Genomic DNA, 72,089 nt, shown 5'->3' on the forward strand with positions numbered 1-72,089 from the left:
CAATGGACCACTGCCATTTTACAAACTAGCACAGGGCCACTTGTCATTTCTCAAAATCTGAGTCCTCTCATAAAGGATTCCATAATAAGTAGTAATAAAAAATCTGTCTCAAAAATGGTCTTATTGTAGTAAATAGGAGTAACTGATACAAAATGCAACCCACACTGGTTGTTTTCCTACTATTTGGCCTTCTGAGGAGTTACTCTCAAGTGTTTTTCTAGATATCAAAATTTTTAGATCATTTCAAAAAAATTTTTCATGCCAATTGTTAGGAAGACAATAATACATCCCTAAAGTCATATGCACTAAGATAAACATCAATAATCAATATGTACAACCACAACCAAGGAAAATGTGTGCTGACCTCTTAAATGTTACCAATAAGTATGTTCCCTCAGAGAATCAACAGAGGTTTGATTTTGCTAAAGTAGTTCAAGGAAACTGTTGAGAACCTTACTGAATAGTTTTTGCTGTACCTATTGTATTCTAAGTTGTATTTTATTTATAAAAAATCCTCTAAGATATAGGATTATGCTTTTTTGCTTCATTCATAGGAAAAGTATGTTATGGACAAATATGAAAAAAAGAAGGAAGGAAGGAAGGATAGAAGAGAAGAAAGGAAGAAAGGAACAAACAGATAAGAAAGGAAGAAAGGAACAAACAGATAAGAAAAGAGAAAAAGAGAGAGAGAGAGAGAGAGAGAGAGAGAGAGAGAGAGAGAGAGAGAGAGAATGACATTTGGGTTCAGTTTTTTGAATGAATGAAACTGGTGTCTACACAAAACTCATGGAATCACAGTTTGAGACCATGATCCCAACAAACACCATCCAATATTTGTGAACACTGATGTTGACTGATATGTGAGTTCACTGAGTAGCTGTCAGAGCACTATCACAAACATATTCTTTATTTATATTTTTGCTGCTCCATCTGACAAACATTCTCATAGGAAATATGACATCAAGGATTCACACTTTCAAAAAAGAACAGGTGAAAATGTAATGTCCTTGGAAGATTTTTTTAATTGTGTCTTTGTTTTGTTTCATTTTGTTTTGTTTATTGAGATATGGTCTCTCAATATAGTTCTGGCACTTGCTATATAGATCATGCTAACCATGAAATCACAGAGTTCTTTTACCTCAGCCTCCTCAGTGCTGGGACTAAAAACGTGCCCCAAGACAACAGGCTCCTTTGTTAAGTTCTCCATATAATTATCACATATATATATATATGATATGAGTTGATTGGGACATACAGTGCCAAACATTGGGCAAGTAAAAACACAACATCACTGGAAGCTTTTTAAAGTCCTACCTACCTCGAGTTGTGCTTACCGAGAAGCCAGACACATTCCCAGGAAGATGAAGCCAGTGAACCTATCCCAACACATCTGTGAGGATAAAAAGGTCCATTTGCAATTTTTTTACCATGTTGTTCATTAATTTTAATCTTAGCTATATTACCCAACATAAATACACACATATACACACCCAAACAAATGTGCTTATAATTAATAACAGCATTATTTCCATTATCTTCAATCAAAACCTAGGATTTTTTTCCATGTAAAGTTAAGTATTGTTTCCAAATCTGTGAAGAATTATGTTGGTCCAATCAGCTGCTCCAGTTACAATTATTGACAAGACACTTCATGCTAAAAGTGCTGTGTGTATTGAGACTCCTTGAACGTCATTGATCAAGAAGTATGTGTGCAATGTGCTTGAGAATTGAGCATTTGTGTATCCATTTGCATTCAGTGGAATGAGGAAAGAAGCAATGTTTATGAAAAGAAACAGTGATTGAGTGTTGATTGAGAGTTTTGCTGGGTATAATAGTCTGGGCTGGCATCCATGGTCTCTTAGTGTCTGCATAATGTTTGCATAAAAACCTTCTGGCTTTTAGAGTCTCCATTGAGAAGTCAGGTGTTATTCTCATGGGTCTGCCTTTATATGTTACTTGGCCTTTTTTTTTTTTTTTTGGTTTTTCGAGACAGGGTTTCTCTGTGTAGCTTTGTGCCTTTCCTGGATCTCGCTCTGTAGACCAGGCTGGCCTCAAACTCACAGAGATCCTCCTGGCTCTGCCTCCCGAGTGCTGGGATTAAAGGCATGCGCCACCACCGCCCGGCCGTTACTTGGCATTTTTCCTTTGAAGCTCTTAATATTTTTTCTTTATTCTGTATGTTTAGTTGTTTGATTATTATGTGGTGAGAGGACTTTTTTTTGGATCAAGTCTATTTGATGTTCTGTAACCTTCTTGTATCTTTATAGGCATTTCCTTCTTTAGGTTGGGAAAGTTTTCTTCTATGATTTTGTTGAAAATATTTTCTGTGCCTTTGAGTTGTTATTCTTCCCCTTCTTCTATCCCTATTATTCTTAGGTTTGGTCTTTTCATGGTATCCCAAATTTCTTAGACATTTTGAGTCATGATTTTGTTGGCTTTACTGTTTTCTTTGACTGATGAATCTATTTTCTCTGTCTTACCTTCAATGCCTGAGATCTTATCTTCCATCTCTTGCATTCTGTTGGTTATGCTTGCATCTATAGTTCCTGTTCATTTACTCAGATTTTCCACTTCCAGCATTCCCTCAGTTTGTGTCTTTTTTATTGTATTGATTTCAGTTTTCAGGTCTTGAACTGTCCCTCACCTGTTTAATTGTTCTCTCTTGGCTTTCTTTAAGGGATTTACTGATTTCTTCCAATTTTTTGTTTGGCTTTTCCTTGAATTCTTTAAGGGAATTTTTCCTCTTTAAAGATCTCTATCATTTTATTAAGGTCATTTTTAATTTCTTCTGTTTCCACTGTGATGGGATGTTCAGGTCTTGCTGATATAGGTTCTGATGGAGCCATATTGGTTTTTATGTTGTTGACTGTATTTTTGCACTGACATCTACCCATATCTTTCTCCCCTTGGTGCAAGTGGTATCTGTGTCTGAGGGAGGCTCTCTTGGTCTGATCAATACTCTTGGTCCAGTGAGAGCTATTGGTCTAGTCGGTGCTAATGGACTCTTTGTCCAATTGGTGTTCATGAGCTCTGTCTCATGGAGTAGCAGCAATCTTGGCATGTGGGTGGGTTGGAAGTGGTGGGGCTTGTGTGTTATAGGTTCTGATGGAAGATCGTGGTAGTCTGACCTGTCTGCAGGAGGTCTGCCTGCTGACTGGCCTGAAACTGGGACTGCAATGGGTGGTGGTGTAGGGGTTCACGTTGGTGCCCCTGGGCCCAAAACCTAGGGGCTGGGGTGTTTGGGTATAAGGATAAAGACTCACCTCTTAGTCCAATTGGGTGCTGGCAGGCTCTGTCTCAGGGAACAGTTGCAGTCTTGGAGGATGGGTGGCATTTGGGGGAGTTGGGGCTTGTGGGTTAGAGGGTCTGGTAGGGGATGGTGGTAGTCTGACCTGTCTGCAGGAGGCCTGTCTATAGGCTTGAGACTGAGACTGGGACTGCAATGGGTGGTGGTGTGAGGGTGCAGGGTTGTGACCCTGTGCCCCACCTAGACAAAGCATCACCTCTTAGTCCAATTGGGCACTGGCAAGCTCTGTCTCAGGGAACAGTTGCAGTCTCTGAGGGTGGGTGAGATTTGGGAGAGGTGTGACTTGGCTCAAAGGGTCTAATGGGGGATGGTGGTAGTCTGACCTGTCTGTGGGAGGTCTACCTGCAGACTGGCCTGAAACAGGGACTGCAATGGGTGGTAGTGTAGGGGTGCAGTGCTGTGCCCCTGGGCCCAAAGCCTAGGGTCTAGGGTGTTCAGGTGTGAGGATAAAGACTCACCTCTTGGTCCAATTGGCTGCTCCAGTTACAATTATTGACAAGATACTTCATGCTAAAAGGTGTTGTGTGTATTGAGACACCTTGAATGTCAATGGCTAAGAAGTATGTGTGCAATGTGCTTGAGAATTGAGCATTTGTGTATCCATTTGCATTTAGTGGAATGAGGTAAGAAGCAATGTTTATGAAAAGAAACAGTGACCAATATCCATCACAGGGTGAGATTGCTCTTGTACTCAGATCTGTGAAGTCACTCTGCCTAATCCAGAAATGAGTGCTTGACTTCACAGCCAGAGGATTCTGCACACAAAGATTCAGTGTAGTCAAATCCACTGAAATCCAACCCTCATTGGTAAATATTAACTTTGTTTTATTGTTTAAGAGTTACATATGTAATGGCAAATATAATTTTTAACAAGATTTATTGCTGGTGTATGCATATCAATCTGTATAACTCAAATTCTACAGCCTTTCTTCCGGATCATGTCTCCTAGTGTCATCAACACAGACATAAAGTTCAATACTAGTGCAGAGGTCACTTGACTTGATTCCTACATTAATAGAGAACAGAGTCCTATTCTACTCAGTGAATAAATGCTCCTTCTCATTTGTCCAGCTTCCTCAATCATGCCTGACCATCTTCTGTGATATTTCAGTTCCTTATGCTGACTGACATATCAGCCAGAATTAGCAACTTGTACTTAGTAAATCATAAAAGCCACTCAGTCAGGGATTTATTTATCTTGGAAAAACTCACATGTGCACACTTGTTCTTAAAGAGAGGGGTTAAGTTACATTCTACAATTTCTCTGGTTGCAAAGTTCTCACACTGACCATATAAGACCTATATTTCAATTGTCATGGGATTCATAATATGAGAGACACCATGCTTTCTTGTTCTGAAGAATCTCCAATGTAGGCAGTTCAGACACAATGTTTAGCCTAATTTCTTTTTTTTGCATCCTAAAGATTATAAGAAATGGCAGGTATGATTTTTTAGTAACTAAGTGTATAAGCAACAAACAGTTGTAACAATTTATGAGACAATATTCATTTTTTAAATTTCACTTTCAAAATTAAACAACTAAACATACAGAATAAAGAAAGAATATTAAGAGCAGCAAAGAAAAAAGGCCAAGTGACTTATGAAGGCAAACCCATCTGAATAAGAAACGATTTCTCAATGGAGACTTTGAAAGCCAGAAGGACCTGGACAGATGTAATGCAGACACTAAGAGACCATGGATGTCAGCCTAGACTAATATACCAAGCAAAACTTTCAATCATCATAGACAGAGTGAACAAGACATTCCAAGACAAAGCCAGATTTAAACAATACTTATTCAAAAACCCAGCCCTACAGAAAGCACTAGAAGGAAAATTCCCACCTAGAAGTCAGATACATCCTTGAAAATACAAACAATAGATAATGCCACAGCAGTAAACCCCAAAGAAGAGAAGTACACACACACTACCACCGAAAAATAACAGGAATGAACAATCATTGGTCATTAATATCCCTTAATATCAATGGACTTAATTCACCTATAAAAAGACACAGGATTACAGAATGGATACGAAAGCAGGACCCATCTTTCTGCTGCATACAAGAAACACACTTCAAATTCAAAGATAGACACTACTTAAGAATAAAAGGCTAGGAAGAGACTTTCCAATCAAATGGTCTTAAGAAACAAGCTTGTGTAGCCATCCTAATATCCAGTAAAATAGATTTCAAACTAAAATCCATCAAAAGAGATCCATACTCATCACAGGAAACATCTACCAACATGAAGTTTCAATTCTGAACATTTATGCCCCAAACACAAGGGCACCCACATATGTGAAAGAAACATTACAAAAGCTTAAACCACATATAAAACCCCAAACATTATAGTGAGAGACTTCAACACCTCACTTTCACCACTGGACACATCTCCCAAAACAAAACTTAACAGAGAAATAAAGGACTTAACGGATGTTATGATAAAAATGGACGTAATCAATATCTACAGAACATTCCATTCTAACAAAAAAGAATATACCTTCTTCTCAGCAACCCATGGAACCTTCTCTAAAATCGATCACATACTTGGCCACAAAGCCAATCTCAACAGGCACAAAACAATTGGAATAACCTCCTGTGTTCTATGAGACCACCATAGTTTAAAGTTAGATTTTATCAACAACAAAAACTACAGAAAACCTACAATCTCATGGAAACTGAATAATGCCCAACTGAATCAACAATGGGTTAAGGAAGAAATAAAGAAAGAAATTAAAGACTTCCTAGAGATAAACGAAAATGAAGACACCATATACCCAAACTTATGGAACACTATGAAAGCAGTGCTAAGAGGGAAATTAAAAGCACTAAAAGCCCACATAAAGAAGTTGGATAAATCTCACATTAGTGACTTAAAAGCACACCTGAAAGCTCTAGAACAAGAAGAAGCAAAGTCTCCCAGGAAGAATAGATGCTAGTAAATTATCAAGTTGAGAGCTGAAATCAATAAAATAGAAACAAAGAGAACAATACAAAAAATTAATGAAACAAAGAGTTGGTTCTTTGAGAAAATCAACAAGATAAACAAGCCCTTATCCATACTAACCAAAAGACAGACAGAGAGCATCCAAATCATCAAAATCAGAAAGGAAAAGGAGGACATAACAACAGACAATGTGGAAATCCAGAGAATCATCAGGTCATACTTAAAAAAACTCTACTCTACAAAACTGGAAAATCTAAAAGAAATGGATAATTTTCTGGATAGGTACCACATACCTAAGTTCAATCAAGACCTCAAGACCAGATAAACTATTTAAATAGTCCAATAAACCCTATGGAAATAGAATCAGTCATTAAAAGTCTCCCAGGAACAAAAGCCCAGGACCAAATGGTTGCATCACAGAATTCTACTAGATCTTCAAAGAACAGTTAATACCAGTACTCTTCAAATTGTTACACACAATAGAAAGAGAAGGAACATTACCAAACTCCTTCTATGAGGCTACAATTACCCTGATTCTTAAACCAAACAAGGATGCAACAAAGAGAACTACAGACTGATCTCCCTCATGAACATTGATGCAAAAATACTCAATAAAATACTGGCAAACAGACTCTAAGAACACATCAAAACAATTATCCACTATGATCAAGTAGGCTTCATTCCAGGGATGCAAGGGTGGTTCAACATATGATAGTCCATCAATGTAATACACCATATAAACAAACTCAAAGAAAAAAACCAAATGATCATCTCACTAGATGCAGAAAAGGCATTTGACAAAACCCAACTCTCCGTCATGATATAGGTCTTGAAGCAATCAGGAATACAGGGAACATATCTAAACATAATAAAGGCAATTTATAGCAAGCCAACAGCCAACATCAAATTAAATGGAGAGAAACTCAAAGCCATTCCACTAAAATCAGGAATGAGACAAGGCTGTCTGCTCTCCCCATACTTATTCAATATAGTACTTGAAGTCCAGAGCAATAAGAAAACATAAGGAGATCAAGGGGATACAAACTGGAAAGGAAGAAGTCAAGCTTTCCCTATTTGCAGATGACATGATAGTATACTTGAGTGACCCCAAAGATTCAATCAAGGAACTGATACAGCTTATAAACACATTCAGCAACATAGCAGGATACAAGATCAACTCAAAAAAAAAAAACAAACAGTAGCCCTCCTATATACAATTGACAAATGGGCTGAGAAGGAAATAAGAGATACATCACCCTTTACAATACCCACAAATGATATGAAATACCTTGTTGTAACACTAACCAAGCAAGTGAAGGACCTATATGACAAGAACTTTAAGCCCCTGAAAAAAAAATTAAAGATGTCAGAAAATGGAAAGATCTCCCATGCTCATGGATAGACAGGATTAATATAGTAAAAATGGCAATCTTGCCAAAAGCAATCTACAGATTCGATGCAATCCCCATCAAAATCCCAACACAATTCTTCACAGACCTGGAAAGAATAATACTCAACTTCATATGGAAAAACAAAAAAAAACCAGGATAGCCAAAAGAATCCTGTACAATAAAACAACCTCTAGAGGCATCACAATCCCTGACCTTGAGCTCTATTATAGAGCTACAGTAAAAAAAAAAAAACAAAAAAACAGCTTCGTACTGGCATAAAAACCCACATGTGGACCAATGGAATCGAATTGAAGACCCTGACATTAATCTGCACACCTATGAACATACAATTTTTGACAAAGAAGCCAAAACTATACAATGGAAAAAAAAAAGCATCTTCAACAAATGGTGCTGGCATAACTGGATATCAACATGTAGAAGACTGCAAATAGATCCATATTTGTCACCGTGCACAAAACGTAAGTCCAAGTGGATCAAAGACCTCAATATAAATCCAGCTACTCTGAATCTGATAGAAGAGAAAGTAGAAAGTAGTCTTGAATGCATTGGCATAGGAGATCACTTCCTAAATATAACACCAGTAGCACAGACACTGAGACAAACATCAATCAATGAGACCTCTTGAAACTGAGAAGCTATTGTAGAGCAAAGGACATGGTCAACAAGACAAAGCAACAGCCTACAGAATGGGAAAAGCTCTTCACCAAGCCCACATCTGACAGAGGGCTGATATCCAGAATATATAAAGAACTCAAGAAATTAGACATCAAAATGCCCAACACTCCAATTAAGAAATGGGCTATAGAACTACACAGAGAATTCTCAATAGAGGAAGCTCAAATGGCTGAAAGACATTTAAGAAATTGCTCAACATCCCTAATTATCAGGGAAATGCAAATCAAAAGGACTCTGAGATAACACCTTACACCTGTCAGAATGGCTAAGATTAAAAACACTGAAGACAGCTTATGTTGGAGAGGATGTGGAGCTAGGGGAACTCTCCTCCACTGCTGGTAGGAATGCAAGCTTGTACAACCACTTTGGCACTTTCTTAGAAAATTGGGAATCAATCTCCACCAAGACCCAGCTATACCACTCTTGGGCATATACCCAAGGAATGCTCAATCACACTACAAGAGCACTTGCTCAGCTATGTTCATATCAGCATTGTTTGTAATAACCAGAACCTGGAAACAACCTAGATGCCCTTCAACTGAAGAATGGATAAATAAAATGTGGTACATATACACAATGAAATTCTACTCAGCAGAGAAAAACAATGAATCCTGAGGTTTGCAGGCAAATGGATGGATCTAGAAAAAAATCCTCCTGAGTGAGGTAACTCAGACTCAGAAAGACTAACATGGTATGTACTCACTCATAGGAGGATACTAGATGTAAAACAAAGATGACTAGACTGCTACTCACAACTCCGTGGAGGCTACCTAGAAAACAGGACCCCAAGAAAGACACAGGGATCGCCAAATGACAGAAAAATGGATGATATCTACATGAACAACCTGGACGTGAGTGGGGGTAATGAAGGGCAAGGGTTAAGGGAAAGAGAGCTTAGGGGAGCAGGAGATCCCAGCTGGATCAAAAACAGAGAGGGAGAACAAGGAATAAGAGACCATGATAAATGATGACCACATGAGAATAGAAAGAAGCAAAGTGGTGTAGAGGTCCCCAGAAATCCACAAAGATACCTCCACAATAGACTACTGGCAATGGTCGAGAGAAAGCCTGAACTGACCTACTCTGGTGATAGGATGGCCAAACACCCTAGTTGTCATGCTAGAAACCTCATCCAATGACTGAGGGAAGCAGATGCAGAGATCCATGGCCAGGCCCCAAGTGGAGCTCCAGGAGTCCAGTTGGCGAGAAAGAGGAGGGTTTGTATGAGCGAGAATTGTTGAGACTGAGTTTGGAAAAAGCACAGGGACAAATAGCCAAACGAATGGAAACACATGAACTATGAAGCAATAGCTGAGGAGCCCTCAACTGGATCAGGCCCTCTGGAAAAGTGAGACAGTTGATTAGCTTGATCTGTTTGGGAGGCATCCAGGCAGTGGGACCTGGACCTGTGCTCAGTGTATGTGTTGGCTGTTTGGAACCTGGGGCTTACACAGGGACACTTGATTCAGCCTGGGAGGAGGGGACTGTACCTGCCTGGACTGAATCTACCAGGTTGAACTCAATCCCCAGGGGAGTCTTTGCCCTGGAGGAGATGGGAATGGGGGGGGTGAGTTGGGGGCAATGTGGAGGAGGGGGAGAATAAGGTAATCTATGGCTGATATGTAAAATTAAGTTAAATTATAAAATAAAATAAAAAATTCCTCTTTCAAGACCAGAACAAAGAAACGCATGGCTAAGTGACTCTTTAAATCCAAATGCTGTTTGTGTCAAGTAGACTCTGACAGGACCTGAACATCACTAGTGTGGTGCAAAGACAGTCACCAAAGTCCCTGATCATAAAGGAATGGGACATGTTCTCAAACACACTCCAGTCTATATGCAGCTTGTGTTCCATACTTGATGTTTTATGTACTTCATTGGTTGTATGTTGTGTGATTTTGCCTGTAGAAAGTTTTCATTTGTGGAGACTAGAGAGATGGCTCTGTGGTAAAGAACACGTGATTCTGTTTCCCAACACATAAATGGTAGCTCAAAACTGCCTCTAAATCCAGATCCAAGGGGTTCACATACCTACTTTTGTCCTCTGTAGTCAACACATTCTCATAGTGTATATATACATGCAGGCAAAACATTCATGCACATGAAAGTAAAATAGATTGTAAAGTCTTTTAAACATAACTTTTCATTTTTATAATAAATGCCTATTTCAACAGCCAAATGAAAAGTACAAATAAAATTTTCAAAATTTACTAAAATGCAGTGTCTAAGTGTGTTATTATATGACATTAAATTTTTGCACCTCCCAGTTCCTTTTCATATGCACAATATGGACCAGATGTTCATGATACCTCCAAAAATATACATTGTTATCATTAGAGGTAAAGGCTAGAGTATTAACTACAGATGAATTACTAAAACCATTTATTTGTACAAGCATCAACATGAAATACATGTGCATAGGAAAAAAACTAAGTTACTAAAATATTTTCATTTAAATTTTTGAGTATACTTGCCACTTCTTATATTGGTGAACCAATTATAATAACATTGATAATGCACTCAAAGAGAGTAGATGTATGTAAAATACCTAAAAAGGAATCTGAAAACTGGGAAAACTTAACCATTGTCCAAACTGAAATAAGAACTAAGTGAGGTGATGGGTAGAGCATTGAACCTCCATGCAAAAGGCCCTGTGCTCCATTAGCAACAATGATAAATAGTGGGAAGGCATGCCATCAGGATATGTTTAAAATTTGAGTATGACTAAACCAGGGGAGAAAATTCAAGATAGATTTGGACCTGTATGTAATTGTCTGATAATCATACTGAGACTGTTCCCTTCAGTGTTATTTTACCAATTCACAGGGAAGATTCAAACAGTCATTGTACCAGGGTTCATTCAATGCAGACACAGTTACTGCCTCTGTAGCTCATAATTGCACTCTTAAATAAGAATATATTTCACTCCAGAGTGAGATTCATATTGTGCCCCTTCCCATGTGTGTGTGCTTCTAATAGTTTCATTCTAATGATTACTATAGCTGTGAATCCAGGAAGTTTACCTATAATAATAATACCTGCACAGTGAGTATACACTACACGTCATGTGAGGTAATATGAGTTATCTCATTGACTTATTACCACATTCCTTCTGCATCTTCACAGATGGGCTGTATTACCCTGGTGTTACCCAGTCACCCTCAGTAGGACACCTATGTTATGGTAGGAAACAACACTGACTAGCACAAGGTTAGAAACACTTTGTTCTTTCTCACTCACCTCTTAACTATGCAATAATTCTTGTGCCTTCCCTCTTTGTTACACAGATCTATTTCTACCCAGAATTCCCATCATCAGACATGAGCACTTACACAGGCCTCTTCATTGCTGGCTCAGCAGCACATTGCAATATCATGTACTTACCTGGATTCTTACCTCCGCAATGTGGTGGGCTCAATGTACAGATCCTGACTTCATAATAACCAGCACTGTGAGAGAGGAAGGGAGCTCAAACTCAAGCCGGAGATAAAGGTTTGAGACTCTGTGACCTCACTTCCCTTCAGAATGACAATTTTCATGTTACCTTCCCTGACAATGACAGTGTGGCTTTGGGAGACAAAATCATTTATAAAACTTTTTCCAGTTGCTAATTGAAAAGACACTTAAGAGTTTCTCATGTATATCTCCAATGATACAAAGTGTTTTGAAGAGCTATTCAGTTTTTTCTGATCCCTAACGCATGACAAGGTCCCCAGTGGAAGGTGCTAGAAACTTTGAGGTCAAATTCAGGACATATTTACAGAAGTCTCTATGCTTCATTGGATATAGGATTCTCTGACTTCCTCTCATACAAATAAACTTAGTTCTTTTGAAAAGATTTAGAAAATTTCCTACTTAATATCTCCTTGAGTATTTCATAGGTTGATATGCCTTTTAGTCAAGTTCTTGCACCATTATCTCCTTCCATGTTATTTATTTTCTCCCATCCCTATGCCCTCCAAATTTCATGTGTTTCTAAAAATAAAACAATACGAAACAAAGCAAAAACAATTACTTAGTGTACTTATTGATGGTAGTACATTCCTAGCACAGGGGCATTGATGGAAACATGGGTGGCATTTCAAAGTTTAAATTCTGAAAATAATGTGACAAATCCTATCCAGAAGTCAACATTTGTAACACCTCTTCAGCTAGGAGTGGGACATCCTGACAACCTCCAATCTTCTGGAATTTTGTCTAACTTGATCATTTTCAGGTTTTGTGCATATTGCCATAACAAGTGAATTCACAATTGCAAGTACCCTGTTCTGTCTGTTCAAAACCTGTTTGTTTAGAATCATCTACTAGCAGAATGATTCTAACACATTTTCTGCCTCTTCTTCCATGATGATTCCTAGTTCTTGGGAGGAAGAGGTGTGATAGAGACATCCTAATTTTAGTTAGGCTTTCCAGAGTCTCTTATTTTCAGCACTTTGAATGATTGTGAACCTCTGTACTAATCACCATATAGTTCAGAAAGAAGCTTCTTTGATGAGGGTTGAGAGATGTACTGGTCAATTAGCATAAAGACAAGAGCTTATGGGACAGGTTGTTACTATGTCCATTTAGCAGAATAATAGTAATAAGTTCTTCAAGAAGGACTGGGTACTCTCTACCCACATATTATTGTACCTGATTTGGTTCCAGGCATGTGTTCCATTTTGGGAAGTGGACTTTCAACCCAGTCATAAAGTGGTTCATTACTCCCATGATGCTCATGACATTATTTCACAATGATTATTGTTGTTATATTTCTCAGGTTTACCTCTGAGTAAGATTTATGATTACATCTAGCACTATGAAAACTATCCAGTAGGGATGAACCATCCATGTAACCACTCATTTTTTTTCTCCATGGTCTATGGCTCAAGTATATGGTATCTTTAGAAATTGGGTCTTATCTATTGGTAAGACAAAAATTTCAGATTTTTGACACTATTCTTGATTGTGTTCAATTCATTTCTTAATATTCAAATATGTAATCTGCCTCATTTTAGTGTTATCAGCAGAGGAACAGATTCATTCAAATGTGAGAAGAAGTTCTAATGAAATGGGAGTCAAAGAAAAAGCAAGTTATCACAATTAGCAAGTAAATTATTAGAGTACATAGTATAATGCAATACAATACATTTTATAATGTTGGCATTACAACATTCTGAGAAACATGAAGAATTTTTCACCTTGTGATGAAACAAACATTTCAGTTTTTTTTGAATGTTTGAATTTTAACTATACTTACATCGTTTCCCTCATTCTCTGTACTCCCTCCAACACTTCTCAAATACACCTCACAATTTTTCTCGCTTTCATGACCTCTGTTTTTTAATTGTTTTTACATACATACACACACTCACACATACACACACATGCATACACACAAAGAGAGATATAGGAAAAGAGAGAGAGAGAATAAGAGAGAGAGAATGTATTAGGAAGTATAAGGACAATGTACAAGGACAATGAGAACTAGCAGAGGATGTTCCCTCCGAGCTTGCTATTGACAGGAATTTGTTGCTGTCTTCTGTGTGTATAGACCCTCACAGACAGAAAAGAGGGAGTTGTAGAACCTCAGGAGGACCAAAGGGGAGCTTTTGATCACTGTGATTTACAGTTAATGCACTTAAAAATGTCGGTTCAGTTTCATAACATTTAAAGTTTTAATTACTATGGTTAAGATGTATATGTAGAACAAAAATGCCCCTATATTGTAAACACCGTACCCTACCAGCCTGTTCCCATTTTCCAGACGTGAATATCCATTCTTGAAATTGAATGATCTTGTAAAATTTGTTTTTCGTGAAAGATAGATCATAAGACTAACAACAATTTCTGCATTTGTAATCAAACTTCCTTATTCTGCTTATATCCTTCTCCATTTCTCAGGTAGTAGTATATCCTTCTGAGGTCTTTGATGTGGTTAAAGACTAGATACTTACAATTTTCCTTAGTTATAATAAAAGATAAGTTAGATATAAAACCTTAAACTTACAAATAGAAGATAGATAGGATCTCTTCTTTAATATTGTAACTGTAATTCTTGCTTGATAATTGTTTTGTTATATGTAATTTTACTATGTTAAAGTTAAAACCTTCCTTTTTAAGAAAAGAAAAGGGGAAGTGCTGTGGGATGGTCTGTATGTCAAGTGTGTTGCTGATTGGTCAGTAAATAAATCACTGATTGGCCATTGGCTAGGCAGGAAGTATAGGCGGGACAAGGAAAAGAATTCTGGGAAGTGGAAGGCCGAGGGAGAGACACTGCGAGCCGCCATCAGGACAAGGAAGATGTAAGGTACCAGTAAGCCATGAGCCATGTGGCAAAGTAAAGATTAATAGAAATGGGCTAAATATAAGAGTAAGAGCTAGACAATAACAGGCCTGAGCTAATGGCCAAGCAGTTTAAATAATGTAAGAGTCTGTGTGTTTATTTTATAAGTGGGCTCTGGGACTGGCCGGACTTGGTGGCGGGAGCTGGAGAGAAATTCTCCAGCTACATCAGCTACTCTTAAAAAACGTACTACCTACATAATTTTCTGCATTGACATTTTCAGTGTGACAGAGGAGAAAAACTGGATATTAAGCAAAACATATTGTTTCCCATCTTAAAATGAGATTAAATGATTTTTATTCCTATTCCGGAACAAACAAAGCTTGGATACAATAGAGTAATGATATAGGAGAAGAAAGGGTACAAAAGATGGAAAAAAGAGAGAAGTGAGGGCTTTGAAGTTCATTAGCCACCAATTTTGATTATACAAAGCAGCGATGTAGCCTCTTAAGATCGAGGAAAGAGTATAAAAAGCTAGAAAGGTAAACACCAGGATCAGAATGTTCTGGGTGACCCTAGATTCAGGGGAGTTTCTGATGGAACCATGAGTGCTGCGGATGTGTTTTACCCTCTGTTTATGTCTGTAAAGAATGACAATCATGGATCCACTGGACCAGGTCATGAGCACAGAAAAGAAAACCTCAGGGCACACCACCAATGCTGCATAAATTGAACCACCAATTTCACCCCTCACTATACTGCGGCAGTATTCAAAATCCCATATTCTGGTCACATTGTTTGTATACTTGTTGGCAAGTATGTATACAAAATGAATTAAATTTATGAACATGTACATGATCCAGAGGAGGAAAATGTAGTAGCCAATGTTCTTTTCAAATTTCAATTTATGATCCTTCCAACAGGAATTACTGGGGCTAATGGTCAAGACCTGAAAGACAAGCAGGAGGCTTGTGGTGCCAATGGAAACACTCCTACAAAATCCTTGCAAGTACAATAGGAGCTGGCATCCAAAACTATCCAAGAAATGCTTAAATCCAAAAACTGCCATTGTTTGGGGCACTCCATCAGAAAGAACAAACAAGGCATTGGCTGTCAATAGGTGCATGAGAATCAAATCTGTGGGTTTTAATATGCATTTTCTGCGGTAAAAGAACAGATAGTAGAAAATTAGAGAGACATTTCCCAGAATTCCAGTTGTAGTTTCTGATAAGAAAATAATTCTGAATGCCAGAATCTAGAAGTCCATTGTGTGATTTGGCATGATTTCCTTATGAAGATGGAACTGCTATTCTTCTGCTCAAATAAATACTGACAAGTATTTACAGTCTGCAGTGGAGGAAGAAGCTTTTTTTTTCCATTAATACATTTCTTTATTTATTCAACAGACATTGTATTAAGAATTAAAATATATGTTTGGAACATCATCATTTTCATCAATCTTAAGACATTACCATAGGGGTATTTCCAGAAAACTATTTCTTTAAATTTTCTTTTAATTTAAAATTATAATACAATCACATCATTTCTCACTTTCTTTTCCTCCCACCAAACTCTCCCACATCCCTCTCCTTCCTCTCTCTCAGTTCTTGGCCTCTTTTTACATCAATTGTTGTCACACACATGAATACATACATATATTTCTAAATACACAAATACAATCTGATTAGTCTATATAATATTATTGCATGTATGTTTTCAGAGATGACCAATTGGTATTGGATAACGAAATGATGTACTCTCCCTGAGAAATACTATTTCTCCCATTCTCAGCATTCTCTAGTTGCCTGTGGTTATTTGGGTCATGTTCAGGCCTCATGGGTTTTCTACATCCGCATTAGCATGTCTATTGTTGTTGTCCTTACTCAGCTCATGTTTACGCAGTCATGTTGGTGAGAATTTAGGGAGGTTTCTAAGAAAGTAGCTTCTGACATTCTTAGAAGACACAATCTATGATCTTCTGGCACTTGCAATCTTTCTACTCCCTCTTCTGAATATTCCCTGGGCCTTAGGTATAGGAGTTGTTTTGTAGATGTATCCATCTGGAATGGGCTTCACAACTTTCCATTTTGATTAGTTGTGCTTTTCTGAAATGGTTCCCATATCTTGTAAAGTGAAATCTCTTTGACTAATGGTAATAAGTACACTTACCTGTGAATATAAGGATATATATTTAGAATGTAGTTAAGGATTATTCTAGTTTAATAAAGTGGCAGTTGTAAGTTCTTCTCCAAAATCCATGACTTCAGTAGCCCCAGGTAGCTGTCTAGGTTTTCACTACCAAGCATGATTTCCCTCTTCTTGAGTGGGCCTTAATTCCAATTAGAGAGATATTGGCTACTACCAGGGGGTATGTGCCACTTTTGCAACCCTTGGGGCTGCTGCAGTTCACAGGTGTCATGGCTAGATAAGGTTATTGGTTGCTTCTCTCCTTTGGAAAATTCCATGTGCCTTCTAATCCTCAGGGAGGAGGCTTTCATGTCAGATCCAGCTCCATCCAGTTCTCTGTCCTGTGTCTGAAAAGCATAGCAGGAGCCTGTAATGTTTTGAGAGTCTCTTGGACAGCCTTGACCAACAACTCAAAAGGAGGCTTCTCGTGCCTGATGTTAGGATCTTTGCTAGATAGTTTTTGGCCTTTGGGAGGAAGTATTTTCTCCTCGGATAGAAAAATTTCAGTGAAACTATATATGTATATTTTACACAGAATTACATCTATTATAGGTTTTTTTAGATAGCTAGTTAATAGTTTGATTCTTTATAATTTTTTCATATACCATACTATTATTTTATTCTTTTTCTCTTTATTTATCACACACATCCCTAACTAAAGGCCCCCCCCTGGAACTAGAAAAGATCATATTGAGAGAGGTAACTCAGACCCCAAAAGATAAACATTTCTTGTTGTATCTTGAGATTCATAGCTCCATATCTTCAGATGTCAGTATATAGCCTGTAGTAACTACAGACCTAGGAAAGTAAAATGTGACCATTACCAGGATAGGAGTTTTGGGGCACTATACAGAGAAGAATAGCAAAGTGTAAGTGATCTTATCAGATAAATGGGAAAAGAAAGAGATCCTTAGGGAGGGAGATTAATACAGAATGGAGGTACAGGAGAGTAAAGGAAAATAGCAAGATATAATTGATCAGATTGGGAAAATGGGAAAAGGGGATACTACTTTGGAAAGGGTGAGGGAAATAAACACAGGAAAAGGGAACTGGGCAAAATAACAATGTATATAGCTGAAAAACCAAGCAGACCATACTACTAACTGTTTACCTAAAGAAAAAGTTATAATGAACATAATTCAGTATATAAATATACATATACATATATATATATTTTAATTTTTATTTTGCAATACAATTAAGTTCTACATATCAGCCACAGATTCCCTTGTTTTCCCCCCTCCCGGCCCCCTCACCTTCCCCCCAGCCCGCCCCCCATTCCAATCTCCTCCAGGGCAAAGCCTTCCCCACAGACTGAGATCAACCTGGTGGACTCAGTCCAGGTAGGTCCAGTCCCCTCCTCCCATGCTGAGCCAAGGGACCCTGCATAGGCCCCAGGTTTCAAACAGCCAACTCATGCAATGAGCACAGGACCCGGTCCCACTGCCTGGATGCCTCCCAAACATATCAGGCCAATCAACTGTCTCACCCACTCAGAGGGCCTGATCCAGTTGGTGACCCCTCAGCCATTGGTTCATATTTCATGTGTTTCCGTTTGTTTGGCTATTTGTCTCTGTGCTTTATCCGACCTTGGTCTCAACAATTCTCTCTCATATAAACCCTCCTCATTCTCGCTAATTGGACTCCCAGAGATCCACCTGGGGCCTAGTCATGGATCTCTGCCTCCAGATCCATCAGTAGTTGGATGAGGTTTCTAGCACGACAATTAGGGTGTTTGGCCATCCCATCACCAGAGTAGGTCAGTTCGGATTGTCTCTCGACCATTGCCAGCAGTCTGTTGTGGGGGTATCTTTGTGGATTTCTGTGGGCCTCTCTAGCACTTTGTTTCTTCCTATTCTCATGTGGTCTTCATTTACCATGGTCTCCTATTCCTTGTTCTCCCTCTCTGTTTTTGATCCAGCTGGGATCTCCCACTCACCCAAGCTCTCTTTCCCTCGACCCTCGCCCTTCACTACCCCCACTCCTGTCCAGGCTGTTCATGTAGATCTCATTCCATTTCTCTGTCATTTGGCGATCCCTGTGTCTTTCTTGGGGTCCTGTTTTCCAGGTAGCCTGCCTGGTGATGTGAGTAGCAGTCCAATCATCCTTGTTCCACATCTAGTATCCTGTTATGAGTGAGTACATACCATGTTTGTCTTTCTGAGTCTGGGATACCTCACTCAGGATGATTTTTTCTAGATCCAACCATTTGTCTGCAAACCTCATGATGTCACTGTTTTTCTCTGCTGAGTAGTATTCCATTGTGTATATGTACCACATTTTGTTTATCCATTCTTCCGTTGAAGGGCATCTAGGTTGTTTCCATGTTCTGGCTATTACAAACAACGCTGATATGAACATAGCTGAACAAGTGCTCTTGTGGTGTGGTTGAGCATTCTTTGGGTATATGCCCAAGAGTGGTATAGCTGGATCTTGGGGGAGATGGATTCCCAATTTTCTAAGAAATCGCCATATTGATTTCCAAAGTGGTTGTACAAGCTTGCATTCCCACCAGCAGTGGAGGAGAGTTCCCCTAGCTCCACATCCTCTCCAGCAAAAGGTGTCTTCAGTGTTTTTGATCTTAGCCATTCTGACAGGCGTAAGGTGGTATCTCAGAGTTGTTTTGATTTGCATTTCCCTGATGATTAGGGATGTTGAGCAATTCCTTAAATGTCTTTCAGCCATTTGAGTTTCCTCTGTTGAGAATTCTCTGTTTAGTTCTATAGCCCATTTCTTAATTGGACTGTTGGGCATTTTGATGTCTAATTTCTTGAGTTCCTTATATATTCTGGATATCAGTCCTCTGTCAGATGTGGGATTGGTGAAGATCTTTTCCCATTCTGTAGGCTGTCGCTTTGCTTTGTTGACCGTATCCTTTGCCCTACAAAAGCTTCTCAGTTTCAAGAGGTCCCATTGATTGATTGTTTCTCTCAGTGTCTGTGCTACTGGTGTTCTATTTAGAAAGTGGTCTCCTATGCCAATGTGTTCAAGACTACTTCCTACTTTCTCTTCTAGCAGGTTCAGAGTAGCTGGATTTATGTTGAGGTCCTTGATCCACTTGGACTTAAGTTTTGTGCACGGTGATAGATATGGATCTATTTGCAGCCTTCTACATGTTGATATCCAGTTTTGCCAGCACCATTTGTTGAAGATGCTTTCTTTTTTCCATTGTGCACTTTTGGCTTCTTTGTCAAAAATTATTTGTTCATAGGTGTGCGGATTAATATCAGGGTCTTCAATTCGATTCCATTGGTCCACATGTCGGTTTTTATGCCAGTACCAAGCTGTTTTTATTACTGTAGCTCTATAGTACAGCTTGAAGTCAGGGATCGTGATGCCTCCAGAGGTTGTTTTATTGTACAGGATTCTTTTGGCTATCCTGGGTTTTTTGTTTTTCCATATGAAGTTGAGTATTATTCTTTCCAGGTCTGTGAAGAATTGTGTTGATATTTTGATGGGGATTGCATTGAATCTGTAGATTGCTTTTGGTAAGATTGCCATTTTTACTATGTTAGTTCTGCCTATCCATGAGCATGGGAGATCTTTCCATTTTCTGACATCTTCTTCAATTTCTTTTTTCAGGGACTTAAAGTTCTTGTCATATAGGTCCTTCACTTGCTTGGTTAGTATTACCCCAAGGTATTTTATGTCATTTGTGGCTATAGTAAAGGGTGATGTATCTCTGATTTCCTTCTCCGCTTTTTTGTCCATTGTATATATGAGGGCTACTGATTTTTTTGAGTTGATCTTGTATCCTGCTATGTTGCTGAAGGTGTTTATAAGTCGTATCAGTTCCTTGGTGGAATCTTTGGGGTTGCTCAAATATACTATCATGTCATCTGCAAATAGGGAAAGCTTGACTTCTTCCTTTCCAATTTGTATCCCCTTAATCTCCTTATGTTGTCTTATTGCTCTGGCTAGAACTTCAAGCACTATATTGAATAAGTATGGGGAGAGCGGACAGCCTTGCCTCATTCCTGATTTTAGTGGAATTGCTTTGAGTTTCTCTCCATTTAATTTGATGTTGGCTGTTGGCTTGCTGTAAATTGCCTTTATTATGTTTAGGTATGTTCCCTGTATTCCTGATTGCTCCAAGACCTTTATCATGAAGGGGTGTTGGATTTTGTCAAATACCTTTTCAGCATCTAGTGAGATGATCATGTGGTTTTTTTCTTTGAGTTTGTTTATATGGTGTATCACATTGACACACTTTCGTATGTTGAACCATCCTTGCATCCCTGGAATGAATCCTACTTGATCATAGTGGATAATTGTTTTGATGTGTTCTTGGAGTCTGTTTGTCAGTATTTTATTGAGTATTTTTGCATCAATGTTCATGAGGGAGATCAGTCTGTAGTTCTCTTTCTTTGTTGTATCCTTGTTTGGTTTGGGAATCAGGGTAATTGTAGCCTCATAGAAGGAATTTGGTAATGTTCCTTCTGTTTCTATTGTATGGAACAATTTAGAGAGTATTGGTATTAACTCTTCTTTGAAGATCTGGTAGAATTCTGCACTGAAACCATCTGGTCCTGGGCTTTTTTTGGTTGGGAGACTTTTAATGACTGTTTCTATTTCGTTAGGGGTTATTGGACTATTTAAATAGTTTATCTGGTCTTGATTTAATTTAGGTATGTGGTACCTATCCAGAAAATTATCCATTTCTTTTAGGTTTTCCAGTTTTGTGGAATAGAGGTTTTTGAAGTATGACCTGATGATTCTCTGGATTTCCTCAATGTCTGTTGTTATGTCCCCCTTTTCATTTCTGATTTTGTTGATTTGGATGCTCTCTCTCTGTCTTTTGGTTAGTTTGGATAAGGGCTTGTCTATCTTGTTGATTTTCTCAAAGTACCAACTCTTTGTTTCATTAATTTTTTGTATTGTTCTCTTTGTTTCTATTTTATTGATTTCAGCTCTCACTTTGATAATTTCCTGGCATCTATTTTTCCTGGGAGACTTTGCTTCTTCCTGTTCTAGAACTTTCAGGTGTGCTGTTAAGTCACTAGTGTGAGATTTCTCCAGCTTATTTATGTGGGCGTTTAGTGCTATGAATTTCCTTCTTAGTACTGCTTTCATAGTGTCCCATAGGTTTGGATATGTGGTGTCTTCATTTTTGTTGATCTCTAGGAAGTCTTTAATTTCTTTCTTTATTTCTTCCTTAACCCATTGGTGATTCAGTTGGGTATTGTTCAGTTTCCATGAGATTGTAGGTTTTCTGTAGTTTTTGTTGTTGTTGAAATCCAACTTTAGACCATGGTGGTCTGATAGAACACAGGAGGTTATTCCAATTGTTTTGTATCTGTTTAGATTTGTTTTGTGACCAAGTATGTGGTCGATTTTAGAGAAGGTTCCATGGGGTGCTGAGAAGAAGGTATATTCTTTTTTGTTAGGATGGAATGTTCTGTAGATGTCGATTAAGTCCATTTGAGTCATGACATCAGTTAAGTCCTTTATTTCTCTGTTAAGTTTCAATTTGGGGTATCTGTCCAGTGGTGAAAGTGGGGTGTTGAGGTCTCCCACTATTAATGTGTGGGGTTTTATATGTGATTGAAGCTTTAATAATGTTTCTTTTACATATGTGGGTGCCCTTGTGTTTGGGGCATAAATGTTCAGAATTGAGACTTCATCTTGGTGGATCTTTCCTGTGATGAGTATGTAATGCCCTTCTTGATCTCTTTTGATAGATTTTAGTTTGAAGTCTATTTTTCTGGATATCAGGATGGCTACACCCGCTTGTTTCTTAAGACCGTTTGATTGGAAAGTCTTTTCCCAGCCTTTTATTTTTAGGTATTGTCTATCTTTGAATTTGAGATGTGTTTCTTGTATGCAGCAGAAAGATGGGTCCTGCTTTCGTATCCATTCTGTAAGCCTATGTCTTTTTATAGGTGAATTAAGTCCATTGATATTGAGGGATATTAATGTCCAGTGATTGTTCATTCCTGTTATTTTTTGGTGGTGATGTGTGTGTACTTTTCTTCGTTGGGGTTTACTGCTGTGGCTTTATCTATTGCCTGTGTTTTCGAGGTTGTATCTGACTTCCTTAGGTTGGAATTTTCCTTCTAGTGCTTTCTGTAGGGCTGGGTTTGTGGATAAGTATTGTTTAAATCTGGCTTTGTCATAGAATGTCTTGTTAACTCCATCTATGATGATTGAAAGTTTTGCTGGGTATATTAGTCTAGGCTGACATCCATGGTCTCTTAGTGTCTGCATTACATCTGTCCAGGACCTTCTGGCTTTCAAAGTCTCCATTGAGAAATCGGGTGTTATTCTGATAGGTTTGCCTTTATGTGTCACTTGGCCTTTTTCCTTTGCTGCTCTTAATATTCTTTCTTTATTCTGTATGTTTAATTGTTTAATTATTATGTGGCGAGGGGAATTTTTTGGGGGGTCTAGTCTGTTTGGTGTTCTATAGGCTTCCTGTATCTTCATAGGCATTTCCTTCTTTAAGTTGGGAAAGTTTTCTTCTATGATCTTGTTGAATATATTTTCTGTGCCCTTGAGTTGGTATTCTTCTCCTTCTTCTACCCCTATTATTCATAGGTTTGGTCTTTTCATGGTGTCCCAAATTTCTTGGACATTTTGGTTCATGACTTTGTTGACTTTAGTGTTTTCTTTGACTGATGAATCTATTTCTTCTATTGTATCTTCAACGCTAGAGATTCTCTCTTCCATCTCTTGCATTCTGTTGATTATACTTGCATCTGAAGTTCCCAATCGTTTTCTCAGATTTTCTATTTCCAGCATTCCCTCTGTTTGTGTCTTCTTCATTTTTTCTATTTCCCTTTTCAGGTCTTGGACTGTTTCCTTCATTTGTTTCATTGATTTTTCTTGATTTTCTTTCAGTATTTTATTGTTCTCTTCCAGAACTTTTTTGATTTCTTCTAATTTGTTTGCCCTTTCCTCTAGTTGTTTACAGCATTCTTCACATTTTTTTGTCTTTTCCTCTACACGAGCTTCTTCATGATGACATTCATAAGACTATTTTCTTCTGCTTCTTCCAATTTCTGATGTTCAGGTCTAGGTGTTGGAGGAGGGCTAGGGCCTGGTGATGGTGTATTGCTATTCATTTTGTTGTATGTGTTTCTGCCTTGACATCTGCCCATCTCCTTGTGGTTCTTTCTTGGCCTTATCCGCACACTTGGTTCAGACAGAGCTGACAGATTCAGGAAGTCTCTCTCTCTTGTCCAGATGGGAGCTCTCTTGTCCAAATCAGAAGTCCGGGGCAGGATGGGAGCTCTTGTTCAGAAGGGAAGTCCAGGGGAGGATGGGTGCTCTCCTCTCTCTCTCTCTCTCTCTCTCTCTCTCTCTCTCTCTCCTCCAAACGGGAAATCCGGGCAAGATGGGAGCTGGGGGCCAGCCTCTAAGTCTCAAGAAGAGGCTTGGGGCTCAGGCAGATGGGCGTGGGGGCAGGGCGTGGAGACTGCAGGGTCTGCCAGGGGTCTTGGAGAAGGGGATCCTTCCCAGTGGGGCTAGAAGGGAACTTGCCCAGTGACCAGAACCTGAGGCCAAGTTGGACAGGTCTTCCCGGGAGTGGCTGGTGCCCAGGGATGGGGTTGGGGGCAAGTTAGGGGACTCATCTGTGCTTCAGAAGGGAAGTCTGGGGCAAGATGGGAGCTGGGAGCTGGGAGCCGGCCTCTAAGTCTCAGGAAGAGGCTTGGGGCTCAGGCGGATGGGGGTGGGGGCAGGGCGTGGAGACTGCAGGGTCTGCCAGGGGTCTCGGAGAAGGGGATCTTTCCTGGTGGGGCTAGAAGGGAACCTGCCCAGTGGCCAGAACCTGGGGCCAAGTTGGACAGGTCTTCCCCAGAGTGGCTGGTGCCCAGGGATGGGGTCCGGGGCAAGCTAGGGCACTCACCTGTGCTTCAGAAGGAAAGTCCAGGGCAAGATGGGAGCTGGGGGCCGGCCTCTAAATCTCAAGAAGAGGCTTGGTGCTCAGGCAGATGGCGTGGGGGCAGGGCGTGGAAACTGCAGGGTCTGCCAGGGGTCTTGGAGAAGGGGATCCTTCCCAGTGGGGCTAGAAGGGAACTTGCCCAGTGACCAGAACCTGAGGCCAAGTTGGACAGGTCTTCCAGGGAGTGGCTGGTGCCCAGGGATGGGGTCTGGGGCAAGCTAGGGCACTCACCTGTGCTTCAGAAGGGAAGTCCCAGTTTTGAAATCTTGAACTGGTTCCCTCATTTGTTTAATTGCTTTCTCTTGGCTTTCAAGGGATTTACTGATTTCTTCCCATTTTTTGTTCGACTTTTCCTCGACTTCTTTTTTTATTTCCTCTTTTAAGATCTCTAATATCTTCTTAAAGTCATTTTTATGGTAGATATTTTCCGTGTCTTCTGTGTTGGGATGTTCAGGTCTTGCTGATGTAGGTTCAGATGGAACCATAATGGTTTTTACGGTTTTGATTGTATTTTTGCACTGGCATCTACCCATCTCTTTCTCCACTTGGTGCAAGTGGTGTCTGTATCTGAGAGAGCCTCTCTTGGTCTGATTAATACTCTTGATCCAGTGGGAGCTCTTGGTCTAGTCAATGCTGATGAACTTTTTGTCTCACGATCAGCTTAGTCCAACTGGCACTAGTGGGCTCTGTCTCAGGGAGCAGCTGCAGTCTTACCATGTGGTAGATGGTGGTAGTGTGACCTGTGTGCAGGATGTCTGCCTGTCTACTGGACTCTTAGCCCAGTTGGGTGCTGGCAGGCTCTATCTCAGAAAACAGTTGAAGTCTCAGAGGGTGGGTGGGTTTGAGGAGCTGGGGCTTTGGTTACAGGGTCTGATGGGGGATGGGAGTAGTCTGACCTGTGTGTAGGAGGTCTGCCTGCCAACTGGCCTGAAACTGGAACTCCAATGGGTGAGGGTGTAGGGGCATAGGGTTGTGCCCCTTGACCCAAAGCCTAAGGGGTGGGACGTGTTTTCGAGTATGAGGATAAAGACTCACCTCTTAGTCCAGCCAGGTGCTGGCAGGCTCTGTCTCAGGGAACAGTTGCAGTCTCAGAGGGTGTGTCCTTACTGTTTTCTTAAGGTGACCCTTTTCCACCCATATTTCCACAACATTGTCAGACCAGACATGTCACTTGAATTGTAGTGTCTACATATGAGAGGTAATAAACTACACCTTGCTCTCTGAGATTCAATGGAATTTCATCAATATTTGATACTTCATGTCTCTGAGATTTAACATTTTCTTACAGAATGTAGAACAAGTCTTCCTTCTGAATCCCAGTTTGTGGAATCAGCATGGATTTTCTGATATACTTTATGTTACAAAGAAGTTCTTGTGTGATTTGTCCTTAAAAATTTTTACATATGTATTCCTGTAAATGGTCTTATGATTACAAGAACTTATGGAAGAAAAATGTGGCCAGATTAATGAGTTTGATTTTTCACCCTAAAAAGGTCTTTCTGAGATAGCCTTATTGTCCACCTGTATATTTCTTGACAAAAATTATTGTTGGTTTGATTACACAGGATTAGGGCATGTGTCCCCACTAGCACTGTGATTTGGATTCTTCTGCCTCAACTGCTTGAACACTGATTCTCTATCTTACTCATAATACACTAACTTGCTATTGCAATTACTCATGTTGTGGGGACAGCCAAACATAAAATTATTTTTGTTGCATCTTCATTATTGTAATTTTGATACTTTGATGAATTGTAATATATAGCTTATTGCAGGATATAGGATGCCTGTGTACGGGCCACTTGGCCTCCAAAGCAGTTGAGACCCACAGGTTGAGAACAAGTGCATTTTAATGTTGGATTACACACATAAGCCACAATGGGCATCAAAAACTGAACCTTTGATTTTACTTGGTGTGTGTGATTTTTTCATTTTGTTGTCTTTAGAAAAGCTCTCATGTAGGCAAGAGTGGCATGGAACACACTATCTACCAAAGAAGGACTGAACTTATAATCCTCCTGACCACATCTCCCAGGTGCTATGATGCAGGAATGCTCCATGCCATCAGGATATCTCATTGTTATTAGCTGAATTCTGTTTTCTGACACTCACGTGTACAGGTCTTAACCCCCAAACCTAGGATATGACCTTGTTTAGAAACATATGGAAAACTGTGGTTCTATTCCAAAATTCTCTAATCCCACAAAGGCTACAATCTCTAAAGATAAAAAGGCTAAGAAATCCCCACCATCACAATTCAGGAATCTTCAATACTAAAATCTTGAGAGACTAAATCCCCCCAATGTACAAGTCTCATGAGAAAAATAAAAAGACTGGGGAACATATCATAAGGAAAGGGATCAGAAAGCCAAATGCTGGGGAAAGGATCAGCCACAAGGTATTCCAACAAAAAGAACTTCAAAGTGGCCAGGTGGAGATGGCATACCCCTTTAATCCCAGCACAGTGGGAGGCAGACCAGGCAAATCCCTTTGAGTTTGAGTCCAGCCTGGTCTACAGAGCAAGATCCAGGACAGGCACTAAAACTACATGGAGAAACCCTGTCTTGAAAAAATAAAAACAAAAAAAAAGAACTTCAATAACAAAATGTATAAATTGTATTGGTATTCATGTCAGCTCATTCTGTTTTTTAATAAATTGAAGGCTCCTGGTGACTAGCTGTAAGGCTGTACTATGTACATCAGGGGAATATCATGGTTTGCCACAACACGTCTACAGGTTACTTGAACTCAGCTAGGCTTCCACCTGGAAATCACCAACACATACACAGATGCCAACATCTCAGTCAGCCTATGCTTGTCTTCAATGCTGCACAGAATCCTGTTTTACAATATACATATTAGTCCTTTTTCCTTTCTGTAAGGTATTTTTTAGAGTTCATTCGTTGAAAACATTTGCCAATTGCCTTCTATTTGTCATTACTCGTGGTCAGCATCCATACAGCCCCCTCTATTCCATAAGTTTCTAGGGACCTGTTGATAGAACTTTGAAGATTACAGTGGGACTATAATGGAACTGATAAAGATGGCTCGTTTGAGCTACTGTGAGCAACTGAAGGTTTTTTACTCTACATCAGGACCCTGTCCAACCTGTGGGGGCACATTCTTGAACATTAAGCAGTAATCACTCATAGCATGGGAGATGGCTGAGAGGGCAATGCATTTATATTGCAAGCCTGAGACTTGGGATTGAAACTTTAATGGGGTACCAAAGTCAGAGGCAATGGCAGGGCACTGACATGAACCTGTAGAGATAAGGGCTGCAGAGCAGAGAATGTTTGGAATCTGTAGTACCAGACATACTTATGTACAAAGCTCCTAACAAGAAAGACACTGTCTCAAACAAGGCAAAAATAAAGAACTGACAACACAGTCCTCTATTGTCCATTCATGCTGTGGAACTGAGGCCAAAATAAAAGCAGACAAAAACTCACAAAATCACAAGCACAGGCCACACAAAATATACATGAGAGGCAATCGTATTACATTTCCATTCATTTATTTAATATATATCAGGCAAAATTTATAAGCTATTTAAGGCTTTAGAAAAATATTACTTAACATAAAACAGACTCATCTTCTTTGTCCACACAGACAGATGGAAAAATCGAGAAGTTACAAATCATGTCTTTAAAGGATACATACTGTTTAGAAGCTACATGCTTCTTCATCTACAGATGAAACAGTAAGCTGGAGCCCTGCTATCATCTGGTGAGGAAGGTACACATTTCAGTCTGCTTTGTGGCAATTCCTCCGGTGACGGTGGTATGTGGATGACTGACGGAAGCTACGGTTACACAGGGAGCAGGTGTAGGGCTTCTCTCCTGTGTGAATCCTCTCATGAGCTTTCAAATTGGTTTGATTGCTGAAAGACTTTCCACATGTACTACATTCGAAAGGTTTATTTTCCTGGTGTATGACCTTATGTACTCTCAGGTCTGAGCGAGTATAGAAGCCCTTATGACATGTTTTACAGGCAAATGACTTTTGCTTCTTGTGTATTCTCTGGTGGGCCACAAGTCTACTAGGATATTTAAAGGTTCTGGGACATTCCTCACATTTGTATGTCTTTGGGTCTCTGAGGGGTCTCTTTTGGCCACCCCCACGTGTGGAGCTTGCATCAGGATTCTGGCAGTCTTCTATCTGCTCTGGACTGGAGGTCATCTCTGGTTGTACCTCCATAGGGACATCTTCAGAAGAAGTTCCTCTATGAAATTCTTCCTGGTACCTAGAGGTGACTTGACTTGTTCTGCTTAAATCCAGAGGATTTCCATCAGAAACACTTCTGTCTTTAGGTTCATTAAACTCAAAATGTTGGATAAGGACAGGGAGTCCATCTCTTTTCTAGGACATCTATCCCCATCATTTACATCACTATTAATCCAGCCATTGTTTTGGCTATCTTCCCAGTCTTCATGTCCTGTGGAAATAAGACAGTCTATGAAACTGTGCCCAGGAAAAGATCCCGACAAAACACCTTTCCTCTGTGCAGCTTCCTGACACTTACCTGTTGTCAATAACATGTCTTGGGGGATTGGCAAGGGTATCCTTGCACTCTCTTGTATTGAACTTCTTGCTGATTGCTGCTCTTTCAGAAGGTTTATGGTTTCTTCTAAAGACATGTTCTTAGAAAAGAAGGCTTCCTGCCTCTGCATGGAGGTGAGAACCTATAAACAAAGCCAGAGGACCATTGCCAATGAATCTGTGGATTTGTGCATGAGTGAAAACCTGTCCTCTAACTGATTGCACGGGATCACTGAACTATTAGTTAGGTCATTTGTCTATCTCTCATCTCTTATGGTGTTATTCAGTCATTCACAAGTTATGTTTTCTAAAGTCCTTATTCACAATGTATTTGCAAGTGTTGAGTCACTGTACCAAGGGAAAAGGTAAGATTAGGTTTCTGCAATGTCTAGCCACAACATTTTCTTCACCTGGTCAATGCATTGAACAAGGAAAGGTATTCTTGTTCCAATTCAGAAAATAGAGACTTACTCCATCAAAAAAGGCTTCTCATTTTTTTCCAAGGACTGTCCCCATTCCACCCAATCTAGGGCAACTATAATGAAATAGCTGGTTTACTGAGAAGACACCAAGGCTAGGTAGGACATATCAAGGAGGGAGGTAGTCTGGAGATCGAGAAGACCCAAAGGAGCCTGTAAAAATTCTGACAGAGACTTGCCTGTGGGCCTTGCACCTCTAGGGCCTCCTCTGTTAATTGATGGGTGTTATCTGTTCTAATAATTTTTTTCTGTTTAACAAAGAATTGTATGGCTATTGTTTCTCTGTATCTCCTTAATTTGTAGCTCCTTATTTTTCCTCCTTCTCTTGCACCCAGGATCTATAGTTATTAATCAGTGCCCAGAACCCTTAACATTTCTGTAGTCTTTGTCTGACAGATGGCTGCTATGCTAGAAGCTCCTTATTCAGCCTTTGATTAGTAATAGTTAGTTTTTTTATGAAATTCTTAGGATGTCTACAGTAACTGTGTAATTGATGTCCTTTTGGTGTCCTGGTATCATATTGGCAATTGTAACTTTCTGCTTTCATGCGTATGACTCTGACATTTTCATTCCCAGATAGCTGAGGATTTCCCATCCCCCACTTATGGCCATTAGTCTGTCAGTGGTCCCTATCTCTTCCACTGTCACTTCACTTTGCTGTGGGAGTGGGTTTTATTTCCAATACCTATATTTTTGGTTGCTAAATTTAAATACTAACTCTAGATAAAAACCCTTGGTTGATGATGCCCCTAGTATCATAGCTCTATTTCTAAGGGGTGTTGTTTTCTATTATTAAGTCCTTAATACAACTTACATCTGACTGAAACCCTTCTAACACATATATTGTCTCCACCTAAACATGCTGTCTCTGCTGTTAGGAACATGACAGCACTTTATTTGGAATTCAGTTTCAATCATGAAATGATCAGTTTAAAACAAAATCAAAGGAGTGAAATGTGGAATAAAACAAATTGAAATGACAACATGTGCTTAGAGTAAAAACCTGAAATAAACATCAGGGTGTGGTGGTGGACAGCTTTAATCCAGTACTTGAAGTGCTGGGAAAATATAGTTCCTCTGAATCCTACTCAAGCCAGTTGAACAAAAGTCAGTCCCAAATGGGAAAAAAAAACCCTAAAGAAGCAATGAAACAAGCCAACTAATATCCAAATTTAAAGTTTAAGGCAATAAGAAGTTATTTCAACCATGACATTTAGAAATGGATGTATGGAATGATTGAAAAATGTCACCACCTTGACCATTTCGGAGAGTAACTGAGAATTATGCAAACCTAGAAATTTAAAGAAGTTTCAATGTAGTTTCATCCAAATTAAGAATTTCAGTTCTAAAACTTTGAATTGCAGCCCTTTATTATTCATCAGGACTTTTCTTAGGGGTGTGTTGGTGTTGAATGCTCATTTAATAGCCACATTTCAGCATCAGAAATCATATTCTACATTCCTGCACAATGAGTTTTTTACATAGGAACTTAATGGCATGTTATAATGACAATTTAGAAAACCATTAAGTCAATTAGATCCCCAGTTTCCACAGCCCAGGTCCTGGAATAACAGACTAGGTCTGAGAGCCAGAATTTTAAGTGTGTGCTGCAATTCCAACTAAACACTCATAATTACAATATAAAATCACCTACCTAAATTAGCCATCTTCCAATCCCAGCCAGGGTCTCTATTCTAAACCCTTACAAGCTTTGCTCAAATATCATCTCCCAGTCTCCCTATCACCATGTAAAGAATCTAAATATAATTGTATCAGTCAAAAGAGCTAGGAGCTTCTTAAACTTATAATCCCATTAAATTTGTATCACATTTACAGTAGTAAATAATCTCCATTGTAAATAATTGTTGGAGTGGGACAGCCTCACATATAAAATAACTACATCTTCTTACTTTTCCCCAAATATAAATGACTGTCTTGATTGATAACTTAACCATCTCTCAACCAAGGTACTCACCATGATGGGAGGCTTCAAGCACTCATCAGTCAGATCCTCCATGAATCTCCCCAGGTTTCTGCCATTTGATTCCCACTTCTCTTTCAAGACAGACTTGTCCTTGTAGTGCCCAGTTTTGAGAAACTCAGCCAAGACCAGCTGAGAAATCATCTGCTCCTTGCTACGCTTTTCTGGCTTCAACCAGGAGGTAAACCACTTCCACATTGCTTGCAGTTCCTGCTTTGCACAGTAACCATTGTCATTTGTGGGAAAGTTGAGCTGAGCAGTTGAGAAGTTACAGATATCTTCTTCCCACTGTAGAGAAGTATCCTGGCTTGGAAGGAAGTTCCTGTTGTCTAATACAAGGCCACTTTCTGGTGACTGGGGTTTAAAGGAGTTGTTTTGCTGTGAAGCCATTCTGTCGAGACTCCTCAAAAATTCAACTTTCTCAGTCAAGTATCTCTCTTGTGACTTGATGTTCTATTTAAGAAAGTTGTGAATATGTTAAAGCTATAAATTAAACTTGACATAATTAAATAAAAACAACTAAGAGTCTTATCACAGATGGTTTCTATCTTATTGAGGATTTACTATTGTTGTGAAAGACACCATAACCACAGCAACTCTAATAAAGGAAACATTTCATTTTGGTGGCTCACTTACAGTTCAGAGGTTCAGTCACTCATTTTGGGGAGCATGGCCTCAGAAAGTCAGAGGTGGTGCTAGAGCTGAGCCTGATACACAGTACATCAACAGATATACTCTTACCCATTGATTGAAGCTTGAGAAAAAGACCTCAAATCCAACCTCAATAGTGACTCAATTACTCCAGATGGTGTGGTCCACACTAAAGGTGTGCCCTCCACGTCAAGGTCTGGATTAAAGGCATGTTTCATTCAGTCTTCTACAACAAGGCCACACCTATTCATAGTGCCACTCCCTATGAGTTTATGGGTCCCAGATACATTCCAATAACCACAGTTTCATTATTTCTTGACACTAAATACTTCAACAAAGTCCTACACAATTTATTCTAGAGACCAGAACAAAGAGATGTGAGTGTAACAGTCCATGACTCATCAGAGAGGAACAACCTGGGTTGAAGATGGTATGACCTGAAGGAAGAGAATAGCAAGGTGTTCAGTAGCACAGGGCTATCTGTTCCTTCCCTATAAAAGGTGAAGTTGTAGTTGCTGAACCTCAAATACTAAGATTCACCCTTGTCTCCCATTCTGAAGAGCCACAAAGCTAAACATTCATAAGAAAAACTTTGAAACTGAATGACCAACAACCTTTAACTCACAGCACAGCCAAGATAAGTTTATAAAAAAAAAGAATATTGCTATCCTTCAGAATTTTAATGTTTAAATCCTTGATCAGAAAGGTTGAAAGGACCACACTATATCTTTGAGATCTCCCAAAATTGTGAAGCAGCATCTCCCAAACCCCACAAATATTCACAAAACACACATACTCAAGCAACAAAGAAGTCAAATGTTCCTATTCTACAGTTACTTGTCTCTACAGTGAATTTCTCCAGTGATTCCAGCTGGCACTAGGAGCCGATGTGTCTCCAGGTCACAGCTCTTCTTCATCTGAGGTTCTGTTCAAGTTGACTTCCTTTTATAGTGCCTGGCTTCAGTGATTCAATCTGAGATGCCAATCATTTGATAATAAGATTGGACCACACCTCCTGCTTGTGGGTGTGGCAGTCAACACTTTCATCCTAGCATTCAGTAAGTGGACTGAAGGGTCTCCTGTCCCAGAACAGCCTGGTAGTGTAGGAAGACCAGTGAAAAGCCTTACTAGAGCAGAAAAAAACAAGCTAACCAAATGGGAAAGATACTTGCCCCTCTGATTGAATTACACATGGAATCCTCCCTCAGCCCCAGCTCTGCATCTCTATGCAATCCTGGATTATGCCATGGAAGGAGAACACATCCAAAGCAAGCATAGTCAGTCACTGCAGTGAAAGGGGACAGTAACACAATGAAAGGAATTATAAAGATTGTCATTCACCTACTATGACTTCTGACATACAACTCATTCCAAACTGGTTAAAAATTTCTGATATCCAGAGGGTTTGGAATTCAAATGGTGTAGTGAACAAGGTAAAGCCTTGGCAGTAGAATGAGACACACAGAGAGAAGAGCCTAGGAGGTGTCTGAAGCACAACATAGAAAAGACAGCCTTTCCTGGGCTCATCTCTAGGAACAAAGTGGAGATGTTTGACTTGTTTTACATGATGTACGATAGATATGTGAGGAGGATTGTAGTTTAGGGTGGAATTAAAATGTATATACAAAATGAATATTTTCGTATGGTGATATTTTAATTGTGCTGAAAAGTGATTTTATTTGTATGTTAATAGATAAAGTTTGCATGGAGATCAGAGGTTATAGGGAGCCTGGAACAGAAATCAGGCAGTAGTAGACCAAGCCTTTAATCCAATGACATGGCAGGCAGAGTCTTTGTGTGGTCAAGGACACAGTCAAGCCTGGTGACACAAGCCTTTAATCCCAGTACCAACCATACAGACCTGGATGTCTGTATAGACAGGCAGTGACTAGGAAGACATGTGGCTGGTCTTAGCGTCAACGAGAAGGCAGAACAGGAAAGTAATAAAAGCTCAGGTTAGGCAGGATGAAGCTCTCTGGTGTAGGAAACTACAACTTGATGGTGAACTAAAGGGTAGTCACTGGCTCTTCACTAATTCTCTGATCTGTTCGGCTATTACTCCTATATTTGGCTCTGTGTTTCTTATTTATTAAGACTGTTTAGAAATTTGTCTACATTTTACTGTCTTTTTTTCTTTGCTTTTCTAATTTTTTGGTGTTTGCTTGTTTTTTCAAATGGCTGCCTTGTTAGCCAGGTCTACTCACAAACTCATTAGGTTGTAGACAATGATCTTGCACTACAATTCTATGGCTTCATAGTACTCAGTGCTGGGGGCCCAGAGCTGTCTCACTACTTCAAGAATCCATTTTGGTTTTCTGTCTGTTCTTTACTGTCTTGTTGTTGCTGCTGTTCTGTTTTTTAAAACATTGTCTCACTACGTATCCCTGACTGGACTGTAACTCTTATGTAGTCCAGTTTAATTTCAAACTGGCAAATGCTTGCTCTGGAATTAAAGTGCAGGGATTAAAGGCTTGTGTCATCATGAATGAATTTCTCCATGCATGCTGATTGTTAGGTTGAATTGTTTCCTCTGATATCGACATGTTCGGATCTTATGCCCAAAGACTATGGTCTTATATCAAAATGTGCTGTATCCCAACAAATTGAAAGAACCTCAAATGCTATCATCCCAAAGAAGCCTTAAAGCTCAGTGACTAATATTTCTGAAGTCTGAAAACCATAACACTAAAATTGTGAATGTTTAAACTTCAAGCCGCAGTTCTTCTGGGAGAATGAAAAAATCCACATAATAGGAAAAAATGATCAAAGTTTGCAAATGGATTAACCAAAAGGTGTGAAAATGATTGAAACTTCAGTTTGTTGATAATATTCTGGGTTTTAGGTAATTAAAGCAATGTTGGCCAGAAGAAGAACTCCTATGAAAACATTTGTTCCCAGAGAATCATAAACATACCCCTGTGTTTCACTATTCATGAGAATTGCAGGGGACACAATTCAGCCTTACAATTCCAATGCTTGGAGAAAGTCAGGTTCCTTTAATCCCTACACACACCTTTAGTCCCAGCACTAAATAAACATAAGCAGGTGCATGTCTGAGTTGAGACCATCTCAGACTACGGAGTGAATTCCAGCTGGGGTTTCAGAGACAGAAAGTCTCTCAAACCAGAATTAAAGAGAAAAACAAACAAAAAGGATGCCTGAAGGAGGGAGGCAATCTTCAACCCCACATCCGAGGAGTAGAAGCCACAGAATTGTAGTGAAAGGCCACCCACAATGACTTTGTGAATTTATAAGAAGAATGGACTCAAAGTAAACATATTGTAACAACAAAATTAAACATAGAGAAGTAAACAAAGGAAAAAAAAAGTAATCAAAGGAAAAATGAAGAGAGACCAAAAATCACCTTGCTCTTTTGGGCCACCCAATTTTAATTCCTCCGCAGATCACAGTCTTCATCTCATGTCTATCAAACCTCATGTTTTCCAAAGAGAAATACATGCCACTCTCTGTCCCAACAAAAATGAACATGCTTCAGCCTGTAGTTTTCCTATGTTGTATCTCAGACTCTCCTGGTTGCCTCCTGCCTTCTGTCTCATTCCAGTGCCAATGGTCCACTAGATTGAAGACTATTGATTTGACCTCTCCTGGCAACAATCAATCATAAATAGCTCCTTGGTTACTGATGGAAATTTAACAACTCTTATCAAAAGTACATTGAAAATGGAAGGAAGAATGAAGGATTAAATAAATAAAAAAGGAAAGAAAGAAGAAATGAAGAGAAGATTAGAAGATTGTACTTTAAGGTGCAAAGGTATTAAGCATTACTTTTGGGATCTGGAGGAAATAATTAGATTTTCATCAAAAAGGATGGATACAGTTCATTCTATGTCTAGTAGTAAATACCCAACAGTTCCTGTTAAAATATTTTTAAACTCAATTCTAGTCACAGCAATATAGTCAATTCACCCTACCCTGGAAAATCTCAAGTTTATCTTTATCTATATGTACATATGAAAGTAATTCTCACCTGCATACTGTGGGATGCCACAGTAGCAATTGCTGAGCTGAACCGCTGAGTCTGTCCTGTGTTGAGATGACACTCTTGCCCCAATTTATTGCTTTCTTATACCCTGGTCCCCTTTCCTACTACAGAAGTGGATTTCAACTCAACTCTCAATCTATAATATCATGTACATAAAGAAATGAAGAAATTTTAAATGACTCTCCACCAATTAGGTGTCAGCTCAAATGTGTACAAATCAAAAGAGCAAATCCAATGAATCAATCAGGAGGACTTCAGGAGAAAACATCTCTGTGAGTCAGCAGTTTCTCAAGGGATGCACAACATGCAAAGAGCCTGTGTTAAGAATATGAAGTTGCTGAATGTAGTGTTGTACCCAGAATCCCCAAAGATCACCAAGAGCCCAAATCTGATAAAAAATAAAAAAGAAAGCAAAGTCTTTTTACTGTTGTTGGGTATACCCTGGTGTCACTGTCTATCTGATGCAGCAGAGCAGGAGAGACCCAGAGTAGCAATGGGGCAGGGTTTTCATAGGGGTAAAGCAAAGGGTTCTTCTGGTCTTCAGACTACACAGGAACAGACTTGGGATTGATTTATGTGAGTGACAGTTATACTAGTAACTTTAGTTGGCTAGGGTTATTTTGGGGTTAGAGTTACCCATTTCTGGGCAGACATGGACCCGTCCCATGTTTTGTCCCTGAGCTGCTGTGGAGACTGGCTGGCCTAGCAAGTGCTGACTGTAGGGACTGGCTCAGTGGCACAGACTTGGTGTGTCCTATCTCCTGGTCCTGCTGGCAGGGGCCTCAGTGATTAACTGTCTTTTTTCATGGCCCTCCCAGAAACTAATAGCTCAGTTCATGAAACTGACATTGAGGCCTGATCTCTGAGAGAAGACTATGGTGGTATTGTGTTCCCCAAAATATTGTGTACCCTAATAAACATATCTGGGTTCAGAGAACAGAAAAGCCACTAGATACTTAGGATAGGCAGTGTTAGCACACACCTTTAATCCTAGCATTCCAGAGACAGAAATCCATGTGTTCAAGGATACAGCCAAGCATGCTGACACATGCCTTTAATCCCAGAAAGTGAACCTTTAATCCCAGGGAGTAATGGCAGAAAACAGAAAGGTATATAAGGTGTGAGGACCAGAAACTAGAAGCATTGGGCTGGTTAAGCTTTCAGGTTTCAGAGCAGCACAGTTCAACTAAGAGCCATTCGGATATGAGGACTCAGAGGCTTCCAGTCTGAGGAAACAGGATCAGCAAATGAACTGGCAAGAACTTTTAAGTTTCCTGCTACATGTGGTGGCCAATGTTTGTGCTTCAAATTCACAAACACGCCGCTTGTCTGTGGCCTTGTAGGCCCCAGCTCAGACGCGAGCTGTACTTGGCCGGTTGTGGGGGCGCATGCTGGTAAGATTTACTGAAGAAGGCAGAGGGAGGAGGATCCTGAGTGTGAGGCCAACCTAGGAGAAGCTTTGGCTGGGGCCAAGCCACAAACAGTGGTGGGACCATGGAGGCAGTGGCTGCTGCTCCGAGTTGCTGGCTCCTTCTCATCTTATTGGTGACTGTGGTGATGCTTCTACCTGGGACAAAGGGTTTACTGATGCTTGTTCAGAGAATTGCCAGGACCATCGTGTTACAAGAAAACAGCGACAAGGTCAGTTTGGAAAAGATTGGCAAGACAGTTGCTGTGAAGATTTTCTCTTCTTGGGAAGAATGTTCATGGTTCCTGGAAACAGACATTTATGAGACTGTGTTTGCTCCAAACCACAGAGGAGGGACAAAAAAAAATTCTAAGGAGAACCATGACCACACCTAACAGTGACTTTGGAATCTTCAAAGGATGATAGGATCCCACAATGATGATTCCACATGGACTATGGTAAAGCCATTAAGCTGATTAACACCAAGGAAAGATCGGCTTTGGACTACAAACTGATCAGGACAATTTTGAGATGGCTAGCTGAGATGATTCAGCCTGACAGACTACTCAAGCAAGGACTTGAGACAAGCCCTGAACTTTCCCATTATTCAGGGACTGGACAAATGATACAGGACTTGACAATTAACCCAAAAAATTTTCTTTTCAGGATTCCCTACAGATATCTTCACACCTAGAAAGCAGGAAGTAATTGTGCTGCTGGGGCTGGTTGTGATTGCCTGAAAGCAGCTGAGGAGACACGTGGTGCACAGGGAAACACCTTGTGATACTAGATTAAAGTACACAACAAGTTTACATATAAAGTCATCCAGGAAAGATTTCAAACCAAATTCTGACACTGTTTGTGGAATCCTTCTTGAGATAATAACCAAAAAGTTAGCAAAGATTAGGTGTTTTATAATCAGGTCCTTCAGCATCGAACACTTTTCAGTAAATATCTTAATGAAATAATGAAGCAGAAGTGATCAGTTGCCCAGGATTCCTATGGCTGTCTGGGAGAAGAGGATCCCTCCCCAATGCTACATTCTCAGGAGTCATTCTTTCTCTATCGAGAAAAAGAAAAAAGATATGGATAAATTACTGATATTAAAGAATCAAGGGGAGGAAACTTGATACCTTATGTTAAGGAATATTTTCTGTGGAGATAAATAATATAAATTTTAAACACTGAAGGCTTGAAACTATCCTGCATTCTCAACTTTGGAAACTGCTATTTATCAATCAAAAGCCTTTCCTTGTGTAGGCCAAATATTCCTCTTTGTGTTGGTATTGCTCAGTCTCCTTTTTCATTTTCTAATCTTTTAAAAAATATTTAAATTTATTTATGTGTATGTGTGTGAGCATGTGTGTATGTAACCATGTTTTTTAGTTCCTACAGAGATCAGAAGTGCCAGGCATTACAGGCTGTTGTGAGCCATCTGACACAGATGTTGTGACCCAATAGAAGTCTTCTACAAAACCAGCCAGTTATGAACTGCTGAGCCATCACTTCAGTTCCCTAGCACCTGGTATCTCCCTAGCCACATGATATCTCTTTCTATCATGATATCTCTTTCGTTGTTCTCCCACTCTGTCCTTGTTCCAGCTTGACCATCCCATTCCCTTATGTTCTCATCCCCCATCACTTACCCTCCATTGTCCCCCATCCCCATTTTACTCATGGAGGTCTCATCTATTTCCCCTTCCTGTGGCGATCCATGTGTCCAGCTTAGAGTCCTCCTTGTTACCTAGCTTCTTTGGAGCTGTGGGTTGTAGTCTGGTTTTACTTTGCCTTACATTTGGTATCCACTTATGAATGAGTACATACCATGTTTATATGTACTTCTGAGTCTGGGTTACCTCATTCAGGATAATATTTTCTAGTTCCATCCATTTGCCTGCAAATTTTATGATGTCACTGTTGTTACTGCTGAGTAGTACTCCATTGTGTATATGTACTACATTATCTTTATCCATTCTTCAGTTGAGGGATATCAAGGTGGCTTTCAGGTTCTGACTATTACAAATAATGCTGCTATGAACATGATTGAGCATGTGTCCTTGTGGTAAGATTGAGCATTCCTTGGGTATATGCCCAAGAGTGGCATAGTTGGGTCTTGCGGTAGATTGATTCCCAATTTTCTGAGAAACTGCCATACTGATTCCCAATTGGCTATACAAATTTACACTTGCACCAACAGTGGAGGAGTGTTCCCCTTGCTCCATATCCTCTCCAACATAAACTGTCTGCAGTGCTTTTCATTAGCCATTCTGACAGTTATAAGATGGTATCTCAGGGTGGTTTTGATTTGCATCTCCTAGATGACTAAAGATCCTGAGCAATTCTTTAAATGTCTTTCAGCCATTTGAAATTTGTCCTTTAAGAATTCTCTGTTTAGCTCTATAGATCATTTTTTAATTGGACTGTTCATTATCTTGATGTCTAGTTTCTTGTGTTCTTTACATATTTTGGAGATCAGCCCTCTGTCAGATGTGGGGTTGGTGAAGATCTTTTCCCATTCTGTAGGCTGTCATTTGGTCTTATTGACGGTGTACTTTGCTCTACAAAAGCTTCTCAGTTTCAGGAGGTCCCATTCATTAACTGTTGCTCTCAGTATCTGTGCTACTGGTGTTATATTTAGGAAGTGTCTCCTGTACCAGTGTGTTCAAGGATACTTCGTAGTTTCTCTTGTATCAGGTTCAGTGTACCTGTTTTTTTTTCTATAAAATTTAAACCATTTATCTTTTTTTTATTTTGCAATACATTTCACTTCTACATATCAGCCACAGATTCCCTTCTTCTCCCCCCTCTAACCCCCTCAACTTCCCCCCAGCCCACCCCCCATTCCCACCTCTTCCAAGGCAAAGCCTCCCCCACGGACGGAGATCAACCTGGTAGACTCAGTGCAGGCAGGTCCAGTCCCCTCCTCCCAGGCCGAGACAAGCAACCCTGCATAGGCCCCAGGTTTCAAACAGCCAACTCAAGCAATGAGCACAGGACCCGGTCCCACTGCCTGGATGCCTCGCAAACAGATCAAGCCAATCAACTGTCTCACCCATTCAGAGGGCCTGATCCAGTTGGGGACCCCTCAGCCATTGGTTTTATATTGAGGTCTTGGATCGCCTGAAACTTGAGTTTTTTATTATTTTTTTAAAATTTTTTTTATTTAATTTTTTAAATTTTTATTTTGCAATACAATTCAGTTCTACATATCAGCCACTGATTCCCATGTTCTCCCCCCTCCGGCCCCCCTCACCTTCCCCACAACCCTCCCCCCATTCCCACCTCCTCCAGGGCAAAGCCTTCCCCACGGACTGAGATCAACCTGGTAGACTCAGTCCAGGCAGGTCCAGTCCCCTCCTCCCAGGCCGAGCCAAGCGATCCTGCATAGGCCCCAGGTTTCAAACAGCCAACTCATGCAATGAGCACAGGACCAGGTCCCACTGCCTGGATGCCTCCCAAACAGATCAAGCCAATCAACTGTCTCACCCATTCAGAGGGCCTGATCCAGTTGGAGACCCCTCAGCCATTGGTTCATAGTTCATGTGTTTCCATTCATTTGGCTATTTGTCCCTGTGCTTTATTCATCCTTGGTCTCAACAATTCTCGCTCATATAAACCCTCCTCATTCTCGCTAATTGGACTCCCAGAGATCCACCCGGGGCCTAGCCATGGATCTCTGCATCCAGATCCCTCAGCAGTTGGATGAGGTTTCTAGCACAACAATTAGGGTGTTTGGACATCCCATCACCAGAGTAGGTCAGTTCGGGCTATATCTCGACCATTGCCAGCAGTCTGTTGTGGGGGTATCTTTGTGGATTTCTGTGGGCCTCTCTAGCACTTTGCTTCTTCCTATTCTCATGTGGTCTTCATTTACCATGGTCTCCTATTCCTTGTTCTCCCTCTCAAAATGCAGTACATATACACAATGGAATACTACTCAACAGAGAAAAACAATGACATCATGAGGTTTGCAGACAAATGGATGGATCTAGAAAAAATCATCCTGAGTGAGGTAACCCAGACTCAGAAAGACAAACTTGGTATTTACTCACTCATAGGAGGATACTAGATGTGGAACAAGGATGACTGGACTGCTACTCACCAGGGAGGCTACCTGGAAAACAGGACCCCAAGAAAGACACGGGGATCGCCCAATGACAGAGAAATGGAATGAGATCTACATGAACAGCCTGGATAGGAGTGAGGATAGTGAAGGGCAAGGTGGAGGGAAAGAGAGCTTGGGGGAGCGAAAAATCCCAGCTGGATCAACAACAGAGAGGGGGACTTGAGTTTTGTGCATGGTGATAGATATTGATCTATTTGCAATCTTCTGCAAGTTGACATTCAGTTATGCCAGCACCATTTGTTGAAGATGCTTTCTTTTTTCCATTGTACAGTTTTGGCTTCATTGTCAAAAATGAGATAGATGTGCATACATGTGTGGATTAATATCAGAGTCTTTATTTCTATTTCATTGGTCCATATGTCTGTTTCTATGTCAATACCAAGCTGTTTTCATTACTATAGCTCTATAGTAGAGCTTGATGTCAGAGATGGTAATGCCTCCAGAGGTGGTTTTGTTGTATAGTATTGTTTTAGCTATCCTGTGTTTCTTGTTTTTACAAATGAAGTTGAGTATTGTTCTTTCCAGGTCTGTGAAGAATTGTGTTGGGATTTTGATGGGGATTGCATTGAGTCTGTAGATTGCTTTTGGTATGACTGCCATTTTTACTATGTTGGTTTTACTATGACCATGGGAGATCTTTCCATTTTCTGATGTCTTCTTCAGTTTCTTTCTTCAGAACCTTAAAGTTCTTGTCATACAGGTCCTTCACTTGCTTAGTTAGGATTACCCCAAGGTATTTTATATTATTCGTAGCTATTGTAAAGGGTAGTGTTTCTCTGATTTCTTTCTCAACCTGGTAATCATTTTTATACAGGAGAGCTACTGATTTTTTTGAGTTAATCTTGAATCTTGCCACATTACTGAATGTGTTTGTCAGCTGTAGGAATTCTCTTGTAGAATTTTTGGGGTCACTTATGCATACTATCATATCTTCTGCAAGTAGAAAAATTTTGACTTCTTCTTTTCCAATTTGTATAACCTTGATCACTTTTTGTTGTCTTATTGCTCCTGAAAGAACTTTGAGTACTATTTTGAATAGATATTGGTAGAGTGGACAGCCTTGTCTTGTTCCTGATTTTAGTGGAATCACTTTGAGTTTCTCTCCATTTAATTTTATAGTGGCTGTCTGAATGCTGTAAATTGCCTTTATTATGTTTAGGTATGTTCCTTGTATTCCTGATGTCACCAAGATTTTTATCATGAAGGAGTATTGGATTTTGTCAAAGACTTTTTCAGCATCTAATGAGATGATCATGTGTTTTTTCTTTCAGTTTGTTTACATGGTGTGTTATATTGACAGATTTTCATATGTTGAATCATCCTTGCATCTCTGGGATGAAGCTGACTTGGTCATGGTGGATAATTTTTTGATGTGTTCTTGGATTTAGTTTGCCAGTATTTAATTCAGTATTTTTGCTTCAATGTTTATGAGGGAGAAGATTGGTCTCTAATTCTCTTTCTTTGTTGCATCTTTGTGTGGTATGGGTATCAGTGTAACTGTAGACTCATAAAAAAGAGTTTGGTAATGTTCCTTCTGTTTCTATTGTGTTGAATAATTTGAGGAGTATTGGTATTAGTTCTTCTTTGAAATTCTGGCAGAATTCTGCACTGAAACCATCTGGCCCTGGACTTGTTTTGACTGGGTGTCTTTTAATGACTGTTTCTATTTCCTTAGGGTTTGTAGGTCTATTTAAATTGTTTATCTGATCTTGATTTAATTTTGGTATGTAGCACCTATCCAGAAACATGACCATTTCTTTTAGATTTTCAATTTTGTGGAGTACAGGTTTTGAAGCATGACATGATGATTCTCTGGATATCCTCATTGTCTGTTGTTATTTTTGCTTGGTTTCTTTATTATTAGAAACATGGTTTTACTGTGTAACCTTGAGTGGCCAGAAACACAGGGAAATTATACATCCTCTGCTTCCAAAATGCTCAATTAATGATGCTGACAACTACAGAGTACTATTTATTTGAGTTTCTTAATCTGTACTCAAGTTCTCATTTCACAATTTTTTTATTCCACAATTACACTCTTTTGAGCTTTGTTTTAAATTGAGAATTTCATGACTGAAACCAATTCCAAGTACACTGCTGCCATAATGGCCAGTCATGTTCCTAAGAGCAGAGGTAGTGTGCATCCCTGGAGAAATTGTATGTGAGAGAGGATCAGATGAAGTTAGGCCCATGTGGTAAACAAAGGCTGGTCCCTTAAAGAAAGGCTGATTCTCTTTTAATGGCTTGAAGACTGGAAGACAACATTGTGGCCAGAGTTCATAAGAAACTAACATTTTTTTCTCTAGCAACAGTGACTCAACATTGGAAACACTGTAAATAGTGACTTTAGAGAAAATAACCTGGGAATGCCAGGATGACATCACTAGAGATAAGGGATAGAGAGATGAACCAACCTTTAGTCTTGGTACCCTGTGCAAGTAGGTTGAGGGCAGGTTATCTGTCTTCTGAAGATTCATTGATAATGGTCATTTGATCTTCTCTAGAGGTCCATTTCTCCAACAGGGACAGGAAGCCTGTAATTGTTTTTTCTTTACTTTTTGGGGAACCAGCACCCACCTCCCATATAAATACACAGAGAATCATTGTTACTTATGATTGCTCAGCCTTAGTGTGGCTTATTTCAAGACAGGTTTTCTAACTGAAATTATCCCATTTCTTTTTAACTACATTTTTGATTCTGGGCTTTTTACTTTCCTTTATTCAATATATATTTCTTTTCTTCTTACACCCTGGCTGTCTGTGTAGCTGGCCTCTGGATTCCACCTCTCCATCTCCTTTTCTTGCTCCTCCTTCTTCTATAGAGCCTAGAAATCTTCTCCTATTTATTCTCTCTGCCTGGCAGCCATGCCTATCCCTCTTTACTGCTTAGCTGCCTTCCATTCAGCTCTTTATTAAACCAATCAGGTATTTTAGACAGGCCAAGCAATACAGCTTCACAGAGTAAAACAAATGCAGCATAAAAGAATGCAACACATCTTTGCATCAATAAACAGATATTTCACAGCATAAACAAATGGAACATATCTTAAACTAACGTTCCACAACAAAAGCCCTCTACTCTCAGAACATGTCCTCAAACAAGTCAAGAGGCCTTTGAAAAAAAGGAAATCAGCAACGACTCTAGCACAAGAGAATGCAAGGATACTTTTGCAGATCCCACAAGATACATTCTTGGCAACATTCAGTAGGGAAGCTGGACAGCAGAGGGGTGTCTTGTGGGGTTCCCTTCCCAAGCACAGTTTCATAGGCTCTCTTATTTCCACAGGGCATGAAAACAGCTCCCATCTTGCCCCGGATTTCCCATCTGGAGGAGAGAGAGAGAGAGAGAGAGAGAGAGAGAGAGAGAGAGAGAAGAGCACCCATCCTCCCCCGGACTTCCCTTCTGAACAAGAGCTCCCATCCTGCCCCGGACATGGAACACACTATATAGCAGAGAAGAACTGAACTTAGGATCCTCCTGACCACATCTCCTAGGTGCTATGATGCAGGAATGCTCCATGCCATCAGGATATCTCATTGTTATCAGCTGAATTCTGTTTTCTGACACTCACGTGTACAGGTCTTAACCCCCAAACCTAGGATATGACCTCATTTAGAAACATATGGAATACTGTGTTTCTATTCCAAAATTCTCTAATCCCACAAAGGCTACAATCTCTAAAGGTGAAAAGGCTAAGAAATCCCCACCATCACCATCCAGGAATCTTTAATACCGAAATCCTGAGAGACTAAATCTCGCCAATCTACAAGTCTCATGAAGAAAAAAAAAAAAAAAAAGACCGGAGAACATATCACAAGGAAAGGGATCAGAAAGCCAAACGCTGGGGAAAGGATCAGCCACAAGGTATGCCAACAATAAGAACTTCAAAGTGGCCAGGTGGAGATGGCATACCCCTTTAATGCCAGCACAGCGGGAGGCAGAGCCAGGCAAATCCCTTTGAGTTTGAGTCCAGCCTGGTCTACAGAGCAAGATCCAGGACAGGCACTAAAACTACATGGAGAAAACCTGTCTTGAAAAAACAAAAACAAAAAAAAAGAACTTCAATAACAAAATGTATAAATTGTATTGGTATTCATGTCAGCTCATTCTGTATTTTAATAAATTGAAGGCTCCTGGGGGCTAGCTGTAAGGCTGTACTACGTACATCAGGGGGATATCATGGTTTGCCACAACTTGTATACAGGTTACTTGAACTCAGCTAGGCTTCAACCTGGAAATCACCAACACATACACAGATGCCAACATCTCAATCAGCCTATGCTTGGCTTCAACTCTGCACAGAATCCTGTTTTGCAATATACATATTAGTCCTTTTTCCTTTCTGTAAGATACTTTTTAGAGTTCATTTGTAGAAAACATTTGCCAATTGCCTTCTATTTGTCATTACGTGAGGTCAGCATCCACACAGCCCCCTCTGTTCCATAAGTTTCTAGGGACCTGTGGATAGAGCTATGAAGATTACAGTGGGATTATAATGGAACTGATAAAGTTGGCTTGTTTGAGCCACTGTGAGAAAATGAAGCTTTTTACTCTACATCAGGACCCTGTCCAACCTGTGGGGTCACATTCTTGAATGTTAAGCAGTAGTCACTCATAGCATGGGAGATGGCTGAGAGGGCAATGCATTTACATTGCAAGCCTGAGACTTGGGATTGAAACTTTAATGGGGTACCAAAAGTCAGAGGGAATGGCAGGGCACTGACATGAACCTGTAAAGATAAGGGCTGCAGAGCAGAGAATGTTTGGAATCTGTAGTACCAGACATACTTATGTACAAAGCTCCTAACAAGAAAGACACTGTCTCAAACAAGGCAAAAATAAAAAAAACTGACAACACAGTCCTCTAATGTTCACTCATGTTGTGGAACTAAGGCCAAAAAAAAAAAAAAAACAGCAGACAAAAACTCACAAAATCACAAGCACAGGCCACACAAAATACACATGAGAGGCAATTGTATTACAGTTCCATTCATTTATTTAATATATATCAGGCAGAAATTATAAGCTATTTAAGCCTTTAGAAAAATATTACTTAACATAAAACAGACTCATCTTCTTTATCCACACAGACAGATGGAACAATCCAGAAGTTACAAATCATGTCTTCAATGGTTACTTGCTGTTTAGAAGCTACATGCTTCCTCATCTACAGATGAAAAAGTAAGCTGGAGCCCTGCTATTATCGGGTGAGGAAGGTACACAGTTCAGTCTGTTTTGTGGCAATTCCTCCGGTGACGGTGGTATGTGGATGACTGGCGGAAGCTACGGTTACACAGGGAGCAGGTGTAGGGCTTCTCTCCTGTGTGAATCCTCTCATGAGCCTTCAGATTTGTTTGATTGCTGAAAGACTTTCCACAAGTACTACATTCGAAAGGTTTATTTTCCTGGTGTATGACCTTATGTACTCTCAGGTCTGAGCGAGTATAGAAGCCCTTATGACATGTTTTACAGACAAATAACTTTTGCTTCTTGTGTATTCTCTGGTAGGCGGCAAGTCTACTGGGATATTTAAAGGTTCTGTGGCATTCCTCACATTTGTATGTCTTTGGGTCTCTGAGGGGTCTCTTTTGGCAACCCCCACGTGTGGAGCTTGAATCAGTATTCTGGCAGTCTTCTATCTGCTCTGGACTGGAGGTAATCTCTGGTTGTACCTCCATAGGGACATCTTCAGAAGAAGTTCCTCTATGAAATTCTTCCTGGTACCTAGAGGTGACTTGACTTATTCTGCTTAAATCCAGAGGATTTCCATCAGAAATACTTCTGTCTTTAGGTTCATTAAACTGGCCTTGTTGGATAAGGGAAAAGGAGTCCATCTCATTTCCAGGACGGCTATCCCTATCATTTGCATCATTAGGGCTCCAGTCATTGTTTTGGCCATCTTCCCAGTCTTCCTGTCCTGTGGAAATAAGACAGTCTATGAAACTGTGCCCAGAAAAGATCCCGACACAACACCCTTCCTCTGTGCAGCTTCCTGACACTTACCTGTTGTCAATAACATGTCTTGGGGGATTGGCAAGGGTGTCCTTGCACTCTCTTGTATTGAACTTCTTGCTGATTGCTGGTCTTTCAGAATGTTGAAGGTTTCTTCTAAGGACATGTTCTTAGAAAAGAGGGCTTCCTGCCCCTGCATGGAGACGTGAACCTGTAAACAAAGCCAAAGGACCATTGCCAATGAATCTGTGAATTTGTGGATGAGTGAAAACCTGTCCTCTAACTGATTTCATGGGATCACTGAACTATTAGTTAGGTCATTTGTCTATCTCTCATCTCTAATGGTGTTATTTTGTCATTCACAAGTTATGTTTTCTAAAGTCCTTATTCACAATGTATTTGCAAGTGTTGAGTCACTGTACCAAGGGAAAAGGTAAGGTTAGGTTTCTGCAATGTCTAGCCACAACATTTTCTTCACCTGGTCAATGCATTGAACAAGGAAAGGTATTCTTGTTCCAATTCAGAAAATAGAGACTTACTCCATCAAAAAGGCTTCAAATTTTTTCCCAAGGACTGTCCCCATTCCACCCAATCTAGGGCAACTATAATGAAACAGATGGTTTACTGAGAAGACACCAAGGCTAGGTAGTTCATATCAAGGAGGGAGGTAGTCTGGAGATCGAGAAGACCCAAAGGAGCCTGTAAAAATTCTGACATAGACTTGCCTGTGGGCCTTACACCTCTGAAGCCTCTTCTGTTAATTGATGGGTGTTATCTGTTCTAATAATTTCTTTCTGTTTAACAAAGAGTTGTATGGCTAGTTTTTCTCTGTATCTCCTTAATTTGTAGCTCCTTATTTTCCTCCTTCTCTTGCACCCAGGATCTATAGTTATTACTCAGTGCCCAGCAACCTTAATATTTCTATATTCTTTGTCTGACAGATGGCTGCTATGCTAGAAGCTCCTTATTCACCCTTTGATTAGTAATAGTTAGTTTTTTTCTGAAATTCTTAGGATGTCTACAGTAACTGTGTAATTGATGTTCTTTTGGTGTCCTGGTGTCATATTGGCAATTGTAACTTTATGTTTTCATGCGCATGACTCTGATATTTTCATTCCCAGATAGCTGAGGATTTCCCATCCCCCACTTCCGGCCATTAGTCTGTCAGTGGACCCTATCTCTTCCACGGTCAATTCACTTTGCTGTGGGAGTGGGTTGTATTTCCAATACCTATATTTTTGGTTGCTAAATTTAAATACTAACTCTAGATAAAAACCCTTGGTTGATGATGCCCCTAGCATCATAGCTCTATTTCTAAGGGATGTTGTTTTCTATTATTAAGTCCTTAGTACAACTCACATCTGACTGAAACACTTCTAACACCTATATTGTCTCCACCTAAACATGCTGTCTCTGCTGTTAGGAACATGACAGCATTTTATTTGGAATTCAGTTTCAATCATGAAATGATTAGTTTAAAACAAAATCAAAGGAGTGAAATGTGGGATAAAACAAATTAAAATGACAATGTGTGCATAGAGTAAAAACCTGAAATAAACATCAGGTTGTGGTGGTGGACAGCTTTAATCCAGTACTTGAAGTGCTAGGAAAGTATAATTCCTCTGAATCCTACTCAAGCCAGTTGAACAAAAGTCAGTCCCAAATGGGAAAAAAAAACCCTAACCAAGCAACCAAACAAACCAACTAATATCCAAATTTAAAAGTTTAAGGCAATAAGAAGTTATTTCAACCATGACATTTAGAAATGGATGTATGGGGTGTTTGAAAAATGTCACCACCTTGACCATTTCTGAGAGTAACTGAGAATTATGCAAACCTAGACATTTAAAGAAGTTTCAATGTAATTACATCCAAATTAAGAATTTCAGTTCTAAAACTTTGAATTGCAGCCCTTTATTATTCATCAGGACTTTTCTTAGGGGTGTGTTGGTGTTGAATGCTCATTTAATAGCACATTTCAGCATCAGAAATCATATTCTACATTCCTGCACATTGATTTTTATACATAGGAACTTAATGACATGTAGTAGACAATTTAGAAAACCATTAAGTCAATTAGATCTCCAGTTTCCGCAGCCCAGGTCCTGGAATAACAGACTAGGTCTGAGAGCAAGAATTTTAAGTGTGTGCTGCAGTTCCAACTAAATACTCATAATTACAATATAAAATCACCTACCTAAATGAGCCATCTTCCAATCCCAGCCAGGGTCTCTATTCTAAACCCTTACAAGCTTTGCTCAAATATCATCTCCCAGTCTCCCTATCACCATGTAAGGAATTTAAATATAATTGTATCAGTCAAAAGAGCCATGCCTTCTTGCACTTTTAAGCCCATTAAATTTATATAACATATATAGTAGTAGATAATCTCTATTGTAAATATTTTGATGTTGTGGGACAGCCTCACATATAAAATAACTACATCTTCTTACTTTTCCCCAAATATAAATGACTGTCTTGATTGCTAACTTAACCATCTCTCAACCAAGGTACTCACCATGATGGGAGGCTTCAAGCACTCATCAGTCAGACTCTCCATGAATCTCCCCATGTTTCTACCATTTGATTCCCACTTCTCTTTCAAGACAGACTTGTCCTTGTAGTGCCCAGTTTTGAGAAACTGAGCCAAAACCAGCTGAGAAATCATCTTCTCCTTGCTATGCTTTTCTGGCTTCAACCAGGAGGTAAATGACTTCAAGATTGCTTGCAGCTCATGCTTTGCACAGGAACCATTGTTATTTGTGGGAAAGTTGAGCTGAGCAATTGAGGAGTTACAGATATCTTCTTCCCACTGTAGAGAAGTATCCTGGCTTGGAATAAAGTTCATGTTGTCTAATACAAGGCCACTTTCTGGTGACTGGGGTTTAAAGGAGTTGTTGTGCTGTGAATCCATTCTGTTGAGACTCCTCAAAAAATTCAACTTTCTCAGTCAAGTATCTCTCTTGTGACTTGAAGATCTATTTAAGAAATTTATGAATATGTTAAAGCTATAAATTAAAATGGACATAATGAAATAATAACAACTAAGAGTCTTATCACAGATGGTTTCTAACGTATTGAGGATTTACTATTGCTGTGAAAGTCACCATAATCACAGCAATTTTAATAAAGGAAACATTTCATTTTGGTGGCTCACTTACAGTTCAGAGGTTCAGTCCCTCATTTTGGGGAGCATGGCCTCAGAAAGGCATAGGTGGTGCTAGAGCTGAGACTGATACATGGTACATCAACAGACATAATCTTACACATTGATTGAAGCTTGAGAAAAAGACCTCAAATTCCACCCCAATAGTGAGTCAATTACTGGAGTTGGTGTGGCCCACACTAAAAGTGTGCCCTCCACATCAAGGTCTGGATTAAAGGTATGTTTCATTCAGTCTTCTTCAACAAGGCCACACCTCCTAAGAGTGCCACTCCCTATGAGTTTATGGATCCCAGATACATTTCAATAAACAGGTTCCATTTTTTCTTGACACTAAATAATTCAACAGAGTCCTACACAATTTATTCTAGAGACCAGAACAAAGAGATGTGAGTGTAACAGTACATGACTCATCAGAGAGAAACATCCTAGGTTGAGGATGTGAAGACCTGAAGGAAGAGAACAGCAAGGTGTTCAGTAGCACAGGACCATCTGTTCCTTCCCTATAAAAGGTGAAGTTGTAGATGCTGATCCTCCAATATTAAGATTCACCCTTGTCTCCCATTCTAAAGAGCCACAAAGCTAAACTTTCATAAGAAAAACTTTGAAACTGAATGACCAACAACCTTTAACTCACAGCACAGCCAAGATAAGTTTATAAAAAAAGAATATTGCTATCCTTCAGAATTTTAATGTTTAAATTCTTGATCAGAAAGGTTGAAAGGACCACACTACATCTTTGAGATCTCCAAAAATTGTGAAGCAGCATCTCCCAAACCCCACAAATATTCACAAAACACACATACTCAAGCAACAAAGAAGTCAAATGTTCCTATTCTACAGTTACTTGTCTCTACAGTGAATTTCTCCAGTGATTCCAGCTGGCACTAGGAGCCTATGTGTCTCCAGGTCACTGTTCTTCTTCATCTGAGGTTCTGTTCAAGTTGACTTCCTTTTATAGTGCCTGGCTTCAGTGATTCAATCTGAGATGCCAATCACTTGATAATAACATTGGACCACACCTCCTGAGTGTGGGTGTGGCAGTGAACACTTTCATCCTATCAATCATTAAGTAGACTAGAGGGTCTCCAGTCCCAGAACAGCCTTGTAGTGTAGGAAGACCAGTGAAAAGCCTCACTAGAGCAGAAAAAAAACAAGCTAACCAAACGGGAAAGATACTTGCCCCTCTGATTGAATTCCACATGAAATCCTCCCTCAGCCCCCAGCTCTGCATCTCTATGCAATCCTGGATTATGCCATGGAAGGAGAACACATCCAAAGCAAGCATAGTCAGTCACTGCAGTGAAAGGGGACAGTAACATGCTGAAAGGAATATAAAGATTGTCATTCACCTACTATGACTTCTGACGTGTAGCTCATTCCAAACTGGTTAAAAATTTCTGATATCCAGAGGGTTTGGAATTCAAATGCTGCAGTGAACAAGGTAAAGCCTTGGCAGTGGAATGAAACACAGAGAGAGAAGAGTCCAGGAGGTGTCTGAAGCACAACATAGAAAAGACAGCCTTTCCTGGGCTCATCTCTAGGGACAAAGTGAAGATGTTTGACTTGTTTTACATGATGTATGATAGATATGTGAGGAGGATTGTAGTTTAGGGTGGAATTAAAATGTATATACAACGTGTGGATTTCCCTGAGGTGATATTTTAATTGTGCTGGAAAGTGATTTTATTTGTAGGTTAATAGATAAAGTTTCCATGGAGATCAGAGGTCATAGAGAGCCTAGAACAGAAATCAGGCAGTAGTAGTCCAAGCCTTTAATCCAATGACCTCTCAGGCAGAGTCTTTGTGTAATCAAGGACACAGTCAAGCCTGGTGACACAAGCCTTTAATACCAGTACCAACCATAGAGACCTGGATGTCTGTATAGACAGGCAGTGACTAGGAAGACATTAATCTGGTCTTAGAGTCAATGAGAAGGCAGAACAGGAAAGTAATAAAAGCTCACGTTAGGCAGGATGAAGGTCTCTGGTGTAGGAAACTACAACTTGATGGTGAACTAAAGGGTAGTCAGTGGCTCTTCACTAATTCTCTGATCTCTTCGGCTATTACCCCTATATTTGTCTCTGTGTTTCTTATTTATTAAGACTGTTTAGAAATTTGTCTACATTTTCCTGTCTTTTATTCTTTGCTTTTCTAATTTTTTGGTGTTTGCTTGTTTTTACAAATGATTGCCTTGTTAGCCAGGTCTACTCACAAACTCATTAGGTTGTAGACAATGATCTTGCACTACAATTCTATGGCTTCATAGTACTCAGTGCTGGGAGCCCAGAGCTGTCTCACTACTTCAAGAATCCATTTTGGTTTTCTGTCTGTTCTTTACTGTCTTGTTGTTGCTGCTGTTCTGTTTTTTAAAACATTGTCTCACTATGTATCCCTGGCTGCACTGTAACTATTATGTAGTCCAGTTTAATTTCAAACTCACAAATGCTTACTCTGGGATTAAAGTGCAGGGATTAAAGGCTTGTGTCATTATGAATGAATTTCTCCAAGCATGCTGATTGTTAGGTTGAATTGTTTTCCCTGATAGCCACATGTTGAGGTCTTATGCCCAAAGACTGTGGTTTTATCAAAATGTGCTGAATCCCAACAAATTGACAGAACCCCAAATGCAATCATCCCAAAGAAGCCTTAAAGCTCAGTGACTAATATTTCTTAAGTCTGAAGTCCTTTAAAACCATAATACTATAATTTTAAATTTTGATACCTCAAGCCTCAGTTCTTCTGGGAGAATAAAAAAATCCACATAATAGGAAAAATGATCAAAGTTTGCAAATGGATTAACAAGAAGTTGTGAATATGATTGAATCTTCAGTTTGTTGATGATATTCTGGGTTTTAAGTAATTAAAGCAATGTTGTCCAGAAGAAACATTCCTATGAAAACTCTTGTTCGCAGAGAATCATAAACATACCCCTGTGTTTCACTATTCACTTTCTTCATGAGAATTTCAGGGGACACAATTCAGCCTTACAATTCCAATGCTTGGAGAAAGTCAGGTGCCTTTAATCCCTACACACACCTTTAATCCCAGCACTAAATAAACACAAGCAAGAGCATATCTGAGTTGAGGCCATCCCACACTACAGAGTGAATTCCAGCTGGGGTTTCAGAGATAGAAATTCTCCCAAACCAGAATTAAAGAGAAAAACAAACAAAAAGAATGCCTGAAGGAGGGAGGCAATCTTCAACCCCAGGTCCGAGGAGTAGAAGCCACAGAATTGTAGTGCATGGCCATCCACAATGACTTTGTGAATTTATAAGAAGAATGGACTGAAAGTAAACACATTGCAACAACAAAATCAAAGATAGAAAAGAAAACAAAGGAAAGAAAAAAGTAATCAAAGGAATAATGAAGAGAGACCGAAAATCACCTTGCTCTTTTGGGCCACCCAATTTTAATTCCTCCGCAGATCACAGTCTTCATCTCTTGTCTATCAAACCTCATGTTTTCCAAAGAGAAAATACATGCCACTCTCTCTGCCAACAGAAATGAACCTGCTTCAGCCTCTGGTTTTTCTATGTTGTGTCTCAGACTCTCCTGGTTGCCTCTGGCCCTCTGTCCCATTCCAGTGCCAATTGTCCATTAGACTGAAGACAATTGATTTGACCTCTCCTGGCAACAATCACTCACAAATAGCTCCTTGGTTACTGATGGAAATTTAACAACTCTTATCAAAATATATTGAAAACGGAAGGAAGAATGAAGGATTAAATAAATAAAAAGGAAACAAAGAAGAAATGAAGAGAAGATTAGAAGATTGTACTTTAAGGTGCAAAGGTATTAAAGATTACTTTTGGGATCTGGTGGAAATAATTAGATTTTCACCAGAAGGGATGAATACATTTCATTCTACACCTAGTAGTAAATATCTGAGTGTTCTTAAAATATTTAAACTCAATTCTAGTCACAGCAATATAGTCAATTCACCCTTCCCTGGAAAATCTCAAGTATATCTTTATCTATATGTACATATTAAAGTAATTCTCACCTGCATACTGTGGTATGCCACAGTAGCAATTGCTGTGCTGAACCGCTGAGTCTGTCCTGTGTTGAGATGACACTCTTGCCCCGATTTATTGCTTTCTTATTCCCTGGTCCCCTTTCCTACTACAGATGTGGATTTCAACTCAACTCTCAATCCATAATATCATTTACATAAAGAAATGAGGAAATTTTAAATGACTCTCCACCAATTAGGTGTCAGTTCAAATGTGTACAAATCAAAAGAGCAAATCCAGGGAAGCAATTAGGAGGACTTCAGGAGAAAACATCTCTGTGAGTCAGCAGTTTCTCAAGGGATGCAGAACATGCAAAGAGCCTATGTGAAGAATATGAAGTTGCTGAATGTAGTGTTGTAACCAGAATCCCCAAAGACCACCAAGAGACCAAATCTGATTAAAAAAAAATTAAAAAAGCAAAATCTTTTTACTGTTGTTGGGTATACCCTGGCCTCTATGTCTATCTGATGCAGCAGAGCAGGAGAGACCCAGAGTAGCAATGGGGCAGGGTTTTCATAGGGGTAAACAAGGGGTTCTTCTGGTCTTCAGACTACATAGGAACAGACTTGGGATTGATTTATGTTAGTGACAGTTATGCTAGTAACTTTAATTGGCTAGGGTTAGTTTGGGGTTACAGTTACACATTTCTTGGCAGGCATGGACCAGTCTCATGTTTTGTCCCTGAGCTGCTGTGGAGACTGGCTGGCCTATCAAGTGCTGACTGTAGGGGCTGGCTCAGTGGCACAGACTTGGTGTGTCCTATCTCCTGGTCCTGCTGGCAGGGGCATCAGTGATTAACTGTCTTTTTTCATGGCCCTCCCAGAAACTAATAGCTCAGTTCATGAAACTGACATTGAGGCCTGATCTCTGAGAGAAGACTATGGTGGTATTGTGTTCCCCCAAATATTGTGTACCCTAATAAACATATCTGGGATCAGAGAACAGAAAAGCCACTAGATACTTAGGATAGCACACACCTTCAATCCTAGCATTCCAGACACAGAAATCCATGTGTTCAAGGATACAACCAAGCTTGTTGACACAAGCCTTTAATCCCAGGGAGTAATGGCAGAAAGCAGAGAGGTATATAAGGTGTGAGGACCAGAAACTAGAAGCATTTGGCTGGTTAAGCTTTCAGGTTTTGGAGCAGGACAGTTCAACTGAGAGCCATTCGGATATGAGGACTCAGAGTCTTCCAGTCTGAGGAAACAGGATCAGCAAAGGAACTGGCAAAAACTTTTAAGATTCCTGCTACATCTGGCGGCCAACGTTTGTGCTACGAATTCACAAAAATGCCGCTTGCCTGTGGCCTTGTGGGCCCCAGCTCAGACCCGAGCTATACTCGGCCGGTTGTGGTAGCAGATGCAGGTAAGATTTACTGAAGAAGGCAGAGGGAGGAGAATCCTGAGTTTGAGGCCAACCTAGGAGAAGCTTTGGCTGGGGCTGAGCCACAAACAGTGGTGGGACCATGGAGGCAGTGGCCGCTGCTCCGAGTTGCCTGCTCCTTCTCATCTTATTGGTGATGACCGTGATGCCTCTACCTGGCATGAAGGGTTTACTGATGCTTGTTCAGAGAACATCCAGGACCATGGCGTTACAAAAAAACATCGAAAAAGGTCAGTTTGGGAGAGTTTGACAAGACAATTGCTGTGAAGATTTTCTCTTCTTGGGAAGAACGTTCACGGTTCCCGGAAACAGACATTTATGAGACTTGTGTTTGCTCCAAACCACAGAGGAGGGTCAAAAAAAAAATTCTAAAGGGAACCATGACCACACCTAACAGCGACTTTGGAATCTTCAAAGGATGATAGGATCCCACAATGATGATTCCACATGGACTATGGTAAAGCCATTAAGCTGATTAACACCAAGGAAAGATCGACTTTGGACTACAAACTGCTCAGGACAATTTTGAGATGGCTAGCTGAGATGATTCAGCCTGACAGAATACTCAAGCAAGGAGTTGAGACAAGCCCTGAACTTTCCCACTATGCGGTGACTGGACAAATGACACAAGACTTGACAATTAACCCAAAAATTTTCTTTTCAGAATTCCCTACAGATATCTTCACCCCTAGAAAGCAGGAAGTAATTTTAAGAAAACAACGCTCTCATTCCCAAGCGGTGGAATGGGAGGTTTTTGATTCTTTATGAGTTATGAATATTGTCATTGTTTATGATGGTTGGTTACAAGTTGTTGATTGTTAATGGTCAGGAAAAAAGCTGATCATGGAGTCTAGATTCAGAGGTTTTGTTTAAAAAAAAGGAAAAATAAAGAAGAGAATATAGATATGAGGTAGATCACTGAATCTACCCTGAGAAAAACAGATAAAGAAGTAATAAGATAAGTGGGTAGATAATTGAATGCACTCTAAAAAGAGAAAGGGAATATATAAAAATGACAAAAGGTAGAATCTATTATGAAAAGAAAAATACTTTTAAAAAGGAACTACTTGTTTTACATAGGATAAATAATAAATTTTTTTTTCTGAGTTTATCAAATATTACTGGACTGGACATTGTTAATATATATAATGGAGTTTTTACTGTATATATTGTATATACTTATTAGATAGTTATTCTTGTATTAGTTATAAGCTTTTTTAATTTTAGACAAAAAGAAAAGAAATGTGGTGGAATTGTGTTCCCCACAATACTGTGTACCCTGATAAACTTCTCTGGGGTCAGAGAACAGAAAAGCCACTAGATGCTTAAAATAGGCAGTGGTAGGTAGCTCATGCCTTTAATCCTAGCATTCCAGAGGCAGAAATCCATGTCTTCAAGGATACAGCCAAGCATGATGACTCACGCCTTTAATCCCAGAAAGCAAGCTTTTAATCCCTGGGAGTGATGGCAGAAAGCAGAAAGGTATATAGGGCGTGAGGACCAGAAACTAGAAGCATTTGGCTGGTTAAGCTTTCAGGCTTTGGAGCATCAGTTCAGCTTAGAGCCATTCAGATATGAGGACTAGATACTTAGGATAGGCAGTGGTAGCACACGCCTTTAATCCTAGCGTTCCAGGGACAGAAATCCATCTGTTCAAGGTTATAGGCAGGCATGATGACACACACCTTTAATCCCAAGAAGTGAGCCTTTAATCCCAGGGAGTGATGGCAGATAGCAGAAAGGTATATAAGGTGTGAAGACCAGGAACTAGAAGCATTTGGCTGGTTAATCTTTTAGGTTTTGAGCAGCACAGTTCAGCTGAGAGCCATTTGGATATGAGGACAAAGAGGCTTCCAGTCTGAGGAAACAGGACTGGTTGAGGAACTGGCGAAGTGAGGTGGCTGTGGCTTGTTCTGTCTCTCTGATCTTCCAGTGTTTACCACAATACTTGACTCCAGGTCTCTTTTATTAAATAAGACCATTTAAGATTTTTGCTACAGCACTCTTTTATGTTGCATTGGTTTAACTCTGTAAAGCTGTTTTGCTTTGCCTGTCTAAAACACTCACTTAGTCTAATAAGGAGCTGAACAGAAGGTAGCTAAGTGGGAGAGGGGTAAGCACAGCTGCCAGGCAGAGAGAATAAATAGGAGGGGAAATATAGACTGGATAGAAGAGAAGAATGAGGAGCAAGAAAAGGAAATGGAGAAGAGGATTCCAGGGGTCAGCCACACAGTCACACAGCCAGCCAGGTAGTAAGAAGAAAAGCAAGATATATAGAATAAAGAAAAGTAAAATTCCCAGAAGCAAAACGTTTTGGGTCACATGCTACTGCCTCAAGCCATATTTTAAGTGTGTGCTGAGGTTCCACCTCAGACCTCAAGATTACATTGTAAGCACCTCCCTGACTCCCTGACTGAGCCATCTCTAATACCGGGGTGTCACCTCTAAAGCCTAAATTTCCCAAAGATTAATTCCCCAATCTCTCTGTCACCATGTAAATAAATTACATTCAATTGTGTCCCTCAAACCACCAATGGGTTTATTTTGCTTTATTCATGCTAATTTAGGGCACTGGATATCCTCCCTGGTAACAGTTTTGTTGGGGGTAGTACATTCTCATTAATATAAAAAAAACTACAACACCTTCTCAGTACTTCTTCTCAAAATGCCTGTCTTCCTGAGTTAGCCATCTTTCACCCCAGCAACTCACCTTGACTTGACAGGAAGCTCTAACACTCATCAAAGAGACCTTCCTTGAAACTCCCAGGGTTCCTGCTTCTTGATCACCCAGCAATGGTTAAATGGATGAGATCTACATGAGCAAACTGGGGGTAAGGAGGGTAATGGAAGGCAAGAGTTGGGAAAATAGATCTTAGGGGAGCAGGAGGTCATAGCTGGATCAGGAACACAGTGGGAGAACAATGAAAGAGATACCATGATAAATGAAGACACCATGGGAATAGGAAGAAGCAGAGTGCTAGAGTGGTCCCCAGGAATCCACAAAAATGACTCCACTATAAACTACTGGTAATGTTTGAGAGGTTGCCTGAGCTGACCTACACTGGTGATCCAATGGCAGAACACCCTAACTGTCATCAAAGAACCCTCATCCAGTGACCGAAGGAAGCAGATGCAGAGATCCATGGCCAGGTCCCAGGTGTAGCTCCAGGAGTACAGTCGATGGGGGAGAGGAGGGATTCTGTGAGCAAGAGATACGGAGACCATGATTGGAAAAAGTACAGCAACAACTAGCCAAACTAGTGGGAACACAGGAACTGTGGACCAGTTGCTGAGTAGCCCCCATGGAACTGGACTAGGTCCTCTGGATAAGTGAGACAATTGTTTAGATTCAACTGTTTATGGGGTTCCCAGGGAGTGGGACCAGGACCTGTACCTAGCTGCTGAGCCAGGTTTTTGGAACATAGTGCCTATGGTGAAACACTTTGTGCAGCCTTGGGCCAAGAATGAGGGGCTTGGACCTGACTCAACTGAATTACCAGGCTCTGCTGACTCCCCACGGGAGACCTTGCCTCGAAGGAAGTGGGAATGGGTGGGTAGATTCGGGGAAAATTTTGGGGGGTGTGAGGAGAGAGGACAGGGGAATCTGTGGTTGATTTGTAAAATGAGTAGAAAATCTCTTAATTTAAAAAAGGAGGAAAAAAAGAAATCCCTCCACAAGTCTAAGATAAAGTTTTCAGTGAAAATGAGAAGCACAATAAAATCAAATGCTTGTCTTTTCTCAGACCATCTAAAAAAAAAGTCATGGTTTAATCATAGTGATCTCTATATTTTTTAGTTTGTAATAGTTCTCTGAGATTTTGGTATAAGCTGTTTTAACATATTCACTCCTCCCCCAACTCTTCCCAAAGCCACTCTCTCTCCCCTACCCACTAACTTTCTGTGTTTTAATAACAGACCTATCAAGCAAGACCAATGGGTGCTGCCCAAATATTCTAGCATGCATGATCTTCCACTGGAGTATAGTCTGATTACCAGGAACTAGGCTAATAGAGAAAACAGTGTCTTTTCTTATCTCAATAGCTGACAATTGCCATTAGCCCCCAGCTAGGGAAGAATTTACTGCCAATTCCATTTTGTATGATGGGATTTGGTATGGCTTGCACTTGTACAGGTCTTGTGCATGCTGTCACAACCATTGTGAATTCACATGTGCAGTGCCCTGCTGTGATAAGAAGATATTGTTTCTGTATAGTCATCAACCACCTGCAGCTTTTACAGTCTTTCCATGTTCTTTTCTGCAATGATTCTTGAGTCTTTTGAGGAGAGGATGTGATAGAGACATCCTGTTTAGGGATAAGCACTGTCATACAGTCTCTTATTCTCTGCACCTAGACAGTTATGCATTTCTAAGTTAATCATTATCTACTGCAAATAGGAACTTACCTGATGAGGACTGAGGGATGTAGTAATCTATGGGTCTGACAAGTCATTAGGAGTCACTCTAATAGTATGTTCATTTAGAAGATTAGAAGCAATAGGTTCTCTCCTAGAGCCTATGACCTGTCTAGCCATGGATTCTTGGTCCAATAATGGTGCCAGGCATGGTTTTCAGCTTGTGGAGCAGGACTGATGTTTGTGTCACTATTACACCAGTGAGCATGTCTTTCAAAGTTATTCATTGTCATGGTGCACAGTGTCAAAGCTGGGTATAATTGATGATAAGTTTTCAACTCCAGCAATGTAATAGAAATCCCCGGCACTTTGAAGCTTACTCAGAAGCAATGCAGTTTCTAGGTCTATACCAGACTGCTTTCTCTGTCACTTTCTGGGGGGTAAATAAGAGCAATGGCCATACTAAGTCCTATTTTTTTAAACTAAGGCAACTTTTAGTTCTCAGTCTTCAAATGTTTTTGGTGGTGGTGCTGGTATTGGTGATAGTGTTTTTTTAAAGTTTTGATTTGAATTGCTTGGGTCTCAAAAGGTAGGGTGGGCTAGCCTCAGACTTTCTATCTTGTTTAAACTCACCTCAGATTCATAACCATCCTCCTGTCTCAGCCTACAGAGTGGTAGAATTATTGTACTAAAACACTATGACAGACAGTACACATGTTTTCAACAGATTATCTTTAAATGATATTCACCTTATATAGATGTCTACTATCTTGGAAATCATGGAACTGAATAATCTCTTATAACCTATGCCATTTTTCATATAGTCCAACTATTCAGATAAAAACACAGGCTTCAATACCCCCACCCTAGAAATATAAATTAGTAAAAAGAAGTGGATGAAGGAAAAAGTGTTTTAACAGAATTAGATAATATTAGATTAGAAATACATAAATCTTAAAAATCATGATAGGAAAACTTCCAGTTTTATAATGAATAAAATTATGTATTTTTTATTTGTTAGCATTGATTGAAATGAACTTGGTCCTTGTTTAAATTCTTATTCCTGTTATTTCATAGGAAGAGGAAAAAATAGTTGTTGTCTTCTCTAGGGTATGTATTTTTTTCTCTTGTATATACAAAGCTGAAATTCTAAGCATGTTCTAATCAGATAAGTTGGAAAAATATAGACCTCATTCTACATAATGTTGTAAGCCTGGAGGATCAACTTGAGTTGACAGCCTCCCAAAAGTTGCAGTATTTGCTATCTTCTGCCAGCAGGCATTGAGATGTCCATTTTACAGCAATGTGAAAAGTAAAAAAAAAAGCCTCAGAATTTAACTCCATTTAAATATGCTGTATCCACCACAATGACTCATAAGATTTTATCAGTACAATTTAGAATGCTATTGAGTTATTTAGTTAATTTTCTCAATGTTTTGACTAAAAAAATGACAAAAACAATTTAAAGTAGAAATGGTTTATTTCAGCTTGCAGTTTGAGTACACAGTCCATCATGGGAAGGAATCATGGTATCAGGAGGTTGACACAGCTGAACACATGGTATCTGTAGACAGATAGCAAAGAGAGATGCATGCCAGTTCTCAAATTGTTTTCCCCAGTTTATTCAGTCCAGGAATCTAACCAAAGAATCAATGGCTGTGCCGAATTAGACTGGGTCCTCTACCTCCATTAACCCAGCTTTAAACTCCCTGAGAGATGTATCGAGATTTTGTTTGCTGGTGATTCTAGATCCTATCAAGTGGACTATCAATATTAACCATCATGTTACCTAATGTTAGACTTGCACAAATAATAAAGAACACATGTATATATTCATGAACAGAAATCAACAACTTGTGACAAATTGAGAGATGAGAAAAATATTATCTTTTCCCATGGCAGGGAAAAGTGAGTATGGAGACTAACTTGGGAACACTGATGAATACAGTAGGACAACGTATGGAGAATGCTTGTAGAAATGTAGAGGTTAACCTCCACAGCCTTGGATTGTCACAGACTGTCAAACAGAATGTCAGGGTGCTAGCAACTGAGTAGGAGGAAACAACGGCTCACAGCAGAATTGGGATGACTAGGAAAGTCTCTGTCTTCCCAGGGAAGTCTGAGGAAACAATGGGCACAGCAAATAGACAGCATTTGTCATTTTTTCCCATAGAGGAACCTGGAAGTGGAGCCGCAAACCCACATCATAAGATCAGATGCAGAACATCAGTGAAGTCAAAACGTGAATGAATAAAATGGAATTGATCACATAAACATGTTATTCTCACGTGCCAAAGATTCTGGATTTTTCTTTGCTCTTTTTTTCTATAGTTCAGTTGCAGCAGTGGGACCAGAGTCCAGGCTGTGCTTGAAGAGAAACACATACCTCAACAGCTGATTAGATATCTTTAAGCATATAATATTCTTTTTTTTCTTTTTTTAAAATTTTATATAAGCAATTTCCTAATCATTTTACATATCAGCCAATGATTCCCCTGTCCTCCCTTCTTCCACCCTCCAGCCTTCTCTCGCAATCTACCCCCGATTCCCACCTCCTCCAAGGCAAGGTCTCCCCTGGGGAGTCAGCCCAGCCTGGTACATTCAGTTGAGGCAGGTCCAATCCCCTCCTCCCTGCACCAAGACTGAGCAAAGTGTCTCAGCATAGGCCGGGGGTTCCAAAAAGTTGGCTCATGCACCAAGGACAGGTCCCAGTCCCACTGCCTGGGGGCGTCCTAAACAGTTCAAGCTAATCAACTGTCTCACTTATCCAGAGGGCCTAGCCCAGTTCCATGGGGGCTCCTCAGCTATTGGTTCACAGCTCATGAGTTTCTGCTAGTTTGGCACTTTGTTCCTGTGCTTTTCCAAATCATGCTCTCGATATCTCTTGCTCATATCACACTTCCTCTCTCTCATCGATTGGACTCCTGGAGCTCGACCTAGTACATGATGATCTGTAGCTAGAGTTTTCCTGCCTGGCCCACGGTCAGGGCAAATCTCTCTCAGGCTGGAGAATTTCTCTCCAGCTCCCGCCACCAAGTCCGGCCAGTCCCAGAGCCCACTTATAAAATAAACACACAGACTCTTACATTATTTAAACTGCTTGGCCATTAGCTCAGGCCTGTTATTGTCTAGCTCTTACTCTTATATTTAGCCCATTTCTATTAATCTTTACTTTGCCACATGGCTCATGGCTTACTGGTACCTTACATCTTCCTTGTCCTGATGGCGGCTCGCAGTGTCTCTCCCTCGGCCTTCCACTTCCCAGAATTCTTTTCCTTGTCCCGCCTATACTTCCTGCCTAGCCAATGGCCAATCAGTGATTTATTTACTGACCAATCAGCAACACACTTGACATACAGACCATCCCACAGCACTTCCCCTTTTCTTTTCTTAAAAAGGAAGGTTTTAACTTTAACATAGTAAAATTACATATAACAAAACAATTATCAAGCAAGAATTACAGTTACAATATTAAAGAAGAGATCCTATCTATCTTCTATTTGTAAGTTTAAGGTTTTATATCTAACTTATCTTTTATTATAACTAAGGAAAATTGTAAGTATCTAGTCTTTAACCACATCAAAGACCTCAGAAGGATATACTACTACCTGAGAAATGGAGAAGGATATAAGCAACTTTTAGGAGTCTTGTAGGGTAGACAGAGACAGCTGGCAGCCTGGACAGTCATTCAAAGTTCTCTTGTAAAGTTGGGGCATCTGTCTTCAGCCCACAGGCCTAGAGTCTCTTATTCACTTTTCTCTGTGTCCTGTAGAATGTCTGGCAGTTTTCTCTGCAAAGCAGGAACCTGAAGGACCATTTTGTCAAGCAAAGTTCAGTGGTCACCTTTCTATGGGTCCTGCATGTCCAGTTGATCAGGCAGTCCAGGCAAGAACAGTTTCTTGCCCAAATGGCTATTTTTGTCAAGGTGAAGATAAACTCCGTATGGAGTGTCTTCGATGCCCATCCTCCTCTCTGAAGTAAATCGGTGCTGTCAGGAGCAGACATGTCTCACTGTCCAGAAAGTCTAAATTTTTAAAACATTTTAAATGCCATATTCTGTAGGTCTTTGAAGTGTTTGAAGACTACCTATCTATCTGAAATATAACTATGTATACCTAGAAGACTTAACTAACATGGCTACAAATATGATTATCATAGATGACTAAGTATTAATCTATTTTTTAATTATCCATTATAATTTTAAATGAGTTACATAAACATAATACCTCAAACAAGAATAGAAATATATATACAGTATAACAAAATTAAGTTTAAACTTATATCAATAAACTAAAATCTATAGCGATGTAAAACATTTTAAACAAGTTGTTACTCTTTAAAAGTAGGTTCATTAATCTACCCTTTCATCCTATCATATCTGAACTATCCCCTTTTTTTCTTTAGAAAGACATTGTATTTATAATCAACCTGCTTTAAATAAAAATATTGGTTTTTCTCTGTCCCACACCAGAGGGCTCTTCTGATTTGGGACACAAGAATCTCTTAACCATTTTTTTTTTGAGCAATATGTCTGGGTTTAGAGGGGGAGTGAGCCAATTCCATCTCTAAAGCCAGCTTGGTATATTTGGGAATTTGGGCGTAGCTTCTCTTACTACTTCCTGCTGGAGGGGGGCGCTGTATCTTATGGGGACACAAAGAAAATTTTAGGATCATGGAGTAGTCCGTGAGGCTGTATCGTCTGAGCCAGTTGCCTTGAAACCATTCTGAATGTTGAATCATCTGGGCCATGGTTTCACTGGAGACCTTTTAGGGGGTCTGGGCTGGTCAAACCTGATGTATCTTAATCTGGAACAAATCCATAGTCTCTGGCTTTCTGTGGAAACAAAAGCAGAGACTCTTTTCCAAAGCAACATATCCTTATATCCAAATTTTGAAGTCAAGGTACCTTTAAAATATACATTTTGGCATAACTCAACAGCTTTTACAATCAAATGTTTTTCTGCAGTTACGAATATCAAAGAGAACATAATCCAGATTCTCTGTGTGGTAGCCATCTTTACGTGGCTTATTTTTTTATATTAGCTTGAGCCTATTCCTTTTAAAATGCAGCCTTCTAAGCCTGAAACCAGCGCAGTGGCTGCTGGCTCCGCCCACTTCAGCTTCCCAACATGGCGGTGGTCTGCTTTCCGCCAGCTCTGGGAGCCATAACTCTCAGAAATGGGTCTACGCTTTTACCAAAGTAGCGTGTAGCCCAGAAACCCCTTTTTTTGTTTTGTACTAGCAAAGGCTAAATCCACCACACAGCTTAACGTGCCACTTGCAGAGGCCTCATTCCCACCATACTATAGGTCGAGCATGCACGCCAGGAACCCGCCATAGTAGCTCAAACACGCAGGCTGCCGCTAGCTTGAAAGAGACAACTAGGAGCTGTTTTTAGCTTTGTTTTAGAATCTTTTTACTCAGGTTTTAGGTGGAAACTCTTGCCAACACGTTGGACGCCATTTGTAGCTAGAGTTTTCCTGCCTGGCCCACGGTCAGGGCAAATCTCTCTCAGGCTGGAGAATTTCTCTCCAGCTCCCGCCACCAAGTCCCGCCAGTCCCAGAGCCCACTTATAAAATAAACACACAGACTCTTACATTATTTAAACTGCTTGGCCATTAGCTCAGGCCTGTTATTGTCTAGCTCTTACTCTTATATTTAGCCCATTTCTATTAATCTTTACTTTGCCACATGGCTCATGGCTTACTGGTACCTTACATCTTCCTTGTCCTGATGGCGGCTCCCAGTGTCTCTCCCTCAGCCTTCCACTTCCCAGAATTCTTTTCCTTGTCCCGCCTATACTTCCTGCCTAGCCAATGGCCAATCAGTGATTTATTTACTGACCAATCAGCAACACACTTGACATACAGACCATCCCACAGTAATGATCCCCAATCTCTTAGCTTTTAGAACAAAAACAAAGGGATATCTTCATGTCATGGAACTCCTTAGGCAGCATTATGACTGCAGTAACAACTGGCAATGGGTGAGTCTAATGATCAGTAATAGATGAAAGAATATTTAAATTTGTCATAACACACAAATCACCATGTTAAATTACCTTCTCCTACAGCAGGGAAAATGATTCTTGGGAACAGATTTGTTATTAAGGATGAGGGTGAAGGGGCAAAATGTGGGGAAGCATGTGTCTAGGAATGTAAATATGTTGATTATCAACAGACTTGGATTGTCAAATGCCACAGTATAGATAACTAATATGAAGGACATTGAATAGGAGAGGACAAAGGTACAGACAAGGGTCAAGATGGTTTTTGTGGCTCTGTCCTCAGGAGAGACTCTGGGGGTGTGTTGTGCACTGTGGATGTGCTGTAACTGACTCTTGTGCCTACAGAGGATGCTCACCATGAAGACACTGGCCCAGATCATGAGACCCAAACAGAGACCATCAGTGAAACAAAGCAATGACAGGTTTAGTAAAGTTACAGTATTGTCAAAAACAAATGCTGAGCAGTACCCTAACTTGATTTTCTTGGTGAAGTTTTTGCTAGTATCAGGTCCCATCACATCTATAGCTGTTTTGCTGTTTAGAAGCAGATGCACAAGCCAGCTGAGTGAGCAGGACCGACCCATGTATTTGGAGACTCTGTGTTTATGCTTCATCCACCTGGAGTTGCTGGGGCTGATTGTGATTGCTTGGAAGCTACTCAAGAGGCAGGTGCAGTGAAGGGAAATAGCCCGGGCCACTCTATTACTGTAGAGAGTGAGTTTACATAAAAGGTCACCCAGGAGATATCGCAAGCCCAGTTGTACCATTATGTGAGGAATTACTCTTGAGATAATAACCAAGGAATTGGCTAAAGTCAGATGCCTTAAAATCTGGTCTTTGGGCATCAGACTTTTTCCAGTGAATACAGACATGATATAAGGAAGAAGAACTGACCAATTGCCAAGAATTCCAACAGCTGTTTGAGAAAAGAAAAGAATCCCCATTGGCAAGTTCTCAGGAACCATATTCTTTTCACCTGAGATAAATAAATTTAATCACATCAGTACAACCAGGAAGAAGACATTTAAATGTGTATTAATTTTTAGGAGCTCAAATTGTTTTATTGTCTCATCAGGCCAATAGTCTGTCTTAGCTCAAGTTACCCAATAAATAGGATACAATGCTATGATCAAACACATTGTGGGTTATCAAATGTGCGAGTAAAAAAAAGATGGAAATTGGACTCACAGTTTTCATAATTCCTCTAATGCTTCACAGTCTTCTCAGTTCCACTGATGCCTTTTTTTCTAAATTAATATCCATTATATACTTCTAACATCCTGAAAGAATTGAGTGTATTAATGTCAACATTAGACTTCATTGCTTCCTGTAATGCATCTCTAATAGACAAAAGTGGAAATTTCACACTATTCCCAGAGACACAGAAACAGGTGAGAAGAAGAGTGAAAAGGGTAAATACACGTCAACACACAGGCTGAGAGAAACCAGAAAAAAATGGTAAGAAATTCTGAAAATTTGAATCTGGTGAAAATTATTACTAGCATTGTTTTATTTTAAAAAATACAACCATTTATGTTCATATATCCCTAATTTAAAAGAGAGAGAAAAGGTTTTCTTCCTATGGGTCTCTGATTGTATTTTCAAAACACAAAGAATATGAAGTTTATAAGTAATTCGAGAATACCCAACTAGAAAACATTAACCATCCCTCTATAGGCAGAGTTATTAGCATGACTCTGTTACATATATTAAAATTTCAGTGCCTCAGCAATGTGAAGAAACAACATTAAATGTTATCAAGACAGATCTAACAGTCAGTTAAACAGACTGAGTCAGAAATTGTACTACAAATGTTAGCGTTCAAAACTATCAATGCTTGCACAGCACACTAGCGTGAAATTAGACAAGGAAAAGGGATAAGACAAAATACATTGGTTCACCGGGTAAAAACAGTCAGGCTATTAAACAGTGTTGGAAAATCAGGCAATGTAAGAGATACTGTGTTCAAACAAGACAGCTCCAATGAGTCAAATTTTGTGATACATGCCATATTTGGGTTAGTCATTTCATCAGTCTATAATGAACAATAAGCAGTTCATCCATAATAATAGGAAGTAGAAGACGTAAAGAGATAATGGAACATCTAGAAAGGAAAGACTTTGTAGATAGATAGCTCAATATGAAATTTCTTCAGCAATATGGAAGAAAAGCAATACAAGGTCCAAACAAGAAAATGACTGCTAGTCATCTCTCTGTTGTAATTCCAAGGAGAATTCTCCATAAATTCATTTGAAAAAGCCAGAAATGTACCTTTCAGCCTGGGAATCAAGGGAGTTGGAGAAGCTGTGTCTGAAATCATAGAGAATTCACATACAGAGGGAAGCACTCAGAAGCAACAGTTCCCAGAATGCCCCCTTGCCCTGCTCCCCTTGCACTGTTCTTTTCTTGAGTCTGGCCCTGTCCAGCCCGTGATGCTCTTTGTGTGATTCTGGAAGTCAAAGGACTCTCCATTACCTTTTAACTTGAACCCTGGGCTCTTGTCATAAATGTCTCCTGAGTTTCTGACTGCATCAGGAACAGTCAAAAACACACCAGTCAACAGTTAGCTTTCCCCTTTGGGTTTTCAATCAAGAAAAGTTCTAACAGTTCTAATCATGAGATGCTGAGGATAATAGTAACTGTGTATTCTGTACATCCTTTAAACTTTTGCAGAAAGGTATGTATTGTCCTAAACTTTTGTAAAACTAACTGAAAGAATTCTCTGTTGAAACACAGGAATTCTGATAGAGTCTGCAAAGAGAAGGGAAGGGCCAGTCACACTGCGTGTGCGATGATGCTCAATATTCACACTGTCCATTTAGTCACAGAAAAGCTGTGGTTTAAAGTAACTATTTCTTTAAGAAAATAAACTATCTTTTAGTTACTTAAAAGATTTTAGGAAGTCATTAATAGATTACACACCTGTGATTTTAAGATTGGTAACATTGGGGGCTGGAGAGATGGATTAGCATTTAAGAGCACTTGCTATTCTTTCAAAGAATCTGGGTTCTGTTTGCAGCACCCACACAGAGTGCCTCACCACTGCCTGCAACTCCGGCTCCAGGAAGAATCTGATACCTCTGGGCTCTACTGGCTCTTGCACACGTGTATGCACATACCCACAAACAGATAGAAACACAAATACCTGTATCTAAAATAATAGAAATAAATCTTAAAAGGAACATTTCTCTGAAAGGAGAGAAGAACAAGAGCAAAATTCAACTCTTAAAATGGGCTGAATAGATGGGGTAACAGGTAAGAACATTTGCTGCAAGTTTTAGGACCTGAGATAAGATCACACTGCCTATAAGATATTGCTGAGGGTTGTTGGCTGCCAGCTTAGAAGAAAACAACACACAAGCTCCAGATTCAGCCAGAGATCTTGTTAAAATAAATAAGGCACAGAGGAATATGGAAGGATATCCAACCATTCCTCTGGCAGCCATACACATGTACTACATTCTCTATCATATATCTACCTATCTATCTCTCTGGATCTATCTCTCTATATGTATCTATCTACCTACCTATCCATCAACTGTCTGTCTGTCTATCTATCTATCTACCTGTTTATTATCTATCATCTATCTATCCCTATCTATCTGTCTGTCTGTCTATCTGGATATTTTCATTTGCATGTATGTTCATATTACATACAGGAGTGAGTGGTGTCAATGTATTACAAGACAGGAAGGGACCCTTTGGAGCTTGTGGAAGTCACAGAGAGGGAAAGACAGGAGACTGTCCATTCTTTGCCAGCAGGAAATAGCTTCCATTTCATGTGAAATCCTTTTCATCAGCTTACTTCAATATTTAGCAATAGTAATTTCTCCATATTCCCTCTACTCATAGATTGTCCAGTCACCTGTGACTTGCTATAAAGAGAAAATGTACTTACAGTGTGTTCTGTGAAACACAGAAGTTGTTGTAGTGAGTGTTGTACTGGGCGATTGAGTCTGTTTTGTTGAGATGAGACTCTGGTCCCTCCCTTAGCTTATAATTCCCTGGTCTTTTCCCTCACAGGACCTGTGATTTTCAACTCTAGATCCATAACCACATCTACATGGGGAATTAAGAATACCTTTTCAACAGCCTTGCTCCACTTACCTGTAAATGAAAAAGTCCAGATTAAGACAGCAAATCCACAGAAGCAATTATAAAGAGTTGGGAAAAACTTTTCTGTGAGTCCTTAGAGTTCTCGGGGTGTCACAAGGAGAGCCACACAAGTCCCATGCCTAGGGCAGGGGAGAGGGCACAAGGGAAATACGTGGCTCGGTCTGGATTTGAGCAGACCTGCCAGCTTTAACTCACCACCTAATGATGTCAGAAGTTAATAACCAGCACTAAGGGGCATCAAAACTGGAGATCCAGGAATCTTTTACATCTCACTTCTTTAAAGCTGCATTTTCTAAGAGCTTATTGTTTGATTGCTGTGCTGCTGGAGTACATTCATTTTCATGTCTGAGGAAACTCTAGTGCATGTATTTACAGTTATGTATTTGAACAGTTGATGTGTGGATTCCAATTTTGAGCTTGCCTAAATGAGGATTCTCTGAACTTCCTAGCAAAGGGATTCTATTTGCAATGTGCATGTATTTTGATGGCATATATTTAAGAAAGAATCATCAGTTTGGGGGGGCGTCTATGTTTATTTTAAACTACTTTTATGATTTTAAAACTTCATATATATGTAAGTTTTTACACACACACACACACACACACACACACACACACACACACACACACAGTGTAGCCTGGTCATACGTATTCCCCCACTTCTTTTCCAATATATCCTCTCCAGAATATCTCACTCTCAACTTCACAGCCTTTCTACTTTTGTTTCTCTTTTTTCATGTGACCCACCAAGGCCAATTAGTACTTCTGATAGCTCATGGGTGTGGGTAATCACTGTTGTTTGGACAACTTAGTTCTCAAACACCCAAGGAAAAGTCACTCTCCTGCTCTTAGAACCGATCACTTGCCAATGGTGCCATATATAGGATTGGGGCCTTAGTAACCCTTCCTCCATCCATGCTGGAATCTTCACTGGCTGAACATTGTGTAGATCTCATGCCCGTAACCACACTGGCTGTGAGTTCATATGGGAAGTGGGCATGTCATATATGGAAGACAGAATTTCATACCTCTCCTCTGTATCTTCTAGTTTGTAATTTTCTTCCTGTTTCTTCTTATATGCCGTGTCCCCTGCACCTGGAGTAATGGATGTCTGTGGCTGAGTACTCACAACTCATTCTCAGCACTTGACTAGTTATGAGTTCACGCATTAACTGCTACAAAAAAGAAGCTTCTCTGACCAAGGTTTAGTGCAACACAAATCT

The 72,089-nt window shown here is 39.9% G+C and overlaps 2 protein-coding genes and 1 pseudogene across 2 annotated transcripts; all 3 read right to left on the bottom strand.

The window, feature by feature from the left end:
- Window positions 1-28,949: 28,949 nt before the first annotated feature.
- Window positions 28,950-32,070, bottom strand: LOC131901759 (zinc finger and SCAN domain containing protein 4F-like). The gene is made up of 3 exons (XM_059252838.1): window positions 31,675-32,070; window positions 29,204-29,363; window positions 28,950-29,116 (listed from the first exon to the last, which is right to left on the bottom strand). Exons 1-3 carry the CDS (start codon window positions 32,068-32,070, stop codon window positions 28,950-28,952), a joined length of 723 nt encoding a protein of 240 aa, XP_059108821.1.
- A 15,024-nt stretch (window positions 32,071-47,094) lies between these two features.
- LOC131901760 (zinc finger and SCAN domain-containing protein 4-like) lies at window positions 47,095-50,735 on the bottom strand. The gene is made up of 3 exons (XM_059252839.1): window positions 50,340-50,735; window positions 47,873-48,032; window positions 47,095-47,786 (listed from the first exon to the last, which is right to left on the bottom strand). The coding sequence occupies exons 1-3, from the start codon at window positions 50,733-50,735 to the stop codon at window positions 47,095-47,097; spliced, it is 1,248 nt and encodes a 415-aa protein (XP_059108822.1).
- A 16,065-nt stretch (window positions 50,736-66,800) lies between these two features.
- Window positions 66,801-67,751, bottom strand: LOC131901752 (vomeronasal type-1 receptor 4-like; annotated as a pseudogene).
- Between the last annotated feature and the right edge of the window lie 4,338 nt (window positions 67,752-72,089).

The sequence above is a fragment of the Peromyscus eremicus genome, unplaced genomic scaffold (genome assembly GCF_949786415.1).
Source record: "Peromyscus eremicus unplaced genomic scaffold, PerEre_H2_v1 PerEre#2#unplaced_291, whole genome shotgun sequence".
In the NCBI taxonomy this organism is placed as follows: Eukaryota; Metazoa; Chordata; class Mammalia; order Rodentia; family Cricetidae; genus Peromyscus; species Peromyscus eremicus.

What these genes read in the sequence shown, in the direction of transcription:
- LOC131901759 (XM_059252838.1), bottom strand. Translation starts at nt 32,070, where the DNA reads ATGGCTTCACAGCAAAACAACTCCTTTAAACCCCAGTCACCAGAAAGT. An exon ending in GCTTGAAGCCTCCCATCATG is followed by an intron (nt 29,364 to 31,674) that starts GTGAGTACCTTG and finishes CTTTGTTTATAG; the next exon opens with GTTCTCACCTCCATGCAGAG. An exon ending in AGACATGTTATTGACAACAG is followed by an intron (nt 29,117 to 29,203) that starts GTAAGTGTCAGG and finishes TTATTTCCACAG; the next exon opens with GACATGAAGACTGGGAAGAT.
- LOC131901760 (XM_059252839.1), bottom strand. Translation starts at nt 50,735, where the DNA reads ATGGATTCACAGCACAACAACTCCTTTAAACCCCAGTCACCAGAAAGT. An exon ending in GCTTGAAGCCTCCCATCATG is followed by an intron (nt 48,033 to 50,339) that starts GTGAGTACCTTG and finishes CTTTGTTTACAG; the next exon opens with GTTCACGTCTCCATGCAGGG. An exon ending in AGACATGTTATTGACAACAG is followed by an intron (nt 47,787 to 47,872) that starts GTAAGTGTCAGG and finishes TTATTTCCACAG; the next exon opens with GACAGGAAGACTGGGAAGAT.